The sequence below is a fragment of the Pelophylax lessonae genome (assembly GCF_965119305.1).
Source record: "Pelophylax lessonae genome assembly, chromosome: 11".
Taxonomy (NCBI): Eukaryota; Metazoa; Chordata; class Amphibia; order Anura; family Ranidae; genus Pelophylax; species Pelophylax lessonae.
In genome coordinates this window covers 41,265,512-41,337,600 of record NC_138778.1, presented here as the reverse complement: position 1 = coordinate 41,337,600, position 72,089 = coordinate 41,265,512, and the positions used below count along the sequence as shown (strand labels likewise).

The window sequence follows — 72,089 nt, the reverse complement described above, 5'->3', positions numbered from 1 at the left end:
CACAGGAAGTGAGAAAGGGGGTGCCAAGTCAGGACCCTGAAGAGAAATCCAGTCAGGAACCTATTTTCTACTTCACTTCAGTGGCAAGGTGAAGCAGCGGCCTTGCCGCACTCATTGCAGTTAGTGTTCTCAGAAATTGTGCATAGTTCAAGTTGGAGTGTCCCACTCATCTCTTCTCCCATCCAAGTTCTAAAGTAAAACACAAAAACCAAATCCACTGGACTGTTCATTGTCTGAGCCAAGTCTTAAAGTGATAAGTTTGCTATGGGTAATGGGCCGCTTGGTACCTTATAGGAGAGACATTGCATATGACTGTTTGCAAGTTTTATTTTTTTACATTTAGTTCTGCTTTAAGTTAAATACATAAGGTCAATTTTTTTTTACCTGCTAAATAATAATAATTCTTTCAATCAAGTTCTGAGATTTTACGCAGCCCTACTACAGTATATAGCACAGTTTGGTAGATGCCATCACATACAGTTTAAACCATTGTCTCCCACTGCTGTCAGTTAAATTCTGTGACGAGGGAGCGGGGGGGGGGGGGGGGAGCTGTCTGTGTCTATGGCAGCAGGCAGTGTGGCTTGGGATCGAACGTGCAGATGTGCTACAGTAGAAAGTGACTTTATATGGTGGCACACCGAGAATAGGAGTCAGCAGGGGACCCTACAAGAGGAGGATTGGGGCCACACTGTGCAATTCTATTGCACAGAGCAAGTAAGTATAATATGTTTGTTATTAGAAAAACTATACAGCGGGTAAAATAGGTATTGTACATGTCACCATTTTTCTAGGTACATCTATTTCCAAAGGTGCTATTGACATAAAATTTTCACTACATGTTAGTAACAACCCATGTAATCCATACATACAAAAAGAACAAAACGAATAAGTTCAGAAATGAAATTACCTCTAATAAAATGGAATGACACAGGGAAAAAGTATTGAACACACTAAAACTGAAATGTGTTTATTACTAGGTACAAAATCCTTTGTTGGTAATGACAGCTTCAAGACTCCTCCTGTATGGAGACACTAGTCGCATGCATTGCTCAGGTGCAATTTTGGTCCATTCTTCCACATAGACAGTCTTCAAATCTTGAAGGTTCCATGGGCCTCTTCTATGAGCTCTGATCTTTATTTCTTTCCATAGATTTTCTATTGGATTCAAGTCAGGTGATTGGCTGGGCCATACTAGTAGCTTTATTTTCTTTCTTTGAATGTCCTTGACTTTGTGTTTGGGATCATTGTCTTGCTGAAATGTCCACCCTCGTTTCATCTTCATCATCCTGGTAGATGGCAGCAGATTTTTATCAAGAATGTCTTGTTGAATCTTTCCATTCACCCTTCCTTCAATGATGTGAAGTTTGCCACTACCGTATGCCGAAAAAAAGCCCCACACCATGATGTTCCTACCTCCAAACATCGCTGTTGGTATTTTTGGAGTGATGTGCCAATTGACCTCCAAACATGGTGTGTATTATTATGGCATCCAAAGAGTTCAATTTAGGTCTCATCTGACCAGACTATATTCTCCCAGTATTTCACAGGCTTGTCTAAATGTTGTGTAGCAACCTTTAAACGAGCTTCTACGTGCTTTTTCTTCAGCAATAGAGTCTTCTGTGGAAAGCTTGCATACAGGCTATGGCAGTCAAGTGCATTACTTATTGTTTTCTTTATAACAATTGTACCTGCTAATTCCAGGTCTTTCTGAAGCTCTCCACAAGTGGTCCTTGGCTGATCTGACAACTCTTCTGATAATTCTTTTCACTCCTCTGTAAAAAATCATGCGAGGAGCATCTGGTCATGGCCGGTTTATGGTGAAATTATGTTCTTTCCACTTCCTTCTGGATTATGGCCCCAACAGTGCTCACTGGAACTGGACGTTTAGAAGTTCTTTTGTAACCAATGCCAGCAGTATGTTTTGCAACAATAAGGTTGCAAAGGTCTTGAGAGAGCTTTTTGCTTTTACCCATCTTTAGATGTTTCTTGTGTGACACCTTGGTAATAATACAAATTTTTATAGGCCGTCAATTAAGACTGAACCAGCTGATATTAATTTGTACTAATTTGAACCTTGGGCAGGATTGCTTTCTAATTACTGAAAGATTTCAGCTGGTGTCTTGGCTTTCCATGACTTTTTTCACCTTCCTTTCTTTATGTGTTCAATACTTTTTCCCGTGTCATTCCATTTTATTACACAACTTAATTTCTCTAACCAAGGTGAAAAAAAAATGTACCCCCTAGTGGAATCAATGGAGAGTTGTATACCCAACCAACTCGCCCGTAAATGGCCTCCCATGTTTTGCGCAACTCTTGTCAAATCGTGTGTCTCCTCATGCATGTCTCTAAATTTGGAGGGGATCCAAATGTTCCCACCTAATTGTGTTCGACTTAACATAATTTCTAATTTTACCCAACTTTTTAAATCAGTTTTGTCCATTCAATCATCTGTGACAATATAGCTGCTATATAATATCTTTTGATATCCGGTACTCCTAGACACCCTGTCATTTTATTTCTGCTGAGAGTCGCCCATCGCACCCTTGGTTTTTTCCCCTGCCAGATAAATCTAGAGATCATCGTTTTTATTGTTTTAAAATAAGCAGGTAGAATAGCTATGAGGAGCATTTGGAATCTATACAGAATTGTAGGTAAAATTATAATTCTAAACATATTAATTCTGCCCAGCCATGATAGGGGTCGGCTCGAGATTGTCCTAATCCTAGACTTTATTTCTTCCCACATAGGGATGTAGTTAGCAGTTAGTAGTGAACACAACTGAACTTTAAGTATTTGGCTAGATGGTACATCACTCCAATCAGGGTTCATCGTTACTTTCCTGAGAGACCCAATTGTTGCTAGAGGGGATTTCAGGTAGAAGGATCAATGTTTCATATATGGTGGGAATGCCCTAAGATCCATATATTCTGGTTAAGAATACAATATTTTATTAATCAGACTACAGATGTAGACAGGGCCGGTGCTACCACTAGGCGAACTAGGCAGCCGCCTAGGGTGCACTGCTGCCTAGGGTGCAGCCACGGCCAGGGGGACTCTGGGCACCCTGGTGCAAGTGGGGACTATGGGGACCCTGATGTAAGGGGGCTTTGGGGACCCTGATGTAAGAGGGGACTTTGGGATGCTAATGTAAGGAAAGACCTTGTGGATCCTAATAAAGGGGAGTCTCTGTTGTAAGGGTGAACTCTGGGGACCCTGATTAAAGGAGAGGGGGCTTTGGGGACCCTAATAAAAGTGGTAAACTATGATGTAAGGGGGTCAGGCCTGGGGGGCCCAGGCCTAAAGCTGCATAAGTGGCCCCAAAATTTCTCATGGCTGCTCAGTTCCCCACACACTGACATTCTGCATACTGCTGTAGGATTGCATAATGTTAGCTGGAGACAAAGCTGTCTCCAGCAAACTTCAGCCATTCAATGAAGAAGAGGTATCCAGCCAATGAGGTGCCAATGAGGTGGGGGAGGGTGCAAGTAGTTGGTCTCACCTAGAGCGCAAAATACTCTAGCACCAGCCCTGGGTGTAGAAGTAGCATTACAATCCATGGGTCTGCCTATTCCATAAAACTAAACTATCATTAAAATTCTATGGAACTTCCATAGTCCCAAATCTGTTATATGCTGCGAAAGGGACAATACTAAAAAGATGGCTGAAAATAGAAGACTGAAATTGGAAATTGAAGTAGTACAGGAACATTTTCTAAAGTCAGAGCAATTTCATTAGTGCTAATTAAGACAGCTCTCATTGACTAAAAATGGGATTTCACATGTCATATGACTTGGGGTCTCACAAGTCTGATCCCAGTGTGAACCGAGCCTCAAAGGACAGCAGCACATAAGGAGGTGTCCAACCCTGCTCACTCCTATCCTATCAGTATATCTACAGATCTACATGCAATACACCTGATTAGCTCCTAGTCCTACCCTTCGTATTCCAGTCTATGCTAGGCTGTACTGGGAATGCACGAGGCTGATACCAAGTGAAATAAATGGCTTTCATTTAAAAATAGATTTAATGGTATAGTTAAGGATGCAGAGCTGTGTTAATTTGTGTCTTTTAGATTGGGCTGGAGTTCAGCTATAAAACAAAACTGACGTATCAGCAGAAATTAGTTCTGAATCCACCCTTTTTGTTTTTACAATCTGCCCTCTTTCTTCTTTTATAGCATTTCTTATTCTGCAAAGTTATATGGTGCACATGGATTGTTATTACAGATGCTTTGGTAGGTAAAACAAAAGTATGATGAGCTTCTCCTTATAGGCAGCGATGGCAAAAAGCAGGGGCGGCTGGTGCTCCATGGGCCCACCGCTTTACTGCCTGCCGCTGTAAAGCAGTAGGCGGTTGTAAAGTGGTTAATCCAGACTGCAGTAATGAAATCTGGGCCTGTATATATAGGTTTCCAGTGTGTGTTAGATTATGTACAGTGCCTTGCGAAAGTATTCGGCCCCCTTGAACTTTGCGACCTTTTGCCACATTTCAGGCTTCAAACATAAAGATATAAAACTGTAATTTTTTGTGAATAATCAGAAACAAGTGGGACACAATCATGAAGTGGAACGAAATTTATTGGATATTTCAAACTTTGTTAACAAATAAAAAACTGAAAAATTGGGCGTGCAAAATTATTCAGCCCCTTTACTTTCAAGGCAGCAAACTCTCTCCAGAAGTTCAGTGAGGATCTCTGAATGATCCAATGTTGACCTAAATGACTAATGATGATAAATAGAATCCACCTGTGTGTAATCAAGTCTCTGTATAAATGCACCTGCACTGTGATAGTCTCAGAGGTCCGTTTAAAGCGCAAAGAGCATCATGAAGAACAAGGAACACACCAGGCAGGTCCGAGATACTGTTGTGGAGAAGTTTAAAGCCGGATTTGGATACAAAAAGATTTCCCAAGCTTTAAACATCCCAAGGAGCACTGTGCAAGCGATAATATTGAAATGGAAGGAGTATCAGACCACTGCAAATCTACGAAGCCCTGGCCGTCCCTCTAAACTTTCAGGTCATACAAGGAGAAGACTGATCACAGATGCAGCCAAGAGGCCCATGATCACTCTGAATGAACTGCAGAGATCTACAGCTGAGGTGGGAGACTCTGTCCATAGGACAACAATCAGTCGTATACTGCACAAATCTGGCCTTTATGGAAGAGTGGCAAGAAGAAAGCCATTTCTTAAAGATATCCATAAAAAGTGTTGTTTAAAGTTTGCCACAAGCCACCTGGGAGACAAACCAAACATGTGGAAGAAGGTGCTCTGGTCAGATGAAACCAAAATCGAACTTTTTGGCAACAATGCAAAACGTTATGTTTGGCGTAAAAGCAACACAGCTCATCACCCTGAACACACCATCCCCACTGTCAAACATTGTGGTGGCAGCATCATGGTTTGGGCCTGCTTTTCTTCAGCAGGGACAGGGAAGATGGTTAAAATTGATGGGAAGATGGATGGAGCCAAAGACAGGACCATTCTGGAAGAAAACCTGTTGGAGTCTGCAAAAGACCTGAGACTGGGATGGAGATTTGTCTTCCAACAAGACAATTATCCAAAACATAAAGCAAAATCTACAATGAAATGGTTCACAAATAAACATATCCAGGTGTTAGAATGGCCAAGTCAAAGTCCAGACCTGAATCTAATCGAGAATCTGTGGAAAGAACAGAAAACTGCTGTTCACAAATGCTCTCCATCCAACCTCACTGAGCTCGAGCAGTTTTGCAAGGAGGAATGGGTAAAAATTTCAGTCTCTCTATGTGCAAAACTGATAGAGACATACCCCAAGCGACTTACAGCTGTAATCGCAGCAAAAGGTGGCGCTACAAAGTATTAACTTAATGGGGCTGAATAATTTTGCACGCCCAATTTTTCAGTTTTTTATTTGTTAAAAAAGTTTGAAATATCCAATAAATTTCGTTCCACTTCATGATTGTGTCCCACTTGTTGTTGATTCTTCACAAAAAAATTACAGTTTTATATCTTTATGTTTGAAGCCTGAAATGTGGCAAAAGGTCACAAAGTTCAAGGGGGCCGAATACTTTCGCAAGGCACTGTAGGTGGACCCATCAATCCCAAATGCACACTTGAGTTAAAAAACGCTGCTTTTACAGGCATTTCAGCTTTTTTTTTTTTTCTGCCTCTAGACATCACATAGGAGATTAGAGGCAGGGGTGTTTATAGGCTCAATAGCGCCTTAACGCTAGTCGTGTTTATGCACGTTCCCACGTTAATGCATTCTAATTGCCAGAATTCTGGGCAAAAGAATGTATTAACACTAGATGCAGAAACATGCAAAATCGCGCGTGAATGCGCATAAACTTGCATGCAAAAAGCAGCTTTATACCGCGTTTTTTGCTGCTGCTAAACTCATGTTGGAGAAAAAAGCATTAACAGAATACATAAAGCCTTAATAAAATAATGTTGCACCTTCATTTCCTACCTTTCCTTTTCATTTTTTGCTCACTTCATACAATTCCATTACCCACACTTGAAACTCAGGTTTTTGACCTTCTACAATCTTTGTCCACATTATGTCTTATCTATGGAATTCGAAAAGAGACCCTGCCTTTCACATTAACCTTTACATGCACCATCAAGGCTTGGTGTATTAAAGGATAAGGTTTTATCTGCTGAACAGCCACATCCTCTTAGAACTTCCTGATAGCCTAAATATGAGGTTATCTGGGAGGAAATGGAAAACTGATGCTTATTTTTTAAATTATTAATTACATTAAAAATTGCTGGGTGTTTATCTAATTGTGCCACAATATCCAAGCCAACATGTCATTTGTTTTGTTTTGCTTTTAGATTCTTTCAGTTTTAGTGAACATGCCTACTGTTATCACTTTCCCGTCAATAATTTTGAAGTGCATTCAGGGTCACATTGTGAGCTCCATGTTTCTAAGAGAGCCGAGCATAAAGAGAGCACTGGGATTCCTGATGCAGAAATGGGGTTAAATAATATGTTACCCCAACAATTTATATTCCTGATATGTGCTCAGTCATGTTGGAACAGGAAGGGGCCATCCCCAAACTGTTCCCACAAAATTGAAAACGTTCCGGAAAGTCCAATCAGAAGGACGAGACTCCCACCCGGCCGTATATGTACAGTGGCCGGGTGGGAGGTGGTTAAAAATAGTCCAGCAAAGGTAAGGGAGGGAGGGGGAAATAGTGACCTGGGGTGTGACATGGTCATGTGAACAGTATGCCTAAAAGGGGGCAAAAATAAAGACAGTAGGATGAAAGAGAAAAGGGGTTTATTGAACTTGCATAACAGACTAGTCAGCCAAGTATGAAAATGCATGAGGCATCTCAATGTGTAGATCCGGGATATACCTGGAGTAGCAGGATGAATTCTACCTACCTAACTTCTTCATGATGTGAATGGGGACCCCTTGGCTAGAGGTTGCTGAAGCAGCTCCTATTTTGAAGGAATGGCCAGAGTATAACTTAGGGCAGTGGTTCTTAACCTGGGTTCGATCGAACCCCAGGGGTTCGGTGAGTCAGTCTCAGGGGTTCGGCGGGGGGGCAACAGGGCAATTGCTACCCCTGAGAAAATATTACTGATTGTGAGGCCAACCCCCCCAGGAAATCAGAGCTGCGGTCGGACGACTCACAGCCATTACACATAGACACTTGACGCTCTGCCCCCTGTACCTCCCCCAGCAGGCTTCCAGCCTATCTCCTGCAGGCTGCTTGCTGCTTGAGTGGACGGGATGGGGATGTACCTGACCACGGAGATCGCGCCCGCCTGGAAGAGGGAAGGGTGAGCAGCTGAGCAGAGGGAGCCGAGTGAATGTTCCTGGAGGTAGGCTCAGCTAGCTGTACATGGTGAATTAGTTTGCAAGCACCTCTATGCTAAGTCTGCTGAGTTACTGCAGCTTAGCATAGAGGTGCTGTTAGCTGACAAATGGAAATGCATGTCCTTTTCATTTAGCTCAATAAGCATTGTGAATGCCCCCTGATGTGTGCCCTCCTGACACCCCATGGTATGCCCTCCCAACCCCCCACCCCAGTGTGTGCCCTCCTGACACCCCATGGTATGCCCTCCCAACCCCACCCCAGTGTGCCCTCCTGATACCCCATGGTATGCCTTCCCAACCCTCCCCCCAGTGTGTGCCCTCCTGGCTCCCCCAGTGTGTGCCCTCCCGACCACTGATGTGTGCCCTCCTGACACCCAGTGTGTGGCCTCCTGACTCTCCACTGGTGTGTGCCCTCACTACCCTCCCCCACAGTGTGTGTCCTCCTGACCCTCCCCCCAGTGTATGCCCTTCCAACCCCCTAGTGTGTGCCCTCATAACCCCCCGGTGTGTGGCTTTACTGATCCCTGTACACTGTCCTATCCTCTGTCCTGTCAACTCCTGTCCTCTGCTCCTCTCTGATGTTAGGGGGGCTCTGTGTGGGGGGTCTCTGATGTGAGGGGGGCTTTGTGTGGGGGGTCTCTAATGTGAGGGGGGCTCTGTGTGTGGGGCCTCTGATGTGAGGGGGGCTTTGTGTGTGTGTAGGGGGTCTCTGATCTTAGGGGGGCTTTGTGTGGGGTCTCTGATGTGAGGGGGGCTCTGTGTGGGGGGTCTCTAATGTAAGGGGGGCTTTGTGTGTGGGGGGGTCTCTCATGTAAGGGGGGCTTTGTGTGGGGGGTCTCTGATGTAAGAGGGCTCTGTGTGTGGGGTCTCTGATGTGAGGGGGGCTTTGTGTGAGTGTAGGGGTCTCTGATCTTAGGGGGGCTTTGTGTGGGGTCTCTGATGTGGGGGGGTCTCTGATGTGAGGGGGGGCTTTGGGGGGTCTCTGATGTGAGGGGGGCTCTGTGTAGGGAGGCTCTGTGTGGGGGGTCTCTGATGTGAGGTGGGTCTCTGATGTGATGGGGGCTCTCTGATGTAGGGGGGCTCTAAATTAAGGGGGGCTTCGTGTGGGGGTCTTTGATGTAAAGGGGGCTCTGTGTGAGGGGGTCTCTGATGTAAGGGGGGCTAAGTTATTAGTGATCATAAAAAAGAAAAGTCAAATAAAGTGCAAAAAAGGTGAAAATAAAATGCGCGCGGGGGGGGGGCGCCACAGGATTAACTCGCACAGGGCGCCTAAACACCCAAGGCCGGCCCTGGGTGGAAGGGTGAGTAGCCAAACAGGCCTGCAAGATATGAATGTTGATGTGGCTTAGTCATGTGGTTTTGGCTCGTCTCAGAGTGCAGGCAGACTTGGGGTGAGCCCTATAACAAATAGCACAGACACGCAGGAGGCGGCGCTGACTATAATTGCAAGTGGCTTGATTAAAATTTTTGCAAATCTGTGCTTTACCTAAAAACTGAATTGGGCGCCCTAGCTTATCTAGTTGTGCTGTATGAGCTGGGGCTGGGAGTAAACCTGTGGATGCCCTGGATGTGCCTGGTAGGATGGGGGGGGGGGGGTCTGCATTGGGGCACCAGTAGGTAGTATGTGTGGATGGCTGGCAAGTCGCACAAACAGGAGAAGTCCAGCAAAATGCTGGAAAAATAACTCTGTGTCTATGTTGCTCCAGTCTTTAACTACCTGGTGCTAGGCTAGAATAGCGGCAGCCTTGACGGAAAAGGAGCGACGGTAGTCATAAAAGGCCAACCCGCCGTAGTTCTACTACCGCGTAAAGGTAGAAGTCAAGCTCCTCCCTCCTACGTGGGTTTACGGAGCAGATTACATCCCTGAAAACACTAAATGCAAGGACAATGTCTGGGATGGAGACCTTACGGTTTAGCCCGTGGTCCCTGGTCTTAACCACCATGGACACATCCATCATGAAATAAGCTGGGGTGACAGAGGGGGTACTAGCACCCTTACCTGAGGCTAATGGCACAGGGGCTGAGACAGTGGGTGTCTTGGGAACTGCTTGTGTCCCGGAAATGGAGGGTGCCTCTGGGGTTGGGCGGCTTTCCAGTGCATCTACCCTGGCTGTTAACTCATGCAAGGAGGTCGCCAATGAGCTAAGGGTAGTGCAACTGTGCGTAAGGTCACTTGCTCAGCATTGGTTCCTGGTGCACTGGAGAATAATAGTCTGAAAAGTTCAGCTTTAGGAGCCGAAGCTGGGTACAAGATACCCCTGCGCTGTAGCTCAGTCATGAGCTTGGCAGATGGTGGGACGGAGGCAAAATCTTCGATATCCGAAGCTTGCGACATGACCCATGTAACTAAGAACAAATCTATTGTGAATATATCTATATATATATATATATTTAAAAATACTTTTTTTTCAAAATGTGGTGCAACGAGTGGACTCACTATGGTAATAGTGGGTCAGTTAGCAAACGAAAACTCGAGTTGCACGGGACTAAAAGCATATCAGTCCTTGAGTGTGATAGAGGCCAAGTTACCCGAGGCGTACCATGCAAATTAACAATGTAAACCTCATAGTGTATACCAAAAAATTCACTTTTTTGAAAAAAACTTAGGCACTTACAATCAATCAAGTAGAGAGCGGACAGTTTTTTTTCAATAAAGCGAATTTTATGGTATACACTATGAGGAATTCCCTATTTATCTCCACATGACAATATTTGCCTGAGATATTAAGGAGAGACATACACTGGAGGCTATTGGGACTGGACACGGCTGTAACCAAACTAACTACCAAACGAATCATCTGTTGATCTGCCTACATAGACATTTGTAATGGGTGTCTATGCTATTTGGTAAGAGGCTGTCAAGTTGGGTGTTGGTGGTGGTTCTCTCTATGCATGACCCAAAGAACTTTCTCCTCTTCTGATGAGGCTTTTGGGAGAGACTATTTAGCACTGCACCTTATATTTTAAAGAGGTTGTAAACCTCAGAAATTAAAAAAATAAAAAATAAAAAAAACACCTGAAAGACAAACACATAATGAGCTAGTATGCATCGCATACTAGCTCATTATGAAATACTTACCTTACCTTACCTAGAACGAAGCCCCGCAGTGCCGACCGCTCACCTGTCTCATGGGTGACATGTTTGGTTGCCCTTCTTCCGGGTTTGCGGCATCCGGCCATCTGATTGGCATGCGCGTGGGAGCCAACGGTCACGGCACGGGGCTCTGAAGGAACGGCACGAGCGGCCGTTCCTTCAGAGCGCATGTGCCAGTGATGTCACTGGCTGCATGCAAAGTAAATATCTCGTAAACGGTACATGTTTAGGAGATATTTACAGTACCTATAGGTAAGCCTTATCATAGGCTTACCTATAGGTACAAGTTGCAGAGGAGGGTTTACTTCCACTTTAATACTGTGTGTGGAATATTCCAAACCTATGAATGGATAGCATGAAAAGGCGAATGAGAAAAAATCATTTTGCAAAAAAGCACAATATTTTTGTAACATACCGATGCTGAAACTAAACCAGTAAAATGCAAGTGTACCAGGAATGAAGCAATCTGATAGTAGTAACCTGTGAAAAATCGTGGCAAAACCAGTGCCCAATTTGGGAAAAATTAAAATTTTCCGTAGAAGAGTCGTGCGGACAACCGCGGTGTAGGAAACCTTGTGGCAGCGTCTGCATTCTGACATCGGGAACCCAAAAGCGGAACCAGCAACGTGAAGGTGCAGGTATTTATGGAGGGAGACTCCTCCTACAAATTCAGGCTGGCCTGTGGTCAGCCTTCCTATACGTCTATCTAAGAGAGAAAGAAAATATGTAATATAACAGAACAAATAAACAAAGAAACCCATCTTAACCGCTTGCCGACCGCCGCACGACTATTTACTGCGGCGGTCAGCCCCTCACAGGAGGGCTACGTCGCTAGCCTGTGAGGCTCTGGGGAGCGAGCGCGTGCCGCCGAATGCGCGCTCCTGCTCCCGCTCGGTCACTAACCCCCCCCCGCGCGTGTGCCCGGCGGACCCGATGTCCGACGGGCACTCGCGATCGTCCGTTACACCGGGAGAAAGGTAGGCAGCTAATGTTAACAAAGCCTTTCTCCCCTGTGTAAGAATAGTGATCATACGGTTCTGCTATGTAGGACCGTTGATCACTGTTCTTACACACACAGCCACAACCAATCACAGTTAGAATCCCGCCCCTAGGGACACACTTAACCCCTCTCTCTCTCTCAAAAAAAAAAAGTTAACCCCTTCACTGCCAGTGTCATTTTTACAGTAACAGTGCATATGTATAGCACTGATTACTGTAGTAATGTCACTGGTAACCCCAAAAGTGTCAAAAATGTCAGTCAAGGGTCTGATCTGTCCGCCGCAATGTCGCAGTCCCGCAAAAAAAAAAAACGCAGATCGCCGCCATTACGCGTTAAAAAAAAAAAACAACAAAAATTACAAAAATCTTTCCCTTAGTTAGTAAACGCAATAACTTTTGCGCAAACCAATCAAAATACGCTTTTTGCGATTTTTTTTTACCAAAAATATGTAGCATAAAACAAATTGGCCTAAAATGTTAAAAAATGTTGATTTTTACTTTTTTTTTTTTGGGGGAATTTCATACAAAAAAATGTGAAAAATATTGTTATTTTTGCAAAATTGACGCTCTTTTTTTGTTTATAGCGCATGATCAAAAAAAAAAAAAAAAAATCGCACGGGTGATCAAATACCACCAAAAGAAAGCTCTGTTTGTGGGAAAAAAAAGACGTCAAATTCGTTTAGGTACAGCATCGCACGACCGCGCAATTGTCCGTTAAATTCACGCAGTGCCGAATCGGAAAAATAGGCCCTGGTCAGGAAGGGGTAAAATCTTCCGGGGCTTAAGTGGTTAAAGATACAGTAATTTGCAACATTGCTTGTCAGATCAAATACACGTTCTTATCAGAAATTTTCATTGAAGTCACAAGGCATTTCATGTTCAACAGATCCAGGCGTTGTGCATCACAATAAGGAATGGATATATTGGACAAAGAATAGGCAAACAATAACCTAAAAGCTATTTGCTAAAATCTATCTTAGCTTGTCAATGACAATTTCTAAAGTCTTGCATAAAGTTTCTACAGTTTTTTTATTTGTCTAAACTATTGGCTTCATTTACTGTATCATAAGTAAGCCATAGCAGCCAAATATGCAAGTTAATTTGCTCTATGTGTCGAGACTAATGGAAGCTGGTCTGTTGCTGTGGGTTACTGCACATTATTGCTCTTGGCTCTGTTATCACATAAAAGTCCTAATTGTTCATTTTCCCTCTAGGCTACCAGAAATGAGCACTGTGATTTTCCAGCAGGCTATACGGGATCAGCAAAATGCTGTTCGTAATAGGCTACCACTGAATGGATCTCAGCAAAAGGTACTGACACCTCATAATTAGGATACTGGGAATGTATTGTTTTACAATATTTTTTTATGTAGTGATACCCCCCCACCACCGCAAGCACCAGTCCACACACTGACTCCAATAACTCTTGAAGAGCTTTAAATAAGAGGTAGTTGGGGCATGGGGTACTCCAAACAATGATTTGCAAATGGCTATGAGAAGACAATCTTCTAAGGCATGGGTGTCCAACCATTTGGCTTCTCTGGGCCACATTGAGTGTAGAGAAATTTTCTCAGGCCGCATATTAAATATATACTATAGTTAAGGTATATAAGTAATAAAATGCGGCCGCGCCCCCTCCTGCGTCGCCGCACCCCCCGCACTAATTTAACACAACTAGAGGATGATCAAATTAAATGGAATCAGAATACAGAGGTTTACATCTTCTGAGTGATAATAAAGGAACACTCTAACCACCATGACCACTTCAGTGATTTGAAGTGGTCATGGTGGTAGGAGTCAGAAACACTGCACATGCTCCCTTCCCCCCCCTGAGGCAGCCTCTGCCTACCGTTAGTTGGAAGCTGTTGTGGCAATGCCCCCGACCTGACTTCCTTCCTCCCCAGCAAAAAAAAAATTGTCAGGGGGCAGTGGGCCGCATTGCCTGAGGTTCCGGGCCGCAGGTTGGACATGCCTGCTCTAAGGCTTTACAGCTGTAGACCATAAGGCAATTTTCTTTGGCATTTGGTTACCCTGCGCCGCTGGACAACTATTGGTACCCAATGAGATTTTCAGGACACTGCACAGTCACAGTGATTAATTTGGGGGTCTTTACTTTACTCGTAGGACAGTTGCCACCTTCCAGCTTCCTCTGGACATTGTCCAGTGAGAGAGACAGTCCTTCTCTAAACTAGATCACTGATAATGAAGTCCTACAACTAGCTCCTTGGATGATCAATCCAGTCCATAAGCCCTGACACTGCTGAGGCCTCAAGGGCAGCTACACAGTCCAAAGGATGCCTAAGGGCCGCAGCCCCTCAGGCTTTGGAACCCTCCTGGGGAGAGAGTACAAGCTCTCCAGGGCTTCAGACTATTTATCACTTCCCCATACACCTTCTGGACACTCCTCTCCATGGATTGGCTAGGGCACAATAAATATTCAGGCTATATATTTGCATCTCCCTGTCAATACTCTGGAAGCTTCCTCCAGAGGCAGGGGGAAGCAATCAGACTCAAAGCCTGTGAAATCCTGAACAGACCAGAACAAATATTTACTGCTGTGTTGACTATGGAAGGAACCAAAACCTGAATTTGCCTAGCATTCTACACCAGGAGGGTGCTACATCTAGATATGCACTACTACCCACCCCTTGTCCTAGACCTGAATACATCTACCTTTAACCACTTTAAGACCAGAAGATTTTCCTGCTTAATGACCAGGCCCTATTTTGCGATTCGGCACTTTGTTACTTTAACGGACAACTGCGCGGTCGTGCGATGCTGTACCCAAATAAAATTGACATCCTTTTTTTCCCACAAATAGAGCTTTCTTTTGGTGGTATTTGATCACCTGTGCCATTTTTATTTTTTGCGCTATAAACAAAAAAAGAGCGACAATTTTGAAAAAAAAAACAATATTTTTCACATTCTGCTATATAACATCCCCCCCAAAAAAATGTAAAAATCTAAATTGTTTAACATTTTCGGCCAATTTGTTTTCTGCTACATATTTTTGGTAAAAAAATCGCAATAAGTGTATTTTGATTGGTGTGTGCAAAATTTATTGCGTCTACTAACTACAGGAAAGATTTATGTAATTTTTTCTAAATTTTTTACTAGTAATGGTGGCGATCTGTGATTTTTTGCGGGACTGCGACATTGCGGCGGACAGATAGGACCCCTAACTGACATTTTTGACACTTTTGGGGGTACCAGCGACATTACTACAGTAAGCAGTGCTAAAAATATGCACTGATCAAGGGGTTAAATGTGACCCTAGGGGAGTGATTCTAACTGTGGAGGGAGGGGGGGGGGGTTGGGCTTGTGAGATGACCATAGAGACATGCGATCCTATATAGCACCAAACAAAAACAAGGTGGATAAAACACCTATCTCCTGCGCTCAGAAAAGCCAACTCCTTGACTGCTCTGTCCACGGGACTTTCAAAATGGCGTCTTGGATGGCTAGGATCCTGCTGCCTAAAAGGACTGGGGCAGTCCAACAATACTGCAAACAAGAAACACAAAGAAAGGTGCATCAACCTAGCGCATTATCCTCAATATGGGCTTTATTGTTAAAACATAAAAATGGCTACTCACAAGCAAAGGTATAAATCAATCACATCGGACTCAAAATCTTGAGTATCAAGAGTAGTCCACACGAATGTCCCTTGTCCTATTAGGATGACGGCTGACGCGTTTCAAGGCATACGCCTCTTCCTCAGAGCCACCTCTGAGGAAGAGGGTTGGTGGCTCTGAGGAAGAGGCGTATGTCTTGAAACGCGTCAGCCGTCATCCTAATAGGACAAGGGACATTCGTGTGGACTACTCTTGATACTCAAGATTTTGAGTCCGATGTGATTGATTTATACCTTTGCTTGTGAGTAGCCATTTTTATGTTTTAACAATAAAGCCCATATTGAGGATAATGCGCTAGGTCGATGCGCCTTTCTTTGTGTTTCTTGTTTGCGATCCTATATAGCAGGATCACATAGTCTCTGTGATCATCTCAGGGAGAAGGACGGACAGCTGTGTTTACATCAGCCGTCTGTCCTTCTCTGTCAGCGGGGGGAAGATTGCCAGTGTCAGGAGGCAATCGGAGCCACCTGACAACCGCACTGGCTTCCCAGCTGACGATCGGGGGTGGGAGCGCGCCACTGGCGGCACGCGCTCACCCCCTAGCCTCCTGAGAGCGAGCGATGTAGAGCTACGTCGCTTTGCCCAGGAGCGGCTGCCTGCCGCAGTAAATCTGCAGCGGGCAGTCGTCAAGTCTTTAAAGCCTAAGTATGTAAACACCTCATCACATAACTGAGTTCAGGTGTGTCCAGTAAAATATACTTTGTGCTATAGCATACAGACACATTTTAGGCTAGCAAACATCATAAGATTGCATTCGCAGCTCATTGTACATTCTACAGAAGACTGTGATCAGGCAGGTAGTCTAATGGGCCATACACACTATACAATTGTCTTTAGATTTTTTCCTTTAAATTCACCAAAACCATATAATATGAGGTCAAATCTAAACACTTTCAATTTGTAAGCAGTCAGGCAGGCCCTTGCACTACATAGTTGAAGGTAAATCTAAAGGAAATCTAACAACAAAAGTTGTATAGTGTGTATCCAGCTTTAGGCCCCTTTCACGCGAGGCAGACTGAGTCGGATCCGCCTGCTCAGCGAGGGATCTGTCCGCCAATTCCTACTGAGCAGGCGGATGACAGGTCTGTGTCCGCTCCACTATGCAGAATTTCAACATCTGCTGAGATGTGCAAACTCCCGCACATCCACAAAACTGGCTTTGTCTTGATCTGGCCACTAAAAAAAAGAAAAGTGGCCGAAGAAGCCAAAGATGTCAGCGGCCAGCGAGGGTACTTGTGGATTTCACATCACTGCAGTGAAGGTGAGTAAAGTTCCACTTTAAACCAATGTGTTTAGTTCTGCTTTGACTAACAGTCCACCCAGGGCCGCTGATAGGGGGGGACCACCAGCCCTCTTGTAGGGGGCCCCGAGCACACAGGGGGGCCCACACAGAGAGGGGGATTAGTGATGGACAACAAATACAGAAATCTTCCTCCAACACCTGAATCTGATCTGTCCCTCTCCCTGCTATCAGCTTTTATCTGTTGAGAAAGAGACAGTCGTCCCTCACTAATCCCCCTCCCTTGTGTGGGCCCCCCTCCCCCCTCCCAGCACTTATCTCTGCTCAGGAGTTTATTTGTAAATTGTAACTTTGTTTCTCTCTCTTTGTCTCTCTGATCACTGAGCTCCAACTGCCCAGCCTGTATATTTTTCTCATCTCATCTTCTTTTTTATTTAACATAGTTTTTTTTTTAGATTTAGCAGGAATTATGTGAGTTATGTTATATTTGTGTCTACTAATAGTGATTTTGTTGTAATTTTAGCTAAATATATCTTTAATATTTTTTTGGGGGGGCCCTGCCAGGTAGTCTGTACGGGGCCCCGCGATTTCTAACAGCAGCCCTGAGTCCACCAATCAGATTACAGCTGCATTATTGCATAATGAGTCCTAAATTTGTTTACAAGAAAACAGTGGAAACCTCTCCCCATTACTGTATAAGAGTGGAAGAAATGAAATCACTTTTCTCTTTTCTGGAAATCCTGTTTGGTAAAAATAAAACTAAAAATATGCAAAATGTCAATTTCAAGCAAGCAGATTGTTTCCGGTAACAAAAGTGTACCATAGATCGCCCACATGCACGCTTTTCAGACTTTCACATAGATGTGCAGGTAGTATTTCCATTCCTCACTTCCTGATGGTGTGACTGGTGCTAAATAAAGCCTGTGTTCAGCCAGTCTTATACTGGTTTCCACCAACTAATTGTCATGTGTTATTACACTCAACAGATACAGCTTTGCAAGCCACCTACTGGGAGTAAGTAGCTTTTTTATTAAAAATACAGGGTGGCATTATGCCTAACAACACATACATAACTCAAACATCCAATTATAATAACTGTAAGCACGATATTTATGACTCTCCCAACAAGTGCAATAAGTGAAACTCATGTGAGTCGTTGACTAATGGCAAATAGCTTTTTATATAATAAATACTCTTATCCAAGTGTGTACTCCCTGCAATCACTAATGAATCGAAACACCCAAAATGCACCTAGGAGCCAAAGACATATCATATTTGTATAGGCAGTGAGGGCCAGGAGCTGACTGGCAATTTTTGGCCCAGGGGGCAAGTACAAACCAGAGGCCCATGGTGCAGCGACTCCTACTCTCCCTCTTTCTGGCCTCCTTCCGACCCCCATTCCAGGCTGAAGCTCTGCTCCAGGTACTCTCTACTCACCGGCTAAATCCGCGTTCCTGACCTGGCCAACAGGGGGCAGTTAGAGGGAGCTGGGACAGCTTGGTTGGGTCTGGCAAGGGAAGGAGAGTCTCCATTGGAGCAGAGAACCAGCCTCTGCCCAGACACAATTTACACCATCCATTCTGGGGGTTGGGTGCCTGCGCACTGTCCTTGTCTTCATCCCGCACTCAGTAGATCACCAGTGGGAACTTTTTACTAGGGATCGACCAATTATCAGCAATGCCGATATATCGGGGGCCGATATGCACTTTCCCCGATATATCGTAATCGGCCCCTGAGGTTACGGATATTGCCGATATTTCGGGAAAGTGCTTGTACCGGAGTGTTGCCTGCAGCTAGAGGCATCACCCCGGTATCGGCGTCCATAGCCAACGGTCGGCTGTCTTGTAATGACAACCGATGCGGCTGAGAAGTCGCTCGGCTGTCATTACAAGGAGCGGGAGGGGACGTCTCCCCCCTCCCGCCGCCTTCCGCGCTTCGCCCGGGTCTCCTGTCCCACCGGGAGAGCCAGGCATCCTACCTGCACGGCCGCCAAAGAGAAGACCCGATCAAAGCCGCATTCGGCTCTGATCGGGTCTCCATGTAAAAAAACCTTACTCGGCGCCAGATTTTAAAAAATGCGAGCATTCAAAACAGCCAAACTTGGCGGTTTGAATGCTTTTAAGTGCAGAGGAGGAGTTTGGGGTCTTTTAGACCCCCAGATCCCTCCACCAGAGTACCTGTGAAAAAAAAAAAAAATTAAATAAATAAATATTTTTTTTTTTTTGAAACGTCGGATAATATCGGGCAGTATCGGCCGATACCGATATCCGATGACCAAAATATCGGTATCGACAATAAAAAAACAATATCGGTCGATCACTACTTTTTACTTCTCTTCACCAGGAATCCTTTAGGCATGTCTGGGGCAGAAGTGGTGCAGCCTTTTTACAGGACATGAAAGCAGCCGGGGGCAATTTCCCCCCTGCCCCCTGGCCTAGTCCTCCCTTGGTAAGGGCACAGAGCAGCATTTTTTAGTGGTTACACAAAGCATAGCCCTCTATAGCAGTGGTTCTCAACTAGGGTTCCTCCAGAGGTTGCTAGGGGTTCCTTGAGCAATGAGCAATTTCTGCCTCTCGGATAAGTTCCCTCTGACACCATTGATCTTTTTTATCTATCTGGAAGAAGGTCATTCTTCCCAATGATCACAAATGTAAGGAGCATTCATCCCACTGACCATCACACTAAGGTATCATGAGTTGTAAATATAGTGATTTTTAGCAGGGGTTCTCTAAAACCTGAAAATGTTTTCAAGGGTTCCTCCACGTTGAAAAGGTTGAGAAAGGCTGCTCTATAGTGGGTACTTGTCCCAATAAGGATAACCAAGTCTCATTTCTGTCTGCTGCCCCGTTCCTCTGCTATCATCATGAATCACTTCTGACAAGTTTTCCTGACACCAAGAGGAAAAAAAAGGGACACGGAAGGAACCTCCAGCACACAGCCTGTGATTGACAGCCTCAGCTGTGTTCCTGTGTGCTGGGGTGTGTGTCCCTTTCCTCCAATCAGCTCTCAGAGCTCTCCTCACTGAGCTCTGCAGAGTGTAATTTAAGCTCTCCACCCCCCTCTTTTCTGACAGCTCAGATAGCTTTAAAAATTCTGCACGTTGAAAAGATGTGGATAAGGCTGCAGATAAACTGGTACAAGTTATGTAGGCGGATTGGTTTCATTTCTGTGTATTACCTGCAGCCAGCCACTTTACTGGGTATATGTATGGGCTTATTTCTACTTTATAAAAGTGTGTTACATGGTGGCATTTGTTCAATTGACCCTATGACATTATGTTTATTATATAAACCCTAATAAACACCATTAAAACAGAACATTGTGTTTAAAATACATAAGCCAAAACTTTTCTTTTTTTAGTTTAGGAATCTAAAAAGGTCAAGAACGGTCAGTTTTTTTTTTTTTTGCTGTATCCCATTGGGTAGATTTCCCTTTTTCTTCCTGGAAGCATAATAGACAGTCTGTCCAAAGTGAGAGAAGTCACCTCTTAGCTGTCACCAGTACAGGTGGCCCTATTGAAAGATTTCAACTCACCTCCAGTTCTGGAGACAACCACTGGATTTCCAATCACTTTCAGTTTGGATGACTAAAACCACCAAGACAAAATAGGGTGAATCTTTCTATAAGGACAGCAAAAAAAAAAAAAAAAAAAACCTTAAAAAAAAAGTTTTAACTTTCAATATAGTTTAATGACAGGCGGGATGCTTATGAACAGTGCTTCATCTGCTGGTTAAATTCTAAAATGCATGTCAGGTTCAGATTTCTTACACTGGTACAGTGGTATTTGTAGTAGCATACATTTTAAACCAAGTTAACCATTTATACTGGAAACATATTTCTTTCTCTCCTTTTTTTTTTTTAAATACATAGTAAAGAAAAAATAAAACTCATAATATTAACCACTTCCATACCAAGCGATTTCTGGCACTCTGCTCCTACATGTAAAAATCATAATTTTGTTGCTAGAAAATTACTCGGAACCCCCAAACATTATATTTTTTTTTTAGCAGAGACCCTAGGGAATAAAATGCAAATTTTAATGTCACACGGTATTTGCACGGAAATTTTTCAAACGCATTTTTTTTTTTGGAAAAAAAATGGATTTTTGTAAGAATTTACCATAAAATCCTTTTCTCTTAAGCTCATTGACAGACGTAGTCTTGTTGATTCTCAAGAGCTGGGTTATGTTGTCTCCGCAGGAGTAGGACTAGGCAGAAAGACAAAACGTTCTGGCTCCACCTTAGGGGCAGTCCCTGAGGGTATATCCTCCCTCTCTCTGCTACAGGGAATCAGTTCTGTTTAAAGCAGTACAGAGAATTTAACCCAACCCAACTCAATGATAGAGGGGCGGGTACTACGTCTGTCAATGAGCTTAAGAGAAAAGGATTTTACGGTAAGTTCTTACAAAAATCCATTTTTCTCTATCGCTCATTGACAGACGTAGTCTTCTTGATTCTCAAGAGCTGGGACATCCAGAAGCAGTGCCACAAATGAGGGGTGGGATTGACAAAATCAAATCCAATCTAGAAGGCCCAACCGGTGCCAAACTAGAAGTTTTAAAGGCTCATTATAAACAAAGAATGAGGCTAAAGAAAAATTTTCCAACGGAAAAAAACCCTCGAGGTAGACCACTGGTCTCCTCAAATTGCGGCCTGCAAAACCTTGCGGCCAAATGAGGCATCAGACGATGCCATTACATCAACTTTATAATGTTTAGAAAAGGTATGCACCGACGACCAGGTAGCCGCCTTGCACACCTGGACCACTGACGCCTGATGGCGAAAGGCCCATGACGCACTAAGTGCCCGAGTGGAGTGCGCCTTAACAGGGAACGGGGGCTCCCGACCCTTAATGGAATAAGCCTGCACTACCGTCTGTCTGATCCATCTGGAAATGGTCGCGGCAGATGCAGGCAACCCCTTTTTGGGTCCATCTGGGATCACAAAAAGCGAATCCGTCTTGCGAAACGAGTCTGTCGTTTTCAAGTATACCCTGATCGCCCGGACCACATCCAAGGAGTGTAAAGCAAACTCCCGAGGATGACTGGGCTTAGGACACAGGGAAGGTAATACAATTTCTTCATTCAGATGAAATTCTGAAACCACTTTTGGTAGGAAGGATGGATTCGGACGAAGAACCCCCTTATCTCTATGAACCACCAGATATGGTGAACGACAAGATAATGCGGCCAGTTCGGACACCCTGCGTGCAGAAGTAATAGCCACCAAGAAGGCCACCTTCTGGGACAACGTGGGTAGAGGAATCTCCCTAATATCTTCAAAGGGAGGTTTCTGAAGAACCGACAACACTAAATTAAGATGCCAGGGGGGTAACGGCGCGTGCACTGGCGGAGCCAGATGTCGCACCCCCTGGATGAAATTCCGCACCAAGGAATGAGTAGCCAAAGGCTTCTGAAAGAAGATGGCTAATGCTGAGACCTGACCCTTGATAGTACTCAAGGCCAGTTTCTGCTCAACCCCTTGTTGCAGAAAAGCCAATATTCGACTAATCGAATAAGACCGAGGACGGAACCCCAAAGTTTCACACCATGCAATGTAGGACTTCCATGTGCGATGATAAATCTTTCTGGAAGTCGCTTTCCTTGCTTCAACTAGAGTAGGAATAACTGAAGCTGACAAACCTTTGTCCTTCAGCACCTGGGTCTCAATAGCCAGGCCGTTAAAGCCAGCGATCGTAAAGCAGGATGGAAGATCGGTCCCTGAGACAGTAGATCCTCCCTGAGAGGAAGTCTCCATGGGACGTCCGCCACCAGTCTGACCATGTCGGCGTACCAAGCTCGACGAGGCCAGTCCGGAGCTACCAGGATTACTGGAATTCCTTCCTCCTCTATCCTGCGAAGAAGTCTTGGCAGTAACGCGAGAGGAGGGAAGGCATATATTAGCTGGTATTGCCCCCACGGGGCGATCAGTGCGTCTGCGGTTTCTGCTAGAGGTTCGCGGGAGCGAGCCACGAATCTCTGAACTTTCCTGTTGAATCGTGATGCCAACAGATCCACATCCGGGGTGCCCCACCGTAGGCACAACTGGTGGAAAACGTCTGGATGGAGGGACCATTCCCCCTGATCCAGGGTCTGACGGCTGAGATAATCTGCCTGCCAATTCTCCACCCCCGGAATGAACACCGCAGAGATTGCTGGAACAAATCGTTCCGCCCAGCGAAGAATGCAAGCCACTTCTTTGGCCGCTCGGACACTCTTGGTGCCCCCCTGGTGATTGACATAAGCCACGGCCGTGGCATTGTCCGACTGGATCCGAACCGGGCTGCCCTGGAGCTGCTCGGTCCAGTGAATCAGACAAAGTCTGATCGCTCTCAGTTCCAATACATTTATCGGTAACCTGGATTCTTCCGGGGACCAAAGTCCCTGGACAGATAACTGACCGAGAATTCCTCCCCATCCGGATAGACTGGCATCCGTGGTCACTATCGTCCAATATATTGGCAGAAATGACTTTCCCTGGCTGAGCATTGGAGACCGAAGCCACCAAACCAGAGACTCTCTGGTCTGTTTGCTCAATCGTATCTGATTGTCCAGGGATTCCGGATTCCGATTCCATCTGAGAAGAATCTCTTGCTGAAGAATTCGGGTATGGGACTGGGAAAATGGGACTGCTTCGAATGAAGCCACCATCAACCCCAGAACCCTCATGCAAGTCCAAAGGGAAGACCAGCTGTTGGACAGTAACAACTGGACTGCTGATTGAATCTTTCGGAGTTTCCCTACCGGAAGGAAAACTCTTGTCCTGACTGTGTCTAGAATTAGACCCAGATATTCGAGCCTCTGGGTGGGAACCAGAAATGACTTTTGCTGGTTCACCAGCCACCCGAATTCCTGTAAAGAAATCATAGTAATTTCTATGTTTTGTAGCAAGGTCTGAGGAGACTCTGCATGAAGCAGAAGATCGTCTAGGTAACCTAGAATCGATATACCTCTTTGGCGCAGAAGTGCCAACATTGGGGCCAACACCCTTGTGAAGACCCGCGGAGCCGTGGCGAGACCGAAAGGTAACGCCACAAACTGATAGTGGTTCTCCTCTACGGAAAAGCGTAGAAAACGCTGATGTCCTGCGAAAATGGGAATGTGAAGATAGGCGTCCTTGATGTCTATGGACGCTAGGACATCCCCTGGATGCAGGAAGGCTGCTACCGTGCGAATGGACTCCATTCTGAATCTTCTTATGTTGACGAAAGAATTGAGTGCTCTTAAGTCCAGAATTGGACGCACTTTGCCCTCTTTCCTGGGTATTGTAAACAGGTTTGAATAAAACCCTTGAAACCGTTCTGTCCAAGGAACGTGGACTACCACGCCTTGTTGTAGTAGATCTGTGACTGCTCTCCGCAGATCTTCTAAACGATCTGAGGATAGTCGGATATTGGAAGGGAAGAATCGCGCCGGTGGGAGAGATCGAAACTCGATCTTGTACCCTGACCTTATGACTTCGCAAACCCATTTGTCCGGGATTCTGGAAAGCCATGGATCCGGGAACCGGCGAAGACGTCCCCCCACCCCAGTTATGGGTGGGGGCGCACCTTCAGGCTTTGGATGGTTTATCTTCAGGTCTGGAGGGGGCGGGCTTTTGCTTGCCCGACCAACGACCCCTGACGCCTCCTGCAGGAGCTTTGGAGGACTTCGTTTTTTCACCCGCTGGACGAAAAAACCTCTTGTGAGCAGAAAAAGAAGGCCCTCGTCTTTGACGAGTTCCTCTACCTTTAAAATTTTGCGGTAAAAAGGTGCTCTTTCCACCGGTGAGATCCTTAATGATCTCATCTAAGTTGGCTCCAAATAGACGCTCTCCTGAAAAGGGGATATTAGCCAATGCTTTTTTGGAACCTTGGTCGGCTAACCAACCTTTTAGCCACAGTGTACGCCTGAGAACCACTGCTGAGACAGATGCTCGCGCCATTAATGGAGTGGCGTCTAACGCCACATCACACACAAACTGTAACCCCTGTATCATTTGTTCCAACAAATCTGATACCGCCTGAGGGACTTCTTCTAAGTCCCGGCGTAACCACTTGGTCCGTTCAGTTACAGCCTGCGAAACCAGACCAATAGCTATTATAGGTCTGAAAGCTGATCCAATCAAGGAAAACATGGTGCGAGACATAGCTTCTATCTTGCGATCCACTGGATCTTTAAAAGACGGAGCGTCTTCTAAAGGAATAACTGTGGCCTTATTCAATCTAGCAATTGGTGAATCCACCACAGGTGGTTCTGTCCATTTCTTAATAAGGGTTTCCTCAAACGGATAACGCCTGTCAATGCGTTTAGAAATATTAAAAGTGCGTTTTGGCAGACGCCATTCTTCTTCGATTGGATTGCCAAAACATTTGGGCAATGGAAAAACCTTCGCCACTTTGATGCGTTTTTTAGTCCCAAAAGGGATCTCAGTTTCAGCTATTTCTGATGGAATACCCTGTAACCTTAAGGTCTCTTGAACAGATACAATGAGTGCGTTTACCAACGCTTCCTCTCGGGCTATGGCGGATGCCGAAACATCCTCCTCACTGTCTGAAGAGACAGGACCCGAGACACCAATACCAGATGAACCTGCAACTGCAGAAATAGGCTCAGAGTCTGAATCCGAGGTTTCAGATAATAAGGGGTTAGGCGGGGGTCGCTTTCTTGCGCCCTGTCCCTGACAAGCCACTTCCACCCGGGACACAAAAGTTTCCATAATAGCTGACAATGATTCAATTGTCAATGGGGTGCTGGAGGATCCCGCAGACCCCTCGAGGGGATCCGGAGGAGATACATGAGTGGCAGGGTCCATGTTAATACAGGACACCTTTGCCAGCAAAACAAAAAAACTTTTTCCTTTTTTTTTTTTGTGTGTCTCCCCCTAGCGCAATAGCGCCCCTCAGAGTACCTGCTTCTCGATCCCAGAGAGAGAGAGAGGGACCCCCAAGGCTCACCAACCGATGCAGTGCAGTTTCCAACAAACTGCAGTCAGCGTCTGTCTTACACAGACTGGAAGGAGCTGTTTGCTTTTTCCCGGGCAGAAGGCGTGGCTCCGCCCCCTGTGTACGCCTTCCGGCGTTCCCAGCCCTCCACGAGGTAGCTGGGCTCACAAAACATGGCCGCCCCCATAGAAGAGACATAAGACTCCAAAAACATGGCGGCCGGCGTGACCTGAGGACATACATGCATTCGGTCTACGGCAAAATGGCGGCGGACCGCCGATATCGTCTTCCCAGCACATCCACCTGCACTCTGCTAAGAGGTGATATATGGATCTGCAGAGATACACTGCACATAAGGTAGGATTATACCTCCTATATCTGCTGTAATGTTACAGTCTGCTGGGTAGAGTGTTAGCTCTTGAACCAAGTCCACTTCCCACAAACACATGCTGTATTACAAGGGGGACTTGTAAGTATCAGATATATACTGACCATATATGGAGGGGCCCATAATATATACTGCCTCATAATGAGGAAAAAAAGGGAACGTTTACTCACCATACCGAACCGACAGGCACCCTCTCTTCACAATACCCTCTCCACCGGGGTGGGGGTTTGTGGACGCCTCGACTCTCTGGTACCTGGCGTCCAAGCGAGACTTTTAACTCGCAAAGTCAGTCCCTCCACTGGGACTTCGTCGCGGCCGACCCATCGCCAGAGCTCTGGTCTGCACGCGCTCGTAGGCAGAAACCGGGGTGACCACTGGATCTCAACATCCAGCCCGTCGCCCGGCCCCGCATACTTACTTGAATATGTCGCGGCCGACCAAGCGCAATGCCATGGTCTGCGCGCGCTCGTAGGCCGGCTGGGGTGACCACAAGTGTCGCCCAGTCCGGCATTTTTGCTTGAAGATCTCACAGGAAAAAACACTGGAGAAAACTACCTAAAAAATGTCTTTTTCTTAAAGAAAAAAAGTCTTGCCAGGACCAAAAGATCCCAGCAAGGAACTTAGGTCCTTACTCCTGACTAGACAGAAAAAAACTGATTCCCTGTAGCAGAGAGAGGGAGGATATACCCTCAGGGACTGCCCCTAAGGTGGAGCCAGAACGTTTTGTCTTTCTGCCTAGTCCTACTCCTGCGGAGACAACATAACCCAGCTCTTGAGAATCAAGAAGACTACGTCTGTCAATGAGCGATAGAGAAAAACTGTTTTGTGAATTAATTGTAATTTTTGTTTTTATTGTTTATTTTATTTTTATTTACACTTTTCCTTTAATTTTTTTTGATAACTTTTATTCCTATTACAAGGAACGTAAACATCCCTTTTAATAGGAATAGTGAATGACAGGTCCTCTTTATGGGCAGATCTGGGATCAATAGGACCTCAGATCTCTCCTACAGGCTAGAAAGCCTGAAATAAAAAAAAAAAAAAAAGATCTCAGCTGAATGCCGAGATCAGTGCAGTATTGAAAACTGCCAGGCCGGGCGTGACATCACACTTCACGCCCGGGCCTCCGAGAGTCATAGAGACTGCCGGGGACCATCTGGTCCTCACAGTTTCTATGGTAAACCTCCGCCAGCGGCTGACTCCTCCTCCGGCTCGCCATTAGAAGCACCAGAGGGTGGCGGGGGTTCGGGGATCTGAACAGCCGCTAAGATTGTTCTTATGGTGAAGGGAATCGCCGGCAGAAAAACAAATGATATCTGAATGATGCCTGCAGCTGCTCTCCTCCAACAATCAGACTTGTCCTGCCAAGCCCCCTGCACAGCATTTCACTGGGAAGTTCAGTGTACTACTGTTTCTCTGCCCCAAGCTCTTATGCAGTTGAGAACAGAGGGCATGTGACCACTTATGAAAAAGAGGAAAGGGGGAAAAAAAACAAAAAAACTTATTTATGTTTTTTTTTTTTATATATCTATACATAAATGTTTTTCTTTTCATTTATATTTTAAATGGAATGGGCTGTTTTACAAGGTGAGGGTTTACAATGACTTTAAGATCTGTGAATACAGTAAGCCTATTAGATGATCGTAGAAGGGAGGAATCTTAGATACTGTACACTGAGAACTGCTATCATGGTTGCAATGGCTGCACACTGTAATGGAAAATAAGTTATTTAATAGCACTGGATCATAAAATCTATTGTGCTGTAAATAATAGGATTTTGGTCCTACCTGGAGAAACCTTTCCTTGGAGTACATCACATTATAGTCATTTTTTGACCAATGGGTTACGCAGCTGCCTTTACTGGACACCGGCAAGGCAAAGCTATAAGTACAGCCCTATATAACTTCCCCCACTCCCAGCATGCCTTCATTCATGTAGCAAGTAATAAATGAGTGGATGTACTTTAAGAAAAGGATTCCAGACAGTAAAGACAAAAATCCTATTTCTTAATGTTACATCACAGGAGACAGAATGGTAATTCTGCGACTAATGGCATGTCCAAATTAATGTAACTGAGGGGTGTGCAACACAGCAAACAAATGGATAACAAGCCAAAAGACCTGAACATTCCAAAGGGAATGCATTTAGGCTGGTTGGAGGCTTAATGTATATGGTCAAAAGTGCTTGCACTGTCTGAGAGCATGCATTCAGGCTGGTTGGAGGCTTGCAGGGAATGGTCAGAAGTGCATGCATTTGGGCTGATTGGAAGTTTGAAGTGCAACCACTAAGTCAAGCTGTTGGGCAGCACAGTAGCTTAGTGGTTAGCACTTCTGTCTTACAGCACTTAAAGAGGAGCTCCAGTCTGTAAACAAAAAATGTAAAGCCAGCAGCTACTAGACACTTACCTGTCCAGGGATCCCCCGATGTCGGCACCCCGTGCCGATCCATCATTCGGCTTTGGGTGCAGGCATTGTAAGGGAAGCCTTCAGGCTTCACAGCCGGTTTCCTACAGTGCGTGCGCGAGTGGCACTGCACTTTCTGTATGGTCCCGCCATCTTCTGGGACCTGTCTGTGTCCTAGAAGGCAGCGATGGGGGGGGGGGGGGGTCCAGAATTGTCGTAGATCAAGGATCTTACCCCGAAGTGGGAGCAAGTACCTGTCAATATCAGGTACCTGCTCCCCCCCCAAAAGTGCCAAATGTGGCAGCTGAAGGGGGGGGGGGGGGATGCAAACAATCAGGGCTTCCCTTTTTGTCTGGAGCTCCGCTTTAAGTCCTAGGTTCAAATCCTGGCCAGGGCACTACCTGCATGGAGTTTGTATGTTCTCCCTGTGCTTTCGTGGGTTTCCCTCCCACACTCCAAAGACATGCTGGTAGGTTAATTGGCTTCTGTCTAAATTGGCCCTAGTATATATATGCATGTGAGGTAGGAACCTAAATGGTGCAAACACAAAACATGTTCAATCCTAATAACTGCACGTACTTCAAACCTCCAATGTGCTAAACTGCATGCCCTTGAGAGGCAATGCACGCACTTCAAACCTCTAAACTGCATGCCCTTTAAAGACTATGCATACACTTTAAACCTCCAATCAGCCCAAGCTTCTGTACAAAAAAAAAAAAAAAGACGGCAGCTTAGTGGTTATCACTTGGGTCATAGGTTCAAACCCCATCCAGGACACTACCTGCAAGGAATATGCATGCAGCTCCTGAGACACAAGCCTCGTACACACTCAACGAATTTTCGCAGACCGATCGTTCGTCTTTTGTCCAGAGTGGTGTCTGTTGGTTGGAATGTGCTCTAGACTGCACACGAATTTTCCCGTACGACAGAATTCTACTTCAGAAGTGATGTCATGTGTTGGATTGCTTTGTATGTGTTCTTTCATCTCTGAGCATGCCTAGTCTTGCTCATAAGATTTTTCCCCATCGAAATCTGTACTAATGAGACGAAAATCGGACGTGTTTTGATGGTCGACAAAAATTATATAGGCTGCACATTGACGTCGGAGTCGGTTGTCTGAAGCATCATACTAACAAGCCGAAAATCGGCAGATCGGTCGTCGGACGAAAATTCCTGGCTGAATTTCTTCTCGTGTGTACGGGGCTTTAAGAAGCCGGTGTTGCACCTGCAATCCACTGATCGTGGGCGCAATCTCCTGTGGGAAAAAAAAGATTAAATCCACATTTTTTTTCTGCAAGAACATGTGCATGTACTTTAAGGTGAACTTCACCTTAAAGAGCCATTAAAAATTCTGTTTTTCACTGTCCTGCAGATTTTGGCAGTCTACCCCAACTGTTCACTCAGCAGGAGGTTGTCTGCACATTTCATTGATGGAGATGCCCTGAGATCAGCAGTAAGATATGTCCACCTTAGAGGAGGGGTTGGCAAATTTGAAAGCATAAAGCAAGGGGAGGTAAAGGAGCCAAGCTCCAATTTGTTGCACCTAAATAAGTCATTCTGTACCCAAGCATATGAAATGTCCTGGGACCAGATGACTGTAAAGGCTCACAGACTTTGGAAAGTAGGCTTGCGCCAGGGCTTTACAATGGAACTGAGTAGCTGGTTTTGACTTGGCTAATGAACTGAAAGGAGACCCATCTTGGATACCTGGTGAGGAGAATCCTCCACAGTCCATCCACACAAGAGCGGGGCACAGGGAAAAGCTCCAAGAAGGAGCAAGAGTGGCAATTTTAAAACTGATAAAGACTGGTCCTCTCCCCTGGCTGTGGCAGAATGGGTTACAGCCGGCACTCCATAGTTAACACCAAATAGACTGGAGTACAACTGCACACTGGATTCCAGGTTAGGGCTGAAGTCTTGGGTTACCTCAAAACAGTTATCTTGTATCAGTAAGTAGTGGGTTATAGATACAAGCCATATCCTGATCTTCACTCTACTTGACTCCACCAGCAGATGGCCCACAGTCCTGGACCCATATATCATTCTGCACTAGCTCAACTCGTGCTTTATGCCAAGGTAAGCGCCCAAATCAGGTGCCTGAACCATATAACATGCTAACCCAGCATCTTCTTCCCAGCAGGCTGTGGGTACAGTCCCCTAAAACTCAGCAGAGGGGACATCTGTGTGGAAATCTTCATTTATGACAGCGGGATAATTTGGTTTGTTATTCTCAGAACAGAGAAACACCACATGTTCACCTAAGGAAACTAGCAAAAAAAAGTTGAAGGCAGGCTGGCAGTAGGAAAGGTTATACTGGGCTGTCCTAGTGGCTATAGCCACTGGCAAAAAGCGCATGAAAAAATCTAACATCAGGCTGGTTGTACCAAAGTTGATGGATCGATCAGCTTGGGTAGAATCAGCCTGCCCATACATGTTTGAATCTTAGGCAGTCCCTGCTCAACTGCCTGGGATTCGACCCATCTCACCAATACTAACAATGGTGGTTATTTTGGATCCGTAAAGCACAGACATCTCAAGATAGTGATATCCAGACCAAAAAAAAGCAACATATAGAAGAACTATATGGAAGCAGCTGTGTTTAGTCCCAAGGCTGCAGACCATTTATTAACACAATTGTATTTTCCTTTTGAACTGCCTAAATTAATCATAGCACAAGCTAATATTTATGTTAATGAAATAATGACAATTTCAAATTTTCAGGTTTATTATAAAAAAATAAAATATTCATACAAAAATAGTTTAGAAACATCCAATGTCAAAACAGTTTTATATTACAGATGCATGTAGATAATGCTAACTTTCTGGCAATATACACCTTACATTGATGCAAGGGCTCCCTGGATTCTTAGTGCTGCACTTTTCAGTGTGTCAGCTCCAGTATTTAGCCCCCTGCAGCACTGTCTCTCTATAGTGGAACAGTGCTAGAGCTTGTCTGTGGAACATTTTCCATCTCTTGGCTACTGGATGCCACAGCAGTACGAGGTGGAGGTTTGGGCAAGTGAATGGCAATGTGACGATTAGAGGCCACATGCTCCTTTAAGTACTCTCCCCCCATCTCCTCGTAATCTTTCCTGGTTATCCAGCCTTCATCCACCTCCAAATTCTGAAGGGCCCAATCAGATGCACCATGCCAAGCATCAAGGACAGGGTTCGCTGCCACTGAGACCTGAAATGAAAAGTAAAACCCAATTACATAGTGATCTTATGCAAGTATTGTACAGTTTACAGGAGTATTTCAACTGTTAAAACCAAAAAACACAGGAGGTGACTGTTGTGTCAGTTTCACACAAAACCCCAAAATCTATGGTACTTAAAGGGAAGTTCCGCCTCCCCCTCCAAAAATTAAAAGTCAGCAACTACACATACTAATATTAGGACACTTACCTGTCCTGGAGTCCAGCAATGTCGGCACCGCAGCCGATGTTTCCATCAGCTGTCGGGTGCTGCCATTGCCGGTAAGGGAACCCAACAGTGAAGCCTTGCAGCTTCACAGGCGGGTCCATAATGCGCATGCGCGCAGCACGCTGCGCATTCCTATGGGCTCAGCGGCACAGGAAGGAGGAGGGGGCCAAACTTCAGAGGGACGGCACCGTATCCCGGAAGTGGGGATACCCGCCCCCCCCTCCCCCCTGAAAGGTGCCAAATGTGGCACCGGAAGGGGGGAGGAAGCAAAAGAGCGCAAGTTCCCCTTTTGGGTGGAACTCCGCTTTAAAGTGGTTGTAAACCCTCACATATACACAGTGAAGTGACTGGCCTCAATTAATACACAAAGATAAATCAAATCCTCCTTCATAAGTTGTACTGGTTTATCTAAAGCTGGCTTTCCCCTACATCCTTTCGAAGTTCAGAATTTACACAGATCTCTCCGCTCTGCAAAGCTTTGGGCGGGGAGTTGAAGTTACATCAGTGAGAGGAGCTGATTGGATGGAAGGGACACACACTTGGAGCGCCCTCCCCTGTCACTTTTTTTCTCTTGCGGGCAGGAAAACGTGTCATAAGTGACTCATGCCTATAGCAGAGGAACAAGACAGCTGACAGAAATGACACTTAGAGGTATTTGCTGTGTTCATATTTCATGTCTGAGGTTTTCAAACACTTTAAAGCCCAACTACAGCCATTTTTTTCCTTTGGTATAAAGCGGAAATTATTGCAGTCACTGCCCCAGGAATAGAATGGAAATCTCTCAAACCGGGAAGCAGACAATAACAAACCACGTTTTTAGTAAAAGAGAATTTTTTTTTTTTAACCAAACTTACCAAGTCGGATGAAGCATTGGTCTGCCGCCGGCTCTAAGACTGAGAACTAAGAGATCGAAGATCGCTGGTAGCCCAGTTCACTACACTGCTCTAAGCAGAGATCTAGTGACTGTCAGTCACCCCCCTGTCTGCCCTGCCCCTCCATTGGGCTGGCTCACATTCTCAATGGCTCACTGAGACAAGTGCAGATTCAGGCTCCTGGCTGGATCCTTACCATATGGCCTGGCTCTGTGAAGTCAGCCCGCTGTCTGCTGAAAACGAGTCACAGGAGTGCAGAACGAACTGCACTCCTGTGATCCACAGAAGTAAAGCCAAACAAGCTTTGGTTGTGCTTCTCCTTTAAGTAAGAGGTATAGGAATTCTGACAGTGGTATTACTGTTGTCTGTGCCTTCCTGTTCCAGTGACAATGGCATCCTCATTGTCACTGGAAAGGAAGTGAGGCTAAATAACTTGAGTTATTAAAGGAGAAGTAGGGCCAAAGCTCTTGGGCATTTTTGGAGTGCACTTGGTTCTGCTCTCCCGTGACCCATATTCATCCGACAGCGAGCTGTTAGCTGAGGTCATAGGTGGTCCAGACTTTGGAGAGATTCCAACTTTAATGCCAGGATCCACCCAGATGTCTGGACCAGCAGCTGCTCAGCCTCTCAGCCTGAGCCTGCCACTCCCGCCCCCTCCACAGCCCAAGGAGCGCTGGAGGGGCAGAGCAGCTAGAAAGCCAGTGACTGACAGTTACAGGCTCTGTGCTCAATAAACACCAATAAGTGAGCGATTAGCGGTCCTTGATCGCTCAGTTTTTGGTAATCTGACTGATGCTGCATCCACCTAGTTGAGTATGTTTTTTTTTTTTTTTTTTTTTACAATCCTGAACCTCTCATTTAACCGCTTCCATACTGGGCCAATTTGGGCATTCCCCTGCTACATGTAAAAAAAAAAAAAATCATATTTTTTTTGCTAGAAAATTACTCAGAACACCCAAACATTATTTATATTTATATATATATATATATATATATATATATATATATATATATTTAGCTGAGACCCTAGGGAACAAAATGACGGTCATTGCAATTTTTTGTCACACAATATTTGCGCAGCAATTTTTCAAATGTGATTTTTTTGTAGCTTCAGGCATCATTCAGATATCTCCACTGAAAGCCCAAGATGTCATATGACGTTTGGTGGTATGGAAGTGGTTAAAGTGTAAGTCCACCCTAAAACTACACAATGCCTGTAGCTATAGACACCCACGATCTAACACTAACCTATCTAGCCCTTTAAAGAAGAAATTAGTATACTTACCTTTTTTGAAGCCGATTCCAATCCAGTCTCTAGCGATGGAAGCTCTGCAGAGGACACAGCCGACAACGGCTGTAAAATGAATGGGAAGGGACGTCACCCATAGTATTACTATGGGGCTTCTGTTGTTGGATGTGTCCTCTGCATCCGCCTCCATATCGAAGCCGCCACTGACAGCTCGGTGTGGGATTGGGTCGGAACGGCTTAAAAAAAAAAAATGCAAGTATGCTGATTTCTTCTTTACAGGGCTAGATAGGTTAGTGTTAGATCGTGGACATCTATAGATGCAGGGATTTTACTGTTCGGGTGGAATTCTACTTAAAGCTCTAAACAGGCAAGTAAACAAGTAGAGGACCTGCTAGCTGGAAACAAATATAAACTATCTGTAATCAATATGAATTTTTACATGCCCCCTCCCAAAAAAAAAAAAAAAAACACAACAACTTTGTCCTGAGCATAATAAATATTTAAAGAATTACATAGAGTATACCAAATCTAATAAAACTGCCTAACAGCTCAAAACACACATTAGCAGTACTCATACATTAAATGTGGAGCCAAACGGTCTCATCATCAGCAGCTCCTTCTCCATGCGGGTCTTGATCCCAGGGTACATCACGCTACCGCCTGTCAGAAAGACATTCTGCACCAGCTGCTGCTGTATTTCCTGGGGATACCTGACACAAAACAATAAATCAGAATACCAGGCATTACATATAGAGTCAAAACAAAAAAAAATTTAATCTGGAGGAAACCCCTTCACCATGATCTCTATGGTGTCAATCATATGACCGAATGCTGGGGCACTAGTCACATGATCTCAGCAAAAGATGCAAAGTGGACTGATATGCAGGGATAGCTGGACAATCAGCAGCTGTGAATTTTACTCAATGCTGAACATGCAAAAGTAAAAATCCTGCCTAGGAGCAGACACCACAGAATGCCTGCTGTTACTTTAATTATCCAGAAAATCTTTTTATCTGTTTTTGTGGCTAAGCCCTACCAACTGCCATTGCACTATCCAATGTGGCTACCTTTCTGGCCAGTAAGGGTACACTCACTAGACTGGGAATGGTACTTGGTGGAGCTTAGCACTCAGGTCAGAGAAAGTCTGGCCCCTGTAACAAATAAAACTAAAGTCAGAGAAGGCAATCTCTAGTTCTCTAGTCTTTAATTCTGTAGTGTCTGCTCTTAGGCATGATGACTACTTTTAAAAGCACTATTTAAATGGAGTATGGTTCACATACAACAAATGATGATCCCCTTTGGCAGACACCATGTGATTATTGCCTTAGCATTTGGTCATGTGATCAGCATCGCATGGGATACTGGAGCAGCAGGTTCTTCTATATATGCCTCTTTGGTTTATAGAAGCACTTTACACCGGAGTAACCAATAAAACACCACTTCCACAGTTCATAATCTATAGATAAACTAATATCACACCTCTATCCGCCACTTAGAGGCAATCACAACATTATAGCTAGGTTTAAACCTATGCATTTCCCTACAGCCGCATTTATAAGAGGAATGCAGTCCATTCAAATGCTGTACCTGCGTTTCCTGCAGACAAAAAGTCCCTGACCCTTCAACCACTTTCCACCTAGTCTTTAGTAAAAAATGGCCGAGCGGGAGTCCTGTTATCCTAGGTTAACGTCATGACATTCTCCAGGTGTGCACCTCCTCCATGGTCTAGCGGATGCACTGCGGCTTGATCTGTCACCCACTGTGTCTACCGGCCCCGGTACCAGATGATCGCTGTGCATGTCAGTTCTACACAATGAATGGCTTTCATTCATAGCCTCTCATTGTGTACTATTGTGGTAATCTCTGTGACTAGTCACAGCGATCACACAATACAAACAGCGCAACTGTACCAAGTGATAGCTGTGGCCAAGCACAGCTTTAACCATAGTACACGCTGGCAATAAATGGATGCCATTCATAAAAGGGATTGCTTGTAACAGGGATGATCACTGTTCTAAGCAATCATAGTGTAAAACAAAAATATTGATCACCTCCCCAGAGTAGTACAGTGTCACTATGGTAACACTGCACTGCTCTGGTCACAGCATATAAAAAAGGAAAGAAAAAAGAAAAAAAAAAAAAAAGTTTCTATTGCTGCCGGGATATTCTGGAATGGTCCCCCTACTCCTTCCCCCCTTTTTTTTTTTTCTTTTCCTTTGTTACCTTGTTAAATCTTTATCCCTGACTTTAAAATTTTGATGATATGGCAGGGATTTTGTTTTTTGACAAATCGCTGCTAAGGACTACGGTATACCTGTATAGATTAATTCATGGGTGTCCAACCTTTTGGCTTCTCTGGGCCACATTGAGTGTAGAGAAATTTTCTCGGACCGCATATAAAATATATACTATTAAGGTATATAAGTAATTTTTATTATAAAACGCCGCCGCGCCCTTCCCGTGCTGCCGTGCCCCCCCCCCCCCCCCCACCAGCACTAATTTAACACAACTAGTGGATGATACCCTCAGAGGCTGCCTCTGTGGCCGTTCCCCCGGCTCGACTTCCTTCCTCCGCAGCAAAAAATAAAAAATTGTTAGGGGGCAGTGGGCCGCATTGCCTGCTGTTCTGGGCCGCATGCGGCCCCCGGGCCGTAGGTTGGACATGTCTGGATTAACTGATGTTTATGGTATTGATACCCCCTTCAGGGGCTAAATTATATTTGGCTGCCTGTACGTTTACTGTTATTTATCGCTGTTAACACATATGCAATTGTTTTCCTTGTTACTTTGTGTTATTATTGAAAACTTTAATAAAGAAATATTGAAACATAAAAAAAAAAAGAAGGTGAAAAAATTATAAAAAACAAGCTTTAATTCTAGGAATCCGGCTGGTGATATATTGTAATACAAAATGTATTTAAAATCATCCTATAATGTTACGATCTCCACTAAATAGCTAAAAGCGAATTGAGGTGTGATCATTTTTATAGTATACTACTGGTGTTTGCACTTACAATAAGAAGAATAATACATTTCCTGTTAAGCAGAGAATTAGTAATTTTTGTATAGCGTTGATAAACATTTGTGCAGCTTCAAACATTTCCTTTAGGATGACTGGACTTACTGGTCTAGTATGTACTGCATGGTCTCTGCCAACCCAGCCTGATCTTCTCCAATTAGCGAGGGCTGAAATATCACCTCTGGCACACGAATCCTTTCTGTGCCCAGGTACATCTGGTGGTACTCTGCTATATTAAACATGGCCTGGCAGATGATAAAGACGGATTTAGACAAATGCCAGAAATATGCCAATTTACAGAAATATATTCTTAATAAACTTCCACTACCTGAACGCTAGGTGCTGTTTTCTCGGTTTCCACCTGATCCTCTGAGTAAAGAGGGTCCGATTCCATACCTTCCATGTCTTCTTGCTCTCCTCCCAGTGGTTCTGGTGTCTTTAAACACATAAATAAAAATACACAAAGAAGAAATAAGCAAAGCGAAGTGAGCACACAACCAATCAGCAATGGTCTCATCTCTCAGTCTGACATCTTAGTGTTGCTAAAAAGGTGAAAACTCATTGGTTTCTATGAAATATTGCAATGCCAGGAACCAGAAGAGACTGACTCGGTAGCATGCAAAGTGCTGTTTCGTAATAGCAAATCAAATACATTTTTTTTACATTGAATCTTATGAGGTTTTCAATTAGATAACAAAACCTCAAAGCAGGCTTAAGCTGGCCATACATTATACAAGTTTCTTGTTCAATTTTCTTTAGATTTACCTTCAACTATGTAGTGCAAGGGCCTGCCTGATTGCATACAAATTTGGAAGTGCTTAGGTTTGACCTCATATGGTTTAGAAAAAATAGCTTCTCCTCGAAATCTCACAAGATCTCTGTAGTTTTTTTTTTCTTTCAACAGATTGCATGTAGTGTTATACGCCGCATGCGCAAAATGTCATGATCTCCATCTTAAAAATCCCGCCCGACCGGTTTCGTCATACGTGACCACGCCCCAGACGACGTCACGTATGACGAAACCGGTCGGGCGGTACCCGACGCTCAACCACCACGCCCCTTAGACGCCTGGCTTGCATACTACACGCGGGACGCCGCGGATTTCATGTGTTTCCATTGACGCGATTCTTTTACCTAAACAATGCAAGTGCAACCTTGAATAAATTTTACTGGATTACGCTATGGGTCTCTTTGTCTCTTTTCCCATATACATGATATGTATGTGCTTGGATCGGTGCTAACTTGGTCTGAAGGAGATAGATTTCCCTGCATAGGATTCCATAGAAAGGAGTTTATAGACAACACATCTCAGCGTGTGTGGCCTGACCAGTGATTTCGGGGCTGTATTTATCTGGTAAGCAGTCCAAACTACAAACTTGTCACGGGTGTACTCCAGCTGTAACATCTCCTTGGGATCTCAACCTCCTCTCCATCTATTATCCACTTTGGGACCTACACATCCACTCTGGAAGTTTCATTTTTGGACTTTTATTCTATATGCACATTGAATATTGTCAATATATGCACTTTTGGTCACTTTTCATTTAGAGTTGCACCAATCATTTGTGATACATCATTTTTTGTGTATTATTCATGAACACAATTTTTTTTTCAATTTTACCTTCACGTTTACCCCTCATGTTAGCGCTGCACTATTTGTTTCCCACGATTTTTTGATTTATATAGATCAAGTGTTCAGCTGCTTCACATTATCAATTTTGTTTGCACCATTTACTTAGCGCAGGATCTTCCTGTTTTTCATTTCACTAAGGGAAACAGGAGGTTAAGCCTTGCGGCTTCACAGCCTATTTCCTACTGCACATGTGCGAATCGAGCTGTGCTTTCTGAATGTTCTTACTGTCTTCTGGGACATGTTTGACTCCCAAAAGGCAGAGGGGGGCCAGAAATTGTGCAGATTGCTATGACGATCTTACCTGGAAGTGGGAGCAGGTACCTGGTTCTGACAGGTATCCACTCCTCCCCAAAAGGTGCCAAATGTGGCAGCAGAGGGGGGGGAGGAAGCAAACAAACTGAGCTTCCCTTTTTGGGTGGAGATCTGCTTTATTAACATTTGTTTTTTCCCCCCATTTCCTTGGAACATATGTATATACACTTTCAATAGGCGAACTGATATGCAATTTGTTTTTTTTTATAAATACATCCCATTGTCTGTTTTGTGTAAAAAGAAGAAGAACGCAGTTTAAATACATTACAGTATGTTAAAAAAAAAAAAAAAAAAAAAAAAAAACCATCTAAAATAAAAGGCTCTCACCTGTGGTTTGCCATCTATGGTCTCCCCCAGGACCCGCTGTCTGCCCTGCTCAACAGCTGCATTAAGTTTGTGAATGTACGATTGCAGCTCCTCTGCCGAGTCCATATTCAGCTCCACCAGGGCTTTGTGGAATTGGTCCAATTGTCCATCTTCCAGAAGCTCCTATTGAGAAAAGCCCATGGTTAGAAGAGCAACCTCAGTATGCCACGGATGCCAGGATTTGAAGTGCACACCACCTTAGTTCTCCCATTTATATCTATGGAGTTTGTAGTAGCAACTGCCAACAGTGAGCTCCAATTAAATAGTTTTCAACTCTCCACCTGCCATTTTTGAGGTTCCAACCCCCCCCCCCCGTTAAATTTTCTATAATATAAAATAATCAGCACCCGATCGCGCTTTAGCCAAAAGACGGCTACAGCATGGTTGTCCAGTCTATGGATGCTCTCCCAGAAGCCCACCCCCTGCGGTGTGCATCAGGCGCACTCTGTGACTACTGTGTCCTTTGGACACAGGTGGTCACAGATCAGGGTAAAGGGCCAATCACAGCAGCCCTTTACCATGTGATCAGCTGTGTCAAATGACAGCCGATTACATGTAAACAGACTTGCCGGTTATCAGCAGTCCTTTCCTCCTACGCCGTGTCTGTGGGAGGAAAGGAGAACAGTTAACCGACAAGCCTGTCAGCACAAGATTTACTCTGATCCATCAGCATCCTGATTGTCAGTGCCCATCAGGGCCGCCTGTCAGTGCCCATCAGGGCCGCCTGTCAGTGCCCATCAGGGCCGCCTGTCAGTGCCCATCAGGGCCGCCTGTCAGTGCCCATCAGGGCCGCCTGTCAGTGCCCATCAGGGCCGCCTGTCAGTGCCCATCAGGGCCGCCTGTCAGTGCAGCCTCATCAGTGAAGAGGAAAAATCACTTATTTGCAAAATTTTATAACAAACTAGAAAAAAAACATTTTTTTTTTTAAATGTTCAATCTTTTTTAGTTTGTTTAGAAAAAAAAAACCTCAGTGGTGAATAAATACCACCAAAAGAAAGCTGATAATGTTATATGGGTACAATGTTGCATGACCATGCAATTGGCATTCAAAGTGCGACAGTGCTGAAAGCTGGCCTGGGCAGAAAGGGGGGGGGGGGGGGGGGCCCTGTATTGAAGTTGTTAAACCAAAGAACAAAGTCAGTCATATAGAGTCCTGGGAAATTAAGATCACGCCAACAGACTCTCCAAATAACAGAAGAAGATGCAAAGAGTTTTATCTCTCAAACATCTTTCAAATAATGAATTATCAGTATTGGGAGGACTGACCCTTTAATATCTGCAGTGTCAGCATATCAGAAATGAGCCACATGTACCAGAATTGTTACCAGCACTACATACCTGCACATAAAGCAATCTATCCAATCGTTCCTGATCCTGCTGAAGTTTCTCCTCTCGCCGTCGTGCATTGAGCTCTTGCAGACGTTTAAGCTGTTGTTGCCTGCGCTCCTGCTTCTCCTCTGACGTGACCGCGGTGCCTAGTAGCTTGGAGGAGAATGGCAGCTGCATTTTGTGCACATTCTGTTCATAGTAATCTGGGCAACGCCATTTCGTCAGCTCTTTTTTTGATAGACAAAGGAAGGAAAAAAAAAAAAAAAAACATTTCCAAGAACTTGTCAGATAGACTTTATATATTTGATTTAGGGTCAATATAGAACAGTGAGTTTTAGGGCAGCTGTAAAACGCAGATCAATGGAAGGACATCTGAAAACAATTATTCAACGTGTCCTATTCACACCACAACGTGGCACTAAGATGCAAAATGTATGCCAACAGACATCAATGCGTGTTACAAATGTGACTAAAATGGATGGAAATGTACACGCATTGTAGCGCATGTCAGTGTGAATTGGCCCTTACACAGGTTAATCAAAGCTCTAGAAAATGACAGCTAGATTCTTTTTACTTTTAATTGAACCTTTATATTACCAATCTAGGGCTTAGTAACAGGTTACCTATGCCCATCAATTTCCCCATGGCCTGTGCTGTTTGCCTGTAGGATTCCCAAGAAAAAACCCTGCGTACGGTCTAGGTCAGAGCTTAAATAGAGCTAAAGACCTTGCCCACTTCTTGGTTCTGGCAAAGGACATTCAGCAGCTATGGGAGGAAAACCAGAGTCTAATGTACTAGGTATTTAAAGTGTATGTAAACTAGGGATAGACCAATATGTTTTTTTTCCAGGGCCGATACTAATACAGATATTTTGGTCACAACGTATCGGTAATCGGCCAATATGGGCTGATTTTTTGTAAATTTAAAGTTTTGAAAAATAAAGACTATTTTTGACAAAAATCTGGCACTGAACATGTTCCTTTTTTTTAATGCTTAATGGCTGGTTTGCTGGAACCCTGTGGTGGGTGGCTGGCTGGTACAGGGCCTGTGGGCAGATGGCTGGTACAGGGCCTGTGGGCAGATGGCTGGTACAGGGCCTGTGGGCAGATGGCTGGCTGCCTGGCACCTTGTCTGTGAGTGGCTTGCTGTCTGGCACCCTGTGGTGGGTGGCTGGCTGGTACAGGGCCTGTGGGTGGCTGGCTGGCACAGGGCCTGTGGGTGGCTGGCTGGCACAGGGCCTGTGGGCGGCAGGCTGGCACAGGGCCTGTGGGCGGCTGGCTGGCTGGCACCTTGTCTGTGAGTTGCTTGCTGTCTGGCACTCTGTGGTGGGTGGCTGGCTGGCACAGGGCCTGTGGGTGGCTGGCTGGCTGGTACAGGGCCTGTGGGTGGCTGGCTGGTAGAGGGCCTGTGGGTGGCTGGGTGGCTGGCACAGGGCCTGTGGGTGGTTGGCACAGGGCCTGTGGGTGGCTGGTTACGACTAAGCGGACGTTTTCCGTGAAACGCGTCAACCGCTGTGCACCCCCCCTGTGTCTCTGGCTATTATGGATGTACTTTGAGATGTTTTTATCATTTTTTGATACAAATAAACAGATTTTTATTCATCTTCAACTTGGAGTGCGGCTTTTTCTCCCTACACACATCTATTGTCTGGATTGCGGATCCTTGCCTGCACCTGTTCTTTGATGTTTTTGGGATTACTGCATCACCAGAGCGGTTTTCTTTGCCTTTGATCTGTGGCTGGCACAGGGCCTGTGGGTGGCTGGTACAGTGCCTGGGTATGTGGGTGGCTGGCTGGAACCGGGCTGCTGTGGGTGGGTGTATGGCTGTGATACACTCTCACGAGACTAGTCCCAACTCCAGATGAGGCTGCCCAAGGTGAGGGAGGCGGCCTAAGAAGGCAGAATGACATCACAAAAATATCGGCAATATCGGCCAGTTCCGGGGCGATACCGATCTATCGGGGAAAGTGCATATCGGCCTTGCCAATAATCGGTCTATCCCTAATGTAAACCCTCACCTTGTTAAACAATCCATTTAGTTTAAAATAGGAATGAAAGGCAAAATATTTGTGCATACATGTAAAAAAAACATTATGAACACATTTGCCCTTATTTTGATAAGTGATCACATTCCCTTTGTTCTCAGCTGCATAGGAGCTGGGGGACGAGAAACCGCAGCATGCTAATCTTCCCAGTGAATGGCTGTGTAGGAGTGGTGTGTGTCAGGACAAGTATGATTATTGGAGAAGAGCAAGCGGAGTTCCCAACACAGCTAGAAAACTGAACACACTGTGCTCTCATCCCTAGTGTGGTCAGTGTTTAATAGGAAAGCAGAAGGACGGGCAAGGAAAACCTGGAGTTTCACACAAAGGAAGCAATACCAAGAGAACAGGATACTTTTTCCACACAAGTACATGGTACAGCAGGCACATATCAGAAATGTGAAATGCTGGGTTTGCAGACTCTTTAGATTGTCTAGCTAAAAAATTTTTGTTAGTTTTCAAAACAGAGTGAGAAAATGTTAGTACCCCTGTCAGGTTTTACTGCTATCAGGGGCTATATCGAAAGAGGTTTACCTCTATATCATACCAACTTTCTGATGACTAATATAACTCCTCTGAAGCAGGCCATACACTGAGAAAATTTCTTTTCTGGAATTACGGGTCGGAGGAAAGGAATTCACTTGGTTCCCCCATCAACAAACAGTTTTGACAAGGGAATTGGGGAATCCATCCTGCCAAGCCATTATATTCTCCTGGCGGGGAAGCCATCCCCACCAGGAGAAGACAGTGATTATTGCTAGTGGCTATACCAGCCGCTAGTGATAATCGCATGTAAAATATGGCAGACTGGTTGTACCCAAGATGATCGATCAACTTGGTACATTCAGCCTAGCCATACATGGTCCGAATCTCGGCAGGTTCAGAGTCAAAACCATCTATGGCCAGCCTTTGAAGTTCCTGGTGTGCCTTGGGTATATAGGCTCTGGTTGGATGTTCCTGAAATTTTACCAGAGATTACTGCACTGCAAACACTAATGGCGCTTTTCCACTGCATGGAACCGAACGGTTCGGCTCGCTTTTGTGCTTTTCCACTGCTGGTACCGCATGGTATGGTGTAGGAACGGTTCGGTACGGTGGCGCTTTTCCACTGCTGGTACCGCATGGTATGGTGTAGAACGGTATGGTACGGTATGGCGCCGCTTTTCCACTGCATGGAACCGAACGGTACGGCTCTCAAAAACAGTACCACCTCGATTGTGGTTCCAAGAGGTACCATACCCGGTACCATATCCCACAATCCTTTGCATGCAGTCACTACTAGCCACTGATTGGTCAGAGAATCCCACCCACCCCGTTGTTATCCCACCCACTTAACTTTAGTACTACTTTAGTGGAAAAGCAAACCATACCGTACCGTACCGAACCGTTCCAACCCTGTACCATGCGGTACCAGCAGTGGAAAAGCAAACCGGGCCAAGCAGGGCCGAGTAGAGCCGAGCCGGTACTTGCAGTGGAAAAGTGCCATTAAATCAGCTCTTTTCTTTAAGAAGACGTTTATAGGAATTTCCAGATCGCAAAAAATTCTCAGTCTATCACAGAGCAAAATCTTTTCCAAGGTACAACCTCAGTTCCTAATTGCTGCTCATTAAAGTGTGGCCAACAGCATAGACTTACCTTCTATATAGTCATCTGGAATGTAGCAGTGCTCATGAAGGATTTCCTCCATACGGCTGAGAGTGACAGCAGAGAGATGTCCGGGATACTTCAGTTGCATCAGGCGGTGGAGATAGGTCACAGCCTGGAATCCTCCAATATTTATCCGTCTGCAGTTCTTGGCATCCAGTCTAAAGAAAGCACACGCTCAGTATGTCACTTAAACAACTAACAAATCCAAATTCATGTCATCACAAGTCAGGTTACTTCTTCGTGCTGGCCAACATAATAATATGGACCAGAAGACTATGGCATGGGAAACATCTAAAAAGCTTAGTCTGGGCTAAGCAGTACTCCTCCTGGAAAATGTACCTTTGCCTTAAAGCGATATTAAAGTTTTATTTGGGTTTTTTAAAATTAAAATAACAAACAGGTTATACTTACCTGCTCTGTGCAATGGTTTTACACAGAGCAGCTTGGACCCTCCTCTTCTGGGGTCCCACGTTGGCACTCCAGGCTCCCCTCTTTGGCAAGAGCCCCCATGGAAAGCCGCTTTCCATGGGGGCAACCGTGCATGCTCGCTCCTGTGCCACAATGTCTGCATCTATTGACACAGTGGGAGGCTCAGCCCCACCCCCCTGCTCACTCGGCAAAACATTTGAATGTCAGCCATTGGCTCCCGCTGCTATCAATCTGCCCAGGCAGAAGGGAGGCAGCGGGAGAGCCGCTGCTCTTGTGAACATCGCTAGATCAGATCAGGCTCAGGTAAGAATGGGGGGTGGCTTGTGGGGATACTGCAGCACAGAAGGTTTTTACCCTAATGCATAGAATGCATTAAGGTGAAAAACCTTAAAGAGGAACTCCAGCCTACCTCCCCTTTTTTATTTTTTTGGCCCTGCTTACCTGAAGGTGGTATCTGCACATTTCAGGTCCTCACCCATCTAGTGGATTCAGTGTTGACCAGCTGAGAACCTCTCATGCTTGGCCACAGCTTTGTCTTGAGCCGCCATGTTTCTTTCGAGTTCAGGGGGTGGGCCCCTTGATGACGTGCCGATAGGCCCGCCCACTCCTTTCCTTGGATGAAAGGCTATTCCTCCTAGGATATGTGACGTCCATATTCCAGGAGGAACAGTGGGCAGTGTGCGTGTCATTCGCCTAAGGTGAGTGATGTGCATGGGGAGGCAAGATGGACTTTAAATAAATAAGCCCTATTCCTGCAGAAGGGAGGAGGGGTGGCGAGGCAGGATTGTCTTCGGGAGGCTGAAGGTCCGTTTTAAGGTCCGTTTTTAGAACCACTTTATCCTGAAAAAATAGCAGTGCGTGACCTGCCTCATAACTGTATATCTGTAGTGTGAGATCATCTTAAAAAGTGATTAACAAGTCTTGTTTTTTTTATAAATAACAAACATGTTATACTTACCTCCTCTGTGCAGTTGGTTTTGCACAGAGCAGCCCAGATCCTCCTCTTCTCGGGTCCCTCTTCATTGCTCCTAGCCCCTCCCTCCTGTCGAGTGCCCCCACAGCAAGCAGCTTGCTATGGGGGCACCCGAGCCGAGCTGCAGCTCCGTGTGTCCATTCAAACACGGAGCTGCGTTTCGGCCCCACCTCCCCTCTCTCCTGATTGGCTAACTGACTTTGATTGACAGCCGTGGGAGCCAATGGCACCGCGGCTGTGTCTCAGCCAATCAGGGGAGGGAGTCCCGGAGGGCTGAGGAACTCGTGGACATCGCTGGATAGAGATGGGGCTCAGGTAAGGATTAGGGGGTGCTGGGAAGGCTGCCACACATAGAAGGCTTTTTATTTTCATGCATATGCATGAAAATAAAAAAAACTTCTGACTTTACAACTCGTTTAGGCATTGCTGCCTCTGACTTCTAGTTGCAGAATTGGAGTGATTTTGGTGATCCCACTACTGTGCTGCTCAAGGTTTACCTTGCCGCAGAGCGATCTGTACCTGGAGCCATGCAGTACAAGAACCCCCCCCCCCCACCTGCTTTTGTGCCATTCCTTCTGTGGACCTGGGCTTTCTCCACCTCTCCTGCTGTCTTCTGACACTTTCCCCACCATGACTAGATCACCAGCCATTACAGAAACAAGTATGACATCAGCAAGCAAAGCTCTGACCCTATCAAGATGGCCACCCACACACCCGGCCCAGCATGGAACAAGGAATGTAAGTCAGTGATGGAGAAAAAGTAAGGCTCCGCTCACATCTAGGCGTTTTGGGGCGTTTTTTGGGGAGTTTTTCTGCTCTAGGATCAGCTCTCAAAACGCCCAACAAGACAAATCCTATTCATTTCAATGGCCCCTGTAAACATCTGAGCGTTTTGACACTGTGAGCAAAACACCCAACGCTCAAAAAAGTACATGAGCTTCTTTTTGGGCAGATTACAGGCGTTTTCCATTGGTCTCTATTCAATCTAAAAACGCCTGCACAAAAAACGCCTATAAATCGCGGGAAAATGGCAGGAAAAAAAACGCGCGAAAACGCTACGCTCAGGTGTGAATGTAGCCTAAGCTGAGGAGGTTACTACAGGAAATACTAACGACATATCTCTTGACCTTTGATCGACTTATTGGGCACAGCTTCCACAATACAGGTCCTCTTTTTTGGCTATAAGATTACTGTACTGTTATTTGGGATTTTGTTGCATACTGTACAAAGGATGAAATGTGAACTCACCTGCCATCCAACAGAGGAAGTATATTGGTACAATGGTAGCCAGAAGACACGATGAGTCCAGAGGTGGGAAACATATTTTTGTTGTGGTAGAAGCTGTACAGGCCATCAATGCCAAAGGACACTTTGGGAACACGGTAACATTCAAAGAGAAGCTCGGACACCATCTGCCGAACATGAAGTGGGGTGCATGGCGCTTCAGTAAACACAATGGGATGGTCAACGCAGTCCTGTGCAACAAGACAAGCATAGGAGTCAGTCATCTGAACCCAACAGTTAAAATGAAAGGCAAGTCAAAACCAATCTAGGCATAAAGCGTAACTCCACTTTTGTTGATGGTAATGGTAGCCTGTGAGGGACTTCCAGTTTTAACTCCCCTGGGGACTTCCTGCTGTCAACAGGCACACGGATTAAAAGAGAGCCGCGAGAAGGACGCGAGAAGGACTAAGAGTCGGCTCCACTTGTATAGCTTTCCAGCGCTTGACTGTTAGATGCCGGAGCAGGCTCTCTGTGTCTCCGCGCCCACCCTGGACAATGCTGGAGATTGATCCTATTACCCCCAGGGGTGGGGTCCATAGGGATCTCTACAGCTTGGTAACATTGGAGTCCAGCTTCAGGCTGTGCACGGTAGCCAATGTGAAGGCAGCAAGCACCAAGCTGCCAACTCTGGCTGAGTTCAGAACGCTTGTTGGGGGGGGGGGGGGGGGGTGGTCCGGGTAAATGACCTTGTTCAGCCGATTGTGGCCCGTGGGCCGCAGTTTGAAGGACCCCTGCTCTAGGGTCTCAGTTAAAAAAATATATAACGATTGGGGGTTCTAAGTAATTTTCTAGCAAAAAATACAGATTTTTACTTGTAAACAAGTGTCAGAAATAGGCCTGGATCTATTAACACAACTCATTAAAACAGGAGTATCCAAACTTTTTAAACAAAACACAAGATTACTATCCTTCAGGTTTTAGAGGGTGGACTGTGGCTAGTAGGAGTAAAAAACACCCTGCCCCATCCCCGCTGCCAGTGGGAGCAAGGCTGCCCCATCCCCGCTGCCAGTGGGAGCAAGGCTGCCCCATCCCCGCTGCCAGTGGGAGCAAGGCTGCCCCATCCCCGCTGCCAGTGGGAGCAAGGCTGCCCCATCCCCGCTGCCAGTGGGAGCAATGCTGCCCCATCCCCGCTGCCAGTGGGAGCAAGGCTGCCCCATCCCCGCTGCCAGTGGGAGCAAGGCTGCCCCATCCTCGCTGTCAGTGGGAGCAAGGCTGCTTGATCCTCGCCAGTGGGAGCAATCTGTCCCATCCCCGCTGCCAGTGGGAGCAATGCTGCCCCATCCCCGTTGCCAGTGGGAGCAATGCTGCCCCATTCCCGCTGCCAGTGGGAGCAATGCCGCCCCATCCCCGCTGCCAGTGGGAGCAATGCTGCCCCATCCCCGCTGCCAGTGGGAGCAATGCTGCCCCATCCTCGCTGCCAGTGGGAGCAAAGCTGCCCCATCCTCGTTGCCAGTGGGAGCAAAGCTGCCCCATTGTTGGTGCCAGTGGGAAGAATAGTGCCCCATCCTTGGCGTCAGTGAATTGAGTGGTGCCCAATAAAGGTGAGCAAAGGGCAGTGCACTAGAACATAAAGGTGTAATTAAGGATTTGCACCCACTGATGGTCTGAGCTCTTTTGATTTATGCTTCAACCAGCGATTATGCTCAAAATCCTCTTGTGCATGCCAGTGATAACCCCCTGGGCACTCAGACACCCCCAGGTTGCCTCTCATTTACAAATAGGTTCCTGTTTCACTGGTCAATGTTTCCACCATTTCAAGAGAATGAAACAGAAGGAGTGAGACTCCTTGGATGTAACAAAAGCTGTAAATGGAATTGAAGTTTCACCACTCAGTCTCTGTGATCCATGAAACCAGAAGAGCTGAAATACCGGCTCTGGGCCAAATGAACCTTTAAACCCGCCGGAGGATTTGTAGCCTCAATTAGAGAGGACCGGAGTCAATACACCCGGCTTTGTAGATGCTTTTATTCCGATTAATTTATGAATGGATGAACTATCTGATCCATTTCTTTAGCCGCACCCAACTGTGCCAGATGTGACCTCAAACGTGATTTGCAAACATTAATATTCAGTAGAAAGATTATTGCAGAAAAGCCCATAGATGATGGCAGAGCCTGGCTGCTGGTGAGGAGCGGATTTATGGAGGACGGTGAGTCACCGAGGATGACGCAGGAAGGAGTTGTAACTAAACCACTACTGCTGGCAATGTTCAATAAAAACTGTGCCTGACAGCGAAACTACAAGAGGCAACAAATCCTCTATAAAAACCAATGACTTGTTACATCATTACATAACAATGGAGCTACCGCTGACGTTTAATCAGCTTATATTTTGCCTTTCCTGGTTCCTCCTTTACCCCTCATCAACATTCTAATGATATGTTTATATAAAACCTTTCCGCTTTCATTCCATAACCTATTATAGACCCAGTGACACCACTAGGTCTCTGTGCTTCACTATGCCATACAGACAGATGTTGGCTGGAGGGGGCTAGCCTCAGTACTCCTGAAGGACCCTCAGCACTGATGCAAGCAGTGGACTGATTAGGCAAGTAAACACAGCTGACCGTTCTTCTCTCTGAAATGATCACAGAGCGTCTGTGATCCTCCTATATAGGCTCACAGGTCTCTGGGATCATTTCACAAGTTCCCCTCCCCCCAAAGTTAGAAAGCACCCCCTAGGCCTAGGCTCACACTTAACCCTTGAATCGCCCCTGGGTTAACCCCTTCCCTGCCAGTGCCATTATTACAGTAACAGTGCATATTTTTAGCACTGATTACTGTAGTAATGTCACTGGTCCCCCAAAAGTGTCAGTTAGGGGTCCGATCTGTCCGCCGCAATGTCACAGTCTCGCAAAAAAAAAAAAAAAAAAAAAAGAAAATCACTGATTGCCACCATTATTATTAAATAATATAAATAAAATAACATAAAAAAGACAAATCTTTCCCCTAGTTTGCAGACGTGAAAACTTTTGCGCAAACCAATCAAAATACCGCTTATCGGGAATTTCTATTTTTTTTTTTTTTTTTACCAAAAATATATAGCAGAATACTAATTGGCCTAAAGGGATGAAAAAAATAAATGATTTTACATTTTTTGGGGAATTTTATATAGCAGAAAGCGAAAAAAAATTATATATATTTTTTTTTTTTCCAGAATTGTTTTTTGTTAATCAATTTTATTTGGGTACAGCGTCGCACAACCGCACAATTGTCAGTTAAAGTAACGCAGTGCCGCATCGCAAAAAATGGCCTGGTCATTAAGGGGGCAAATGCTTCTGGTCCAGAAGTGGTTAAAGTAGAGGAAAACTTCCTAGTTATGGTTAGAGCAGAGAAGGATTAGAACACTGGAGAGGTTTTTATTGCCAAGGAGAATTGATGCTCCTGCGCTTGAGGGGTTGTCATGTGACTTGGATAGCCAGAACACGACTTCAGTTGGTATTGTCGTCGTCCTGCTGTGCTGCCACTCTCAACGGGTTGGGGAAACCCAAAAGAAACTGAAAAGAAAGAAAGCAGAGGGCGCACCGACCTAGCGCATTACCTTTAACCACTTAAGCCCCGGAAGATTTTACCCCCTTCCTGACCAGGGCCTATTTTGTGATTCGGCACTGCGTGACTTTAATGGACAATTGCGCGGTCCTGCAACGCTGTACCCAAATGAAATTGACGTCCTTTTTTTTCCCCCACAAACAGAGCTTTCTTTTGGTGGTATTTGATCATCTGTGCGATTTTTGATCATGCGCTATAAACAAAAAAAAAAAAAGCGACAATTTTGCAAAAATAACAATATTTTTTTTATATGAAATTCCCCCCCAAAAAAAATGTAAAAATCTAAATTTTTTAACATTTTTGGCCAATTTGTTTCCTGCTACATATTTTTGGTAAAAATCACAATAAGCGTATTTTGATTGGTTTGCGCAAAAGTTATTGCGTTTACTAACTAAGGGAAAGATTTTTGTCATTTTTATTGTTTTTTTTTATTTTTAACTAGTAATGGCGGCGACCGGCGATTTTTTTTTTGCAGGACTGCGACATTGCGGCGGACAGATCGGACCCTTGACTGACATTTTTGACACTTTTGGGGGTACCAGTGACATTACTGCAGTAATCAGTGCTATACATATGCATTGTTACTGTAATAATGACACTGGCAGGGAAGGGGTTAACTTTATTAGAGATCCAGGGGTTAAATGTGTCACTAGCAGAGATGTATAGTAACGAAGTAGAACTACTTAAGTACCGAAATGCGGTATCTGTACTTTCCTAGAGTAGAATTTTTTTCTCCTACTTCTACTTTTACTTCACTACATTTTTTCGATGATTTCGATACTTCTACTCCGTTATTTTTTTTTTTGTGCTGCATAGTTACTCGTTACTTTTAAAAAAAATTACCACTGCCAGAACAGTAGATGGCAGGTTGCATAAAGCTCAAAAAAATGTGTATAATGTAATTTGTAAATCAGCGCATATGAAAATAAAGGCTGTGTATAATAAAAGCTGCTATACCAAATCTTTCCAATAAAAAGAAAATATGAAACAAACAAATAAATGGTGCTACAGCGCTTAAAGTGCATCAAGAAACTACTAACAAACACAGGTTGATCATTTGAATAAATCATTTGAAATAATAAAAAACAATATGATGTTCAAACTTTTGACTTCTTTCTTTAATAACTACATAACACAGTACTTGTACTTCTACTTTCAGTACTTGAGTAGAAATTTTTTTTCAAAACTACTGGTACTTTTTACTTTCAGTACTTAAGTAGCAAATTTTTTGAAAAAACTACTTGCAATACTTAAGTAAAAAAAATGTTGAATACTTTAGTACTTCTACTTAAGTAACTTTTTCTGCGAGCACTTCCACTTCTACTCAAGTCACTTTTTGATCGAGCACTTGTACTTTTACTCAAGTAGAAATTTTGAGTACTTTATACAAGTCTGGTCACTAGGGGCGTAATTCTAACTGTCAAGAGGCGTGGCTTGTGATGTAACCACAGAGACATACGATCCTACATAGGGATGCACCGATCCGACTTTTTTGGACCGGATACCAATATCTGGCATTGTGAAATCGCCGAAACCAGAACCAATCCGGAGCTACACACAAAAAGCGGCTGCTGTACAGAGCAAAGCCGCTGCTTCATGTGTACGGCTCCTCCATTCACAGGCGGAGTGCATCTGATATCACTCCGCCTGTGAGCCGGTGTAACGTTAAAAAACCATACCCCGTGGAGAAACCATACCCTCGTCACTTCCGGGCTGAAACAGCTGAGCAGCGCAGCAGTGCGCATGCTCAGAGCCCCGGATACGTGATTGAACATTAAAGAATTAGACAAGTGCGCATGCTCGGTGGGCACGAAATTCTCACGGCACTGTGTCTAATGTAAAACTTGCGGCGCTTACATTAAAACAGCTCATCTGAAACGTAAATCATCTCCGCTCTTCGCCCTGTCACTGCCCTCATCTCCGGTAATAAATATAAAAGCGGTGGCGGGTGTATGTGATGTAAATGTGACGGCGATCGTGGCTCCGTGATCCGCTTTTATATTTATTACCGTTGATGAGGGCAGTGACAGGGCGAAAAGCGGAGATGATTTACGTTTCAGATGAGCTGTTTTAATGTAAGCGCCGCAAGTTTAACTACCGTGAGAAATCCATACCCTCCGTAGCGGAACCGGAAGTGACGAGGGTATGGTTTTCTCACGGGTATGGATTTTTCACGGAACACCGGGACTATACAGGAAGTAGCGGCTCCCATCCCATACTACTACTGCACCAAGTAAGGGATGGCTGAGCCGTTACTAAGCAAAAAACGGATCGACAGTGGATCGGTCAATGTTACCGATCCCCCGATCCATGTAAAATGGCCATATCGGCGCCGATATCCGATCCGAATATCGGATCGGTGCATCCCTAATCCTACATAGCAGGATCGTATGATCTCTGCAGTTACACCAGGGAGAATGACAGACAGCTTTGTTTACATCAGCCGCCTGTCTTTCTCCCTCTCCAGCGGGAGATCGTGAGTGGCCGCGGAGCCGCTGGTCACTTGCGCGGTGATTGCCGTGAACGAGCGGGAGCGTGCCCCCTATTGGCTGGCGGGCGAGTGACGTACCGATACGCCACTTTGCCCAGGAGGGGCTGACTGCCGCAGTATATTTACTTGCGCCGGTCGGCAAGTGGTTAACTAATACATTTTTAAAGGTAATGCACCCTCTGCTTTCGTTCTTTTCAGGTTTTATTGCTGTCTGTGTCCCCATTATAGAGATTCGCCCACCCTGTGTGTTGTGGTGACCGTTTTACTGAAAGTGAAAGAAAAATCACAAATTCTGGGCTGTCCCCAGAACAGGAATAGAAGGGAATTCTTAGAATAGGGACACTAATTCTGGTGGCACCCAGGAATTCCCTCACTTTGGAAAGATTTGCCTTTACTTCCTGTTTTGGTTATGGAACAGGAAGTGAAGGAAAATCTCCCCCCAATGAGCCACAGATGGCAAAAATAAGCCATACAGGAGTTATAACCCTTCCTTACTCTATCCAAAAAGTATAAAAAAAATCTGCTTTAGTTCTATAGGACGGGGGGAGCCATGCAGGTCCTCACACTACCTGTGACGTCACCCCCAGCCTCTGGAACACGTGATCACACAGCAGCTCCTGCAGCTCCAGGTTGACCGGTAGGTTCCTATCGAAGGGGGTCCGGAGCAGCCAGCGTAGAGGCTCCAGGTTTGGGATGTCGTTGCCCACCCGGCTCAGACTGCGGGGCCCGCCTCGGCTCCTGGCCACCACCGAGCGCAGCTGCATCTGCGGGCCCAGCCCGGCCCATCCCGCCCGGAGCTGGAAGGAGCCATTGTCCAGCACCAGCACGCCCGCTCCGTCCACTGCGGGCTCATAAACGGGGTCCGGTACGGCCCGGGCGTCCCGGAATCTGAAAACATTGCCGGGCGTCCTGGGCGCGGCCATGTTGGATGGGAGGTACGCCTGGAAAGCCGTCCGCCAGCGAGAGCGCGCGAAGGTTCCGAGGAAGAAGCGTTCCTAGCAACGGTGGCTTTGTTGATCCTGCACAGCGTGAGGCTGGACTCAGGTAGGGGAGAAAATACCATCAAATGAAGCGCAGTTCTGTCCACTCCCCTCCCCCTTTCCTCTGCTGTTTCTTCTCTTTTATTAGTACATTTATTTCCTGCTGACAAATTTTTCAGGACTGTCTTTAGTGAGCAAATGTGTACTTTGTTCCAAGCCGGTGTCTGCAGCAACCCTTTTCCCCTCTTAGGCCCTGTTCACACCTGAGCGTTTTTCAGCTCCTAAAGCGCTCAAAAAAAAACGTTCCAAAACGCCCAACAAGTAAAACCCCATTAATTTAAATGGCCCCTGTTCACATCTGAGCGTTTTAACGCCTGAAGCAAAACGCCTGTAGCTGAAAAAAGTACATGAGCTTCTTTTTGGGCTGATTACCAGCGTTTTTAAAAGATGTCAATGCCTGCCTCCAAAAACAGCTGAAAAGAACGCCTGAAAATCATGGTAAAAATCGCGGTAAAAAAACGTGTGAAAACGCTACGCTCAAGTGTGAATGCAGCCTGAAGTCTGAGGCTACGTTCACATCTTGGCATTGCTATTTACAGAGTTTTTTAGGCAAATTTATTTGCGTTTTTGTGCAGGCGTTTTTATTTTTTTTCATTGGTTACTATTCAACCTAAAAACGCCTGCACAAAAACGCAAATAAATTTGCCTAAAAAACTCTGTAAATAGCAATGCCAAGATGTGAACGTAGCCTCAGACTTCAGGCTGCATTCACACTTGAGCGTAGCGTTTTCACACGTTTTTTTACCGCAATTTTTACCATGATTTTCAGGCGTTCTTTTCAGCTGTTTTTGGAGGCAGGCATTGACATCTTTTAAAAACGCTGGTAATCAGCCCAAAAAGAAGCTCATGTACTTTTTTTGAGCGTTGGGCGTTTTGCTTGTGCTTAAAATGTCAAAACGCTCAGATGTGAACAGTTGCCATTGAAATGAATAGGATTTGTCTTGTTGGGCATTTGAGCTGATCCTAGAGCAGAAAAACGCCCCAAAAATGCCCCAAAACGCCTACATGTGAACTTAGGCTCCATTCACACCTGGGCGTTTTTGAGCGTTTTTCAGCTCCAAAAACGCTAAAAAAAAAAAAGCGTTCCAAAACAAACAAGTAAAACCCCATTCATTTAAATGGCCCCTGTTCACATCTGAGCGTTTTAACGCCTGAAGCAAAACGCCTGTAGCTGAAAAAAGTACATAAGCTTCTTTTTGGGCGGATTACCAGCGTTTTTGATATGTCAATGCCTGCCTCCAAAAACGCCTGAAAATCGCGGTAAAAAAACGCTATGCTCAAGTCTGAATGCAGCCTTAGCCTGAAAACATGCAACAAGCAAAATCCAATTCATTTCAATGGCCCCTGTTCACATCTGAGTTTTTTGTCACCTGAAGCAAAATGCCTGAAGCTCAAAAAAGTACATGAGCTTCTTTTTTGGCAGATTACAGGCGGTTTTGTTTCATGTCAAACACCTGCAAAAAACGCCCAAAAAAATGTCTGAAAACGATACGCTCAGGTGTGAATGGAGCTAAGGCTACGTTCACATCTAGGCATTGCTATTTTTTTAGGCGTTTTTTTTTTTTTTTTGTGCAGGCATATTTAGGTTGACATGTGAGCAATGAAAAAAAAAAATAAAAAACGCCCGTAATCTGCCAAAAAAGAAGCTCATGTACTTTTTTGAGCAATGAGGGTTTTGCTTAAGGTGACCGAATGCTCAGATGTGAAAAGGGGCCAATAAAATGAATTGTCTTGTTGGGTGTTTTTAGAGCAGAAAATTGCCCAAAAATGCCTAGATGTGAACAGAGCCTAAGGCCCCTTTCACACAGGCGATCCGATCCATCTGGATCGGATGCTCCATGCATCCCTATGGGGCAGCGGATGTCAGCGGTGACATCTCCACTGACACCCCCGCTGCTCTCCGATCCTGTCTGTGAAATCCGGACGGATGGAACCCTATTTTCCATCCGTCTGGAAGATCAGATCGGATGAGAATGGACAGGCGGTCCGTTCTCCCCATAGAGGAGAGCGGGGATCTGACAGCTCCATCTCTGCACACAGAGTGGAGATGGAGCTGTCATCCACCTGCTCAGCGAGGATCTGTGGATCGAGCAGTATGGACTCCGCCATCGGTTGCACCCATGTGAAAGGACCCTTATGCCCCATACACACGTGCAGATTATCTGCAGACTTTTGTCTTCAGATTTACCTTTTCTATGTAGTGCAAGGGACTGCCGGATTGCATACAAATTGAAAGTGTTTAGGTTTGACCTCATATTATATGGTTTTGGTAAGTCTGCAGACAAAAGTCTGCAGATAATCTGCACGTGTGTATGGGGCATTAGAACCCATGAAATCATTTCCAGGCTGCTCTTGGGGAACCCGGAGACGTTTTTATACATAAAATTCGTTTATTTAGAAAAAAAAGAAAAAGAAAACTAGAGTTTTCCTACACCCAGAGGGCCACAGGTGGTGCATACCGCTTCCCCTAGAAGTGAATAAACCTAAATATAAGAATTGGCACAACTGTACAAGTAAATGTGTCCTAAAGTCAGGGCCGTCTTTATTATTGATTGGACCCTGGACAAACATTTTCTTGGGCCCTCCCAAATCCACTTATCAACTATGTGCGGGATCAAGAGGCAGCTGCTTTGGGCCCCACAACAATGACTGGGCCCGGGGCAGCTACCCCTTTTGCCCTGCGTTAAAGATGGCCCTGCCTAAAGTGACAAGTGCATAACCAATTGTACATATATAAAATACATAGAAAATATAAATATTAAATACAAAAAAGTGCACAATGCTAAATGATGAGTGACCTAGACCTCCTTGGCGCTTGATCCAAATTATTTCTATATCCCTAGAAGTGAATGGCTGGAGGTGGCACCTAGGGTGTGTTTTTTTAGTGTGTTTTTGGGGGTCATGTGACAGATGTTGGTTGCTAAAGCCTAGTACACACTATGAGGTTTTTTTTTTTGTTTATTAACACCGTGATCTCTGTACTGTGGTTGGCCACAGCCATCAGCAGCTTCACAGCTAAAACCATCATTGGCTGTGAGCCTGCTGATAAACTCATGCTGTGCCCAATCACAGCACGAGCAGTAGGCGCTTTAGTCCTGGTTCACACATATGCGACGCCGGAACCCTGCAAATCCACTGCGGGTTCCCACATCTCACTCAGCTCGCAGGCAGTTCACACTGCCATATGCGAATCGCTGGGGGTGTCAATACAAAGTTACCAACCCCCCCAGATCAGTTTGCATATCGCAGGGCGAACTGTCAGCTCGGACATGAATCGGATTGTATAGGTGTGAATGCAATCAGATTCTGGTGCGGACCCAAAAAAAGGGTCCTATGCGAGTTTGGTCTGAATGCAATGCAAAATCAGTATGCATACACTTGTTGGGTACACAGGTAACCCTTTTCATTGTCCTCCTGATCCCCCCTGTCACCCAGCTGGTGTCATTAGTACAGTGTATAGTATTATCACTGTATTCGTGTCACTAGCAACCTCAGATAGAGTCAGTTTGTATCCATCCCAGCCAGTGTCAGTTAGATCCAGTCCCCGATTACCTGCCACACTGTAACAGTCACAAATGTGATTGGCAGTCAGAAAGTCAGAGCTGCTTAAAAGCTGCTTATATATATATATATATATATATATATATATATATATATATATATATATATATATATATATATATATATATATATATATAGGGGTTCTAAGTCGTTTTATAGCTAAAAATACTGATTTTAACTTGTAAACAACATGTGTCAGAAATGGGCTTGGTCCAGAAGTGGGTAAATGGTTTGTCACAACCTCTAACTGGCACATTTGCTGTACAGCTTGATCTGCTAAAGTGGAAATTTATGGAACATAATAAAATGGGAGAACAGGCAGGATTTTTAATGCAGAAGAGACACATGCTTAGTGCTTAAGGTTATTTACCTGCCTGTCTGTGCCCTTTTTTGCAAAAAAAAATTTGCAGAGCTTTTTGTGCATTTATTTTTGCATGTACATTCATTCTGGACAATGGGGTCAAAATTGAATGTTATTAGTTTTATTTTCTCTCCAGGTGAAATGTTATTTATTCAGAACAGCATGAATCAGAAAAATACCGTGTTATGGCCATTAGATGGAGCTGATGATCATAGGAAATAAACACGTATTTATTATAATTGTCAGTTCCATCTAGTGGCCAGAATGTTTTACTTTGTTTTTTTTTTTTTATTTATAAAATAATAACGTGAACAGAAGAAGAAAATATCCTTCTAACATTTGATTTTGTCACCATTTACATAAAACGAATGTTCATTTTTTTTTTTTCTTTTTAATAAATATACTCCTTAGTGACTCAAGTCCTTTGCATATCTGTTTCTGCCCAGTCATTGAATTATACCGTGCTCTGTTTTACATTAAAGCCCCAGTTATCACATCTGTGATGTACAAGGATTTGTAGAACAAAGCAGACAAAGCAATTTCCCCGCTAACCTTGTCTTCTTATTCATTTATTGTGGAGAAGTTGCAGGAGATGTCCTTGAACATTAAATATCAGATGCGGTTTTTCATATCATCACCTTGATGCCGAAGACGTTACAAATGACGACTCCCTAAGATCACCTCCCACCACTTTTTTCCTCGCACACTTCCTTGAATAACACCATGGGCTGACTTACTACAATGGCACATAATAAATAACAGGGGGGGTCGGAAACTGATGTTTGATGAGCCACGGCTGTTTTTATACTCCTGCTGTAATTAGGAGAAACAGGAACATTAATCTGTAGTTAGCCTGACAATGACCGTCAGCTGGAAACTTGTTTTTCCGGTGTTATTTGGCTGATCGGAAAATCCACTCAATTTTTCCCACCAAAGTCAGTTCCTTGTGGCCTTTTGTGACATAAAAATACAGCAGAGTATTTTTAACTGGTTCCGCATGTGGGTGACAAACTACTGAACCGTTCAAACTTATTTTAATTTATCAGTAGTTTGATGAGATTTTTTTATTTTTTTTTTATAAATATTCAAATGACAGTTTTCAGTTAGGCCCCTTTCACATTGTCAGGCTGCGGGTGCAATCTGCTTGCTCAGCAGGGGATATGTCCGCTGATCCCTGCTGAGCAGGCAGAGGACAGGTCTGTGTCCACTCCGCTTATGCAAAGCGGGCACGGACACAGCCCGCTCTCCTCTATGGCTCGGTTCACATCGATGTATTTTTTAATGCTTTTTGCAGAGATGCAATGTACTCCCATTTAACATGGTTTCCTATGGAACATGTTTACATCTTTGCATCCGCTGCATTTTTTGCAAAAGGTCAGAATTTTATTTAACCACTTTACCGCTGCTCACTAGAGCTCTACTGCGGCAAAGTGGCTCGATAACGTCTGGCGACGTAGACCTTCATCGCCAGACATTCCCCTCTCTCGGCGGCGCCGGTGGCTCGCTCCCGCTGTATTCAGTCACAGCAGGAGTCTGGACAGGGGAGGAGCGGCGGTGATCACCACCGCTCTTCCCCGATCGTCGGGGAATCAAGTGTGGAGATCCGCCCGCTTGTGTAAACAAAGTGGGCGGATCTCCTAAGTGACAGGCAGGGTCAGATTGCAGGGTTCAGCATAGCTGAACCTGCGATCTGTCCCTGTGTCACATAGTCCCCTCCCCCCACACACATCAGTAAGCACCAGGCACACATTAACCCCTTTATCACCAATAAAAATTAACCCCTTCCCTGCCATTGTCATTTTTACAGTAACCGTGCATATGTATAGCACTGATTACTGTAGTAATGTCACTGGTACCCCCAAAAGTGTCAAAAATGTCAGTCAAGGGTCCGATCTGTCCGCCGCAATGTTGCAGTCCCGCAAAAAAAAAAAAAAAATATCTCAGATCGCCGCCAATACTCGTTAAAAAAAAAAAAAAAAAAAAAAAAAAACACCAAAAACGACAGAAATCTTTCCCTTAGTTTGTAAACGCAATAACTTTTGCGCAAGCCAATCAAAATACGCTTATTGCAATTTTTTTTTTTTTTACCAAAAATACGTAGCAGAACAAATTGGCCTAAAATGATAAAAAAAATTAGATTTTTACATTTTTTGGGGGGGAATTGCATATAAAAAAATGTGAAAAATATTATTTTTTCAAAATTGTTGCTCTTTTTTTGTTTATAGCCCAAAAAGTAAAAATCGCACAGGGGAACAAATACCACCAAAAGAAAGCTCTGTTTGTGGGGAAAAAGGGACGTAAATTTTGTTTGGGTACGGCATTGCATGACCGCGCAATTTTCAGTTAAAGTCGCACAGTGCCGAATCGCAAAAAGTGGCCCAGACGTAAGACAGCAAAATCCTCTGGTGGTAAAGTGGTTAAAAAGAAAAATGGTGTGTTTGTTTCAAAAGCCTTCAATGGAGAAGCTGCAGAAAAGCATGTAGTGCGTTTTTGCCACGATTTTACTGCGTTTTGCATTTTTTAATCCACCCACAAAAAAAAATGCACAAAAAAAAAAAACGCAAAATGCATCAAAAACGCGTGTGCAAAAAAGACAAATGCACCGTAAAAGGCACTGCAGAAACAGATCAAAAAGCAAGCTGCATAGGTGTGAACTAATCCTATGGGCGGCTGGCTGTAAACGGACCACTTGTCTGTTTACACGCGACTGCAAATCAAATTTGCTGGACAGAAGGGGAATGGATCCTCATCTGTCTCTTTTTGGTGGATTTGATGTAGGCATACTTGCCAACTGTCCCGGCAAATAGGAGCCTGTCCCGGGTAATTCACATTGTCTTGGCAAACGCCTGTTAATCGGGCTGCCGTAAATGCCCGTCACGGGGCAGCCGGTGCCAAAAAAAAAAAAAAATCGTTGCGGGCCGACATCGTAACGGCGCATGCGCCGTTCCGACAACTGCCGGTGTTCTGTCAGAATACCATACCATACTCTATCAGAACTACATACCTCCGTCATTTCCGGTTGCGGATCAGCTGTGGCTTCGTCATGAATCAGCTGTAGCCACGTCACAAGTCGTACTGCGCATGCGCAGAATAGGTAGGGCATTTTGAGTACATCGTAAAAGGTCAGGCAAAAGTCCTAGTGTGCATGCGAACCAACGGGTCGGGCAGCGGGATCTCTGATAACAAACATCCATCCGATCTCCATGGCCCACACTGCGCTGACCTGACACTGTGCTGAGCCGACACTGCAGCGACCTGACAATCCGATCTCCATGCCCCACAGTCTTTCTCCATGCAGGTCTTGGTTGTGACAGCTTATTCTGAGAAGCCATTTTTTCTTGCTGGTCTCTGACCAAACTCGCCGCCGACTCCCTCACCAATATCGTCATATACAATGGATTTGCATTGTGAGTGATGATATAAAAGTGCCCAACCACAATTCAGCACATGGGAATGGAGGAACGGACCACTGGCTGCCACAAAACCTTAAATTAAAGTGGTTGTAAACCCTTACATATACCCAGTAAAGTGCCTGGCCTCAGATGAAAAAAATCCTCCTACATAGGTTGTACCTGTCTATCTGCAGCTCTTTTTTTTTCTCTACATTTGTTCAAAGTGCTGATTTTTTTTGTTTCAATATTTTTATTTAAAGTTTTTAAGAATAGGATTCACAACCCAGGTGGAACATATCAAAACATTATTAACAGTTATAAAAAGGGGAATCAAATATTATACCACCAGTTGTTTCTGACACAAAGGGTTTCCAAATAAAGTAGAAATTCAACATAAAGGAAAAAGGGTTACTATAGAGCAGGGATCCTCAAATTACGGCCCTCCAGCTGTTGCAGAACTACACATCCCATGAGGCATTGTAAAACTCTGACATTCACATACATGACTAGGCATGATTGGAATTGTAGTTCCCGAACAACTGGAGGGCCAATAGTTTGAAGACCCCTGCTATAGAGCAAACAGCATACATACTCAGAAAAAACCTGGTCTAGGGGAAATATTAGAAACCATACTTCGCCACCACCCACTGGCACGCCGACATGGGTCCTGAGTATACATAATGCGCAACAACAAGTATAAGCGACACAACAAAATCAAAAAGGAAGTGCAAATTCAAGAAGAAAACGGGGGAGGGGGAATTTAAAGGAAGAAAAGACAAAAAAAACACAACAAAAGAAGAGATTTAGGGGAAAAAAGAAGAGACAAAGCAAAAGGAGAAAGAAGGACTGTCCGAACACCTGCCTCCACTGCTCACACTCCTCACAAAGTGCTGAGTTTTAAAGCTTGTCTGAGAGTTCAGAAAAAAGGGGGCGGAGAGCTGAAGTTACACTCTGCACAGCTCAGTGAGGAGAGCTCTGACAGCTGATTGGAAGGAAGGGACACACCCCTCCACACAGAAACAGAGCTGAGGCTGTCAATCTGCTGGAGGTCCTTCCCCTGTCATCATTTTCTCTTGGTGTCTGGAAAACGTACCAGAATGGATTCATGCTGATAGCAGAGGAATGAAGCAGAAGACAGAAATGGCACTTTGTGCTCTTAATTGAGATGAGTACAGACTATAGAGGGATTTGCTTTGTTTATATTTTAATGTCTGAGGTTTACAACCACTTTAGAGCCCATTCAGACAGGGGCGACACGACTTGCTGGGGCGACCTGTGCACCGCGACCTCGGCGCGACATGCACGGACTTCATATAATTGAAGTCAATGTAAGTCGCCTCCAGGTCGCCCCAAAGTAGTACAGGACCCTTTTTCTAAGTCAGAGCGACTTGTGTCGCTCCTATTAGAACGGGTCCTGTGCTAATCAATGGCGAGCAACCCACCGCGACATGGCAGGCTACCAAGTCGCCTGACAAGTCGCGCTAGTGTGAATGGACCCTTAAGGCAAGTCTTTTTTAGTATTGGATTGTTTCCTAGTAAAATTTGTATTTTCTGCTATGGGGAAGTGTATCTTTTATGTCATAGTTCCACTTTTAAGAAAAAACAAGATTCAGTATGTTGTTATTCTTGTGCTATGTATATATGCCTGTGTATATGTAGGTATGTGCGTGTTGTATAGTTCAATTAGATTTTTCCATGCAGGTGGATGAGGAAAATAGATTTGTTTTAACAGGTCTAGATGGTTTGATGTCTGCCAGCCGGTATCACCTTTACAATCTTTGGCTTGGAGGAAATATGTAAAGAAAATCCAGTTGTGTGGGAGGCAAATCTTCCAGTTATTTCAGTCTTGGGAATAACCTACAAGTGTGCGGGAGACTGTCCATCTAATTTCACTGGCCGTTGGAGCTAAAACCAGGTAAGGTCATGGATTTGTAAATGGGATCTTTATTAGTGACTTTGTAAGATATGTAAAGGTAAACACTGGAGTAAATTACTGTACATCTGGTTTGGGAACAGTTTCACAATGTGGGAGTTATTTTTTACTGTTCTAGTTGGTTGGGGGATCACATCATTCTTCTAAAGGGTGGGAAAATACATTTATAATTGATGGTCCAGTTAGTCTTCTGTCGATGAAATGAGTGTAATACTGAGATATTACCCACAGCGCATATCCTTAAACAATAATAACAATATGGTGCAATTTGATGTATGAATCCAAATGGTGTATAATACTGTACTAGATAAATAATATATTACAATATAATAGCTCTGATAGCCGTGTTCAATTAGGATTGCTTGTTGTAAGGTCGGTGTGTGCTTCTAATTTGCATCCACCCTTATAAAGAGCTGGGAGTGTGCTTATTGTGACTTTAGAATCATATACCAGAAGAATAAATGCATCAGCTATATTGAGGTCAATATCCAGTGAAATAGTATACAAAAATTGTAGAAAACCATATAGTTCAGAGAAATACTAGTACTAAAAAATTACTAGTGCAAAAAGTGGGTGAAAAGAATATGATAAGTGTCCAAGTAGTCCAAATCAAATTTTCCAGCTTCATTGACGGTGTTTAGAGAAAACAATCAGTGCAATGGTGGTGTCACCCTCCGTGTTCCTGTGTGTTAAGGTAGGCAAATTCAAACTCACCAGACGGTGTTGACCCCCAGTGTCTTACGACAAGTGGGTCAATAAGGCTTGTATAGTGGGTATCCAGTGGGGTCCCAGCCGTCCGTGTGGTCCTGGATGCTCCTATTGTTTGGTGTGTGTAAGCAGAAAGATCGCACTCCTCATGGTGTAGTATAAATAAACTCCATGTTTCTTAAAAATTGGTAAAAAAAATGCGGCAACATAAAATAATATAATAAAATATTAAAAGCATTGGTGGTACAGATACAGGTGAAAGGAATCACTCAAAACCAAACCGGAGAAGCCGTACGGCGCGCCTGTGAAGGTCCGCCCGCTTGTGACACGGAGCTTCCGGGTGGTGTACAGTATGCGTTGCACTAGAGTGAGGCTACGTGCCTCTCAACTTGACGCGTTTCGTCATCAAAAAGTGACGTCTTCGGAAGTTGGTATCATGCAGCCAGAAAGGCAGACCAAACATGGATTGAAATTCAGCCGATTCAGCGGGGAACAGACGACTCTCGATCAATGTGTGGGCTAGTTGATTGACTTGTGTACAACCAGCCTGTTGAGTTTTACTTGAATGATCAGTGCTGTTTGCTATTAACGGCAACACTGATCATTAGAGGTGCACCGAATGGTGCGAAACCGAAACTTCAGGATGCACTTGGCTGAAAACCAAGACCGAAAACTACAGAAAAATAGATATTTCTTATATATAATTGTATTATATTTGACTTTAATTAAAATCATTCATTTAAATGAATATGAATTTATTGTCAGCCATTATCAGCACCTTTAGTGCAAGAAAATTGTATCCCTTTAAATTCTGTGTAGGTCTTCACAATGGTCCATTGCGCTTATGTTGCTTGCTGCATTTTTGGTCAGTTAAAAAAACTGCACCACAAACCCACCTGCCCGTTGAAATGCTTTGAAAAGGCAGCAAGAACGCATCAATAACGCACCCATATTACGTTTTTGTAATGCAGTTTTTTAGTCACATGATCTATGAAAAACAAAACCATAAGCGCAGCGAAGTAGGTGTAAAATCAGCACAAAATTGCGTCAAGATTGCATGCATTTTTTGGTGCCATTGTCAGCACCTTTTTCTCTTATCAGCAAAATTCCGATAACACCATTTTTGCCTGATATGTTTCGGCCGCCGAAATTTCAGTTCATCTCTACTGATTATTGTATTCTTCCAGCAGAGAAGGCTCCCCACCAGTGGAATACAATATCTCAGTGGGAGTGATTACCCCATCCACACTTTTGAAAATGTAAAAAAAGAATCATTTGTGAACTGCTATTTAATCTAACAGAGAAGTCTCTATTTTCTTATCTAAGCATAGTGGTTACTGGACTGCTGGGATTTTATCCAGCCTTGTTCATACCAGTGACGTCACTTGGATTGGGGTCACTTGGTGAAGTAAAATATGGTGTTGCCCCCCCTCCCAATAATTTTTCTCCCATGGGAAGAAGATTCTGGCTAAGCACATTGCTGCCACTGACTCAGAGCTTTCACCATGATTACCCTTCCTAGCAATGGAAGCCACTGGAAGGATAGAGGAGGGACACTGATTTTAAAGGGGGGGGGGGTAGACACCCTAAAAGGACAGAACCCACTTAGAACCCCCAAGTGTGGCGGTGATGATGACATTCCGCAGGTACAGGGTTAAAAAGCAAAGGTGAGGTGGGGATGGGCAGCACAGGTGATCTAGGAGGTGGATAGTTACTTGGTGTCCCCAAATCCCAGTCCCCTGGATGATGAGCCCCATGGAGCAGTGTCACAGGGTGCCCGGGGCACCTGGGAGCCGGCAGGGGTGCAGTGAGGAGTTGGGTTCTGGGAGTCATAGGAAAAGTTTGGGGAAGCATGGACTCTACTGCAAACAGTCGGTGCCTGAGTCTACCCTCCCCTCTCTCCTACCCGGGCCAAGAGCACCAGCAAGTCAGCACTCTACATCAGCTGAGTCCCAGGTCTCTGCCTCTGCTAAGCCATTCTCCCTCACTTAGCATCGCATCCCAGCAGGTGGCACTTACTTGCGGGAGTCCCTGCAGGTGCTATGCCAAACGTGGCTTTCCTGACATTTCTCCTGTCGGGGATGCCGTGTTTGCAGCGATGGCATCAACAGAGCTTATGCTGGCGCTGGTCCTGGTGGTGTCACCCCTCTGGCGGTGTCACTGGAGTGCGTTCCGCACCCCCAAAGTGACGCCACTGCTTCATACCTGAGTATCAGATTCTTATAGTGCTGGGAAAGAGATGTTTGGGCCGGAATCACACTTTATTATTGAAAGCACACTATGGGGTGTTACTGCAAGCATATTAAAACGTATTACGTTAGGGCATCACATACATGTTGAATGGGCTGCCAATCTGCATCCCAGAAACGGCACCTGATCCTTTTTGGGAATGCAGCACATGGGAACGCACTTTACTCCTGGCAGCAGGAAGGCAAGAGAGAGGCAACTATGTGCAGCTGGAGAGGGCAGTAGCTAAAGGCATAGTCTACCTTTTTGGACCATGTGTCAAGTTACACCCAAATTTCGGGTGTAGATTGAATGTATGCAGAATCTTTTTCAAGCACACACAACTGCAATGTGGAACTCAAGCCCCGTACACACGTCCCGAATGTCGGCCGAACGATCGGCCGTCTTTTGTCTGGTGCTGTCCCGTCGGCTGAAAACTGCAAAAGACTGTACATGAATTTTGTCGGCTAACAACAGCCGACTGCAGAAGTGATGCCATGTAATGGTTAACTTTCCTGCTAATCGGCTGTTTGTCGGCCGAATTCTGTACTGACTGGCGAACAATCGGCCGTTCTGGTGTTGGCCAACAAAAATTTTAATGCCTACACACCGATTCTGTTCGGCCGAAAAGTCGCTGTCGGTTGTCGGAAGCATCATACTAACAAGCCGACAATCGGCCGATCGTTCGGCGGCCGAATATTTATGGCCGACAATCGCTACGTGTGTACGGGGCTTCAGAACTGACCCAATAGGAAATAAGACATTAGCCTTGTCTATGCGTTCAGACTGTACTTGTCAAGCGTGCTGAATAAAGTCATAACACACCTGGTGCAAAGGAGCCTTAAAGCTGAACTTCAGGCAAATGTTAAATACACAGCTCAAGTATTGTATGTGAATTATGTTCAGCCAATTTTGTGATTCAAAACACTTCTGCCAGACAGCACAACCAGGAGAGTGACATTGTAGGAGCAGCAACACAATGAAAAGTCTTCAACTCTACCCACTCTTCTCTCTCCCCCTATGAGCACATATGCATGCAGTAGAGCCTGATTGGATCCTGGTGCCATCTCGGTCTAACCCAGAGTGCTGCTGTGCAGTGGTTGACAGAAGCGGATATCAATAAAGATTTAAGTATGTATGCTAACTGTATATAAAATACATACAGGTATATCTCATAAAATTAGAATATCATCAAAAAGTTAATTTATTTAGTTTAATTCAAAAAGTGAAACTCATATTTTATATAGATGCATTTAAACATGCATATTTTATATAAATGCATTATATTTCAAGCATTTCTCTTTCTTTTAATTTCAACGATTATGGCTTACAGCTAGTGAAAACCCAAAATTCAGTATCTCAGAAAATTTGAATATTACATAAGACCAAAAAAAAAAAAAAAAAAAAAGGGTTTTTAATACAGAAATGTTGGCTTACTGAAAAATGCCCATGTACAGTACAGTATGCACTCAATACTTGGTTGGAGCTCCTTGCGCATGAATAACTGTATCAATGCAGCGTGGAATGGAGGTCATCAGCCTGTGGCCCTGTTGAGGTGTTATAGAAGCCCAGGTTTCTTTGATAGCAACTTTCAGCTCCTCTGCATTGTTGGGTCTGGTGTCTCATCTTCCTCTTGACAATACCCCACAGATTCTCTATGGGGTTTAGGTCAGGCGATTTTGCTGGCCAATCAAGCACAGTGATATCATGATCATTAAAGCAGGTATTGGTATCTTTGGCAGGTGCCAAGTGCTGCTGGAAAATTAAATCAGCATCTCCATAAAGCAGGCCAGCAGAGGGAAGCATGAAGTGCTCTAGAATTTCCTGGTAGAGGGCTGCGCTGTCTTTGGACTTGAGAAAACAGTGGACCAATACCAGCAGATGACATGGCTCCCCAAATCATCATTGACTGTGGAAACTTCACACTGGACCTCACGCAACCTGGATTCTGTGCCTCTCCACTCTTCCTCCAGACTTTGGGACCTTGCTTTCCAAATGAAATGCACAATTTTTCACAGTCAGTGATGATTTGGAGAACCAAGTTATTTGCTGGTGTTGGTCCACTGTGTTTTATCAAGTCCAAAGTCAGCGCAGCCCTTTACCAGGAAATTATAGAGCACTTCATACTTCCCTCTGCTGACCAGCTTTATGGAGATGCAGATTTCATTTTCCAGCAGGACTTGGCACGGGCCCACACTGCCAAAAGTACCAATACCTGGGTTATTGATTATGGTATTGATTGGCCAGCATACTTGTCTGACCTAAACCCCATAGAGAATCTGTGGGGTATTGTCAGGAGGAAGACGAGAGACACCAGACCGAACAAGGCAGATGTGCTGAAGGCCGCTATGAAAGCAACCTGGGCTTCCATAACACCTCAGCAGTGCCACAGGCTGATCGCCTCCATGTCACGCCGTATTGATGCAGTAATTCATGCAAAAGGAGCCCCAACCAAGTATTAAGTGCATGCTATACTGTACATGGACATACTTTTCAGTAGGCCAACATTTCTGTATTAAAAATCTTTTTTTTTATTGGTTATTGGTCTTCTGTAATATTCTACTTTTCTGAGATACTGAATTTTGGGTTTTCACTAGCTCTAAGCCATAATCATCACAATTAAAAGAAAGAAATGCCCGAAATATCTCACTCTGTGTGTAACGCATCTATATAAAAGTATAGGAGTTTCACTTTTTCAATTGAATTACTGAAATAAATTAACTTTTTGATGAGATTCTAATTTTATGATATTTAAATTAATACACAACTGCATGCATTTTTATACATATTTGCCTGTTCAGCTTTGAGGTTATTGTAAATCACAAACATGAAATATGAACAAAGCATAACCCCTCTATAGTGTGTACTTGTCTCAGCTAAGAGCACTAAGTGTCTTTTCTGTCTGCTACTTCTTTCCTCTGCTATCAGTATCAATCACTTCTTACAAGTTTTCCTGACACCAAGAGAAAAAAAAAAAAAGTGACCGGGGAGGGAGCTTCAGCATACAGCTTGTGATTGACAGCCCCAACTCTGTTCCTGTGTTCCTCCCTCTAATCAGATCTCCTCATTGAGCTCTACAGAGTGTAAATTTAGCTCTCTGCCCCTTTTTTCTGAAAAGACCACTGATAAACAGGTACAACTTATGTAGGAGAAACTTTTGTTTCATCTCCTTTTCAATCACTTGGTTGTAAAGCCTTACATATACCCAGTGAAGTGACTGGCCTCAGGAGATACACAGAGATGAAATAAATCCTCCTATCTCAGCTCTGAAAATCAGGGGGCGGAGAGCTGAAGTTACATCAGTGAGTAGAGCTCTGAGAGCTGATTGGAGGGAAGGGACACACCCCCCTTCACACCGAAACAGGAGGTCCGTCCCCTGTCACCACTTTTCTTTTGGTGTCAGGAAAACTTGTCAGAAGTGAGGAACGAGGCAGCGGACAGAATAACACTTAGTGCTTTGGATTGAGACAAGTACACACTATAGAGGGATATGCTTTTTTCATATTTCATGTCCAAGGTTAATACTTAAGGATGGCTTCCTTCTTACTGTGGTAGAGAAGAGGTAGAAGAGCTGTCAGATTTTTATTGTTGTCTGTCAGAGAATTTAAAGCGGAGTTCCGGCCTCAAAAACAACTTTGGGCCACCCGCTTGCTTTAAATCCCCTAAACAACAAATGGATACTCTCGATTTTTTTTTTTCTTTACTTACCTTGTTTTTGAAGAAAGTATACTTACCTTCCTTCCACTTCCTCCCTCTGCAGCCGCGGCCCGCGCCATCTCTTCCTGCTTGCATTAACTCCTGGGAGCCGAACATCATCGCTCCCAGGAGTCAATGCGCCTGCACTGGCCCCCGCTCGTCAGTTCCGGCGCTGGCGCATCATTCCCTGCTAAACAGCTTCTGGGCATGCCCAGAAGCTGTGCAGGGATGGCGCGCCTGCGCCAGAACTGAAGAGCGGGGGCCAGTGCAGGGCATTCTGGGACTCCGACATTACCGAAGAGGATCGCGCTGGCTTCAGCTGCCCACACTTGAGTTGGCAGCGCTGGACAAGAAATTTTCAAGGTAAGTATTTCTTCTAAAAAGGTAAGTGTGACCTGGGACAGTTCAGAGGCTATCCATTGTGTAATGTACTAGCCCTGACTGTCCCGGGGGTATTTTTATTGAAAAAAACCTTTCCGAGGCCGGAACTCCGCTTCAACAAGCAGCTTCCAGATCAGAGTCTCTGGCAGATCTATGAAGCCATGAGTTGATTCAGCTCAACATTCATCACACAGAATCGGTTCTAGCAGAGTTACCTTTTAACAAAAATCATCTTTGCTATGGTAAATAGACTGAATATGGAGTTGCCAATGGATATTGTATCCTGTGTTAATGTGAGTTTAGGAGAGGATCTTCATTTACAATAGATCTGATAGATAGATCTGGTTTTGCTTTGCACAGCATTCCTGAGCAAGCTGTGGCTTTGCAATTGTGCAATTGCAGGTTCTGGCATGTGAGGCCATGATGTTTCCCATTAACCCAAGAGACACAGTGATGCCTTTATGTGGTTAAGCTTAGCAGACCTGGATTATGGAAGTGACCTCCCACACTACAATTTGTAGAAGATGTTTGGTATTATTTCAGGGTGCATTCACAGGAACTTGGATACACAGCCCGTTTCACACAGGCTTCAGCTTTCACAAAGCGCTTGCAGGGTTTTCAGCAAGCTTTGTCGAAGCTTTTAAAGTACCATTCAGCTTCAGTTAGTAGGGTAACACTGATCCCAATGGAGTGCTGATTGTCACTTTAAACATGCTGCTAGCAGGCTTCAGCACTACTTAAAGCATGTTGAAAGCCTGCTGAAGCCTGCTAGCAGCTTGTTTAAAGAAACAGCCAGGACTCCCATTTAGGCTGGGTTCACACTGCTGCGATGTTAAGACATTGCATGCGATTCACACTGCACTGCTGTGCAGATCACATGTGATGGGAAATAATTCAGGCATACAGATTGTATGGCTGAATTTTCATCGCATTCGCACCAAAATGGTGCAGCACCCTTTTTTGGTCCGCACTGGAATCGGATTCCATGGGTGTTCACACCCATGCAATCCGATTCCTGAACTGTATAGCAGTTTGCACTGCGATCTGATCCGGGGCTGTCGGTAACTTTGCATTGACACCCGCAGCGGTTTGCAGATGTCAGTGTGAGAGGCAGGTGTGCTGGCAGGGGGGCGCACATGCGTGCGCCGTAGACAGGTAGTGACATACTAGTATGTAACTTTGCCTGTGGGCCCCCGTCCGCAGTACATTGCGGGCGGGTGGTTCTCAAGTGGTTAAAGGCTTTGAGAAAGCTGCTAAAAACTTGCTGAAAGTTTCATAAAAGCTTGCTGCTCACGCTACCCTTATACAAGCTGAAGCCCGTGTGAAACAGGCCTTTGTGGCTTCTATTGGGTGCACGGCAATTGTATTTTTTTAAAGCCCGCATGAATGAAGAGCTGCTGACTTCACAAAATGAAAACAAATAAGACTTTCACCTACTTTCACCAACTGGAGAGAAGTGAATGAGCAGTCTGAGACCCAACATTTTTAAAGTGTTACTAAACCCAGGACGCTGCATTCACTATTTCTGGTCCCCCACAGAACACAGTAATGCAATTATTTTAGAAAATATGAACTTATAAATACCTTTTTCCCCCATCAGCAGTATATAGCAGTCTTGTGACTTCTATCTGTGTCTGCTTGAAACTCATAGGAGGAGTTTTCATTCTACTCTGTCTGTCCTA

General features: G+C 44.8%; 1 protein-coding gene across 1 annotated transcript; it reads right to left on the bottom strand.

Annotated features, from left to right (window-relative positions):
• Window positions 1-31,200: 31,200 nt before the first annotated feature.
• ACTR5 (actin related protein 5) lies at window positions 31,201-54,147 on the bottom strand. The gene is made up of 9 exons (XM_082271237.1): window positions 53,679-54,147; window positions 47,035-47,261; window positions 44,373-44,542; window positions 40,706-40,923; window positions 39,329-39,490; window positions 37,385-37,492; window positions 37,162-37,301; window positions 34,615-34,747; window positions 31,201-31,680 (listed from the first exon to the last, which is right to left on the bottom strand). The coding sequence occupies exons 1-9, from the start codon at window positions 54,030-54,032 to the stop codon at window positions 31,420-31,422; spliced, it is 1,773 nt and encodes a 590-aa protein (XP_082127363.1). The 5' UTR covers window positions 54,033-54,147; the 3' UTR covers window positions 31,201-31,419.
• Between the last annotated feature and the right edge of the window lie 17,942 nt (window positions 54,148-72,089).

What these genes read in the sequence shown, in the direction of transcription:
- ACTR5 (XM_082271237.1), bottom strand. Translation starts at nt 54,032, where the DNA reads ATGGCCGCGCCCAGGACGCCCGGCAATGTTTTCAGATTCCGGGACGCC. An exon ending in AAACAGCACCTAGCGTTCAG is followed by an intron (nt 37,302 to 37,384) that starts GTAGTGGAAGTT and finishes ATCATCTGCCAG; the next exon opens with GCCATGTTTAATATAGCAGA. An exon ending in ATGCAGTACATACTAGACCA is followed by an intron (nt 34,748 to 37,161) that starts GTAAGTCCAGTC and finishes GTTTTGTGTCAG; the next exon opens with GTATCCCCAGGAAATACAGC.